The sequence below is a fragment of the Wyeomyia smithii genome, chromosome 2, assembly GCF_029784165.1.
Source record: "Wyeomyia smithii strain HCP4-BCI-WySm-NY-G18 chromosome 2, ASM2978416v1, whole genome shotgun sequence".
Lineage (NCBI taxonomy): Eukaryota > Metazoa > Arthropoda > Insecta > Diptera > Culicidae > Wyeomyia > Wyeomyia smithii.
In genome coordinates this window covers 169,786,097-169,858,185 of record NC_073695.1, presented here as the reverse complement: position 1 = coordinate 169,858,185, position 72,089 = coordinate 169,786,097, and the positions used below count along the sequence as shown (strand labels likewise).

At 40.4% G+C, this 72,089-nt stretch overlaps 2 protein-coding genes across 4 annotated transcripts; one reads left to right on the top strand and one right to left on the bottom strand.

The window, feature by feature from the left end:
* Positions 1-13,023: 13,023 nt before the first annotated feature.
* Positions 13,024-45,148, bottom strand: LOC129724749 (zinc finger and BTB domain-containing protein 49). Of its 3 annotated transcripts, XM_055679896.1 has the most exons (11): positions 45,045-45,148; positions 15,642-16,215; positions 15,366-15,587; positions 14,959-15,304; positions 14,562-14,903; positions 14,374-14,501; positions 14,234-14,323; positions 14,089-14,178; positions 13,890-14,030; positions 13,757-13,827; positions 13,024-13,667 (listed from the first exon to the last, which is right to left on the bottom strand). In XM_055679896.1, exons 2-10 carry the CDS (start codon positions 15,771-15,773, stop codon positions 13,762-13,764), a joined length of 1,557 nt encoding a protein of 518 aa, XP_055535871.1. In that variant the 5' UTR covers positions 15,774-16,215; positions 45,045-45,148; the 3' UTR covers positions 13,024-13,667; positions 13,757-13,761. The 3 variants fall into 3 exon arrangements, with proteins under 3 accessions (XP_055535871.1, XP_055535869.1, XP_055535870.1); XM_055679894.1 differs by lacking the exon at positions 13,024-13,667 and having other exon boundaries at positions 13,671-13,827; positions 45,045-45,093; XM_055679895.1 differs by lacking the exons at positions 13,024-13,667; positions 45,045-45,148 and having other exon boundaries at positions 13,671-13,827; positions 15,642-16,014; positions 16,095-16,215.
* A 4,129-nt stretch (positions 45,149-49,277) lies between these two features.
* Positions 49,278-50,535, top strand: LOC129725643 (uncharacterized). Its single transcript, XM_055681690.1, has 4 exons — positions 49,278-49,349; positions 49,452-49,782; positions 49,836-50,014; positions 50,149-50,535. The coding sequence occupies exons 2-4, from the start codon at positions 49,707-49,709 to the stop codon at positions 50,251-50,253; spliced, it is 360 nt and encodes a 119-aa protein (XP_055537665.1). The 5' UTR covers positions 49,278-49,349; positions 49,452-49,706; the 3' UTR covers positions 50,254-50,535.
* Positions 50,536-72,089: the final 21,554 nt, after the last annotated feature.

Below are 72,089 nucleotides of genomic sequence, written 5' to 3'. Positions count from 1 at the left end.
CCTTGAAGATGGCTGGAGGAGCATCCGATCCGCCATAGGTAGCACTGCTGTAGCGCTACTAGGTTCAAAGGCCTCGAATCATAGAAATGACTGGTTTGACGGCGAATGCAAACGGTTAGTCGAGGAGAAGAATGCAGCACGGGCGAGAATTCTGCAACACCGCACGAGAGCGAACGTGGAACGATACCGACAAGCACGGAACAGCCAAAACTCAGTCCTCCGAAGGAAGAAGCGCCAGCAAGAGGACCGAGATCGCGTAGCGATGGAAGAGCTGTACCAAGCTAACGACACTCGGAAGTTCTACGAGAAGCTGAACAGCTCCCGTAAAGGCTTCGTGCCGCAAGCCGATATGTGCAGGAGCTTGGACGGCAACCTCCTTACTGACGAGTGTGAGGTGATCGAAAGGTGGAGGCAGCACTTCGACGAGCATCTAAACGGCGATGCAGGAGAGCGCGAGGACGGTATGGCAACTGATCTTGGTGCACGAGCAGAAGACATCAGAATTCCAGCCCCCGATCTTCTGGAGGTGGAGGAGGAGATTGGTCGGCTGAAAAACAACAAAGCTGCTGGAGTGAATTCAGAATTCCAGCCCCCGATCTTCTGGATGTGGAGGAGGAGATTGGTCGACTGAAAAACAACAAAGCTGCTGGAGTGGACCAACTTCCCAGCGAGCTATTGAATACGGTGGAGAAACACTGGCTAGAGCCGTGCACTGGGTCATTGTCAAGGTTTGGGAGGAAGAACCAGTACCGGAGAAGTGGATGGAGGGTATTGTGTGTCCCATCTACAAAAAGGGCGACAAACTGGAGTGCTGCAATTATCGGGCAATCACTCTGTTGAACGCCGCCTACAAGGTACTCTCCCAAATACTTTGCCGTCGACTATCACCATTTGCGAAGCAGTTCGTGGGGCACTACCAGGCGGGATTTATGGGTGCCCGCGCCACCACGGATCAGATATTCGCGGTTCGGCAGGTTATGCAGAAATGCCGCTAATATAACGTGCCCACACATCATTTGTTCATCGATTTCAAATCGGCGTACGACACAATCGATCGAGACAAGCTATGGCAAATTATGCACGACTACGGTTTGCCGGACAAACTGACGCGGTTGGTCAAAGCGACGATGGATCGAGTGATGTGTGTAGTTCGTGTTTCGGGGGCACTCTTGAGCCAAAAAGGTTGGACTGGTCATCAATGCATCGAAGACGAAGTACATGAAAGGAAGGGGTTCACGTGAAGACAGTAACAGTATCAGTAACCTCCTACCTCGAGTTGAAATTGGTGGTGATGAAATCGAGGTGGTCGATGATTTCGTGTACCTGGGCTCACTGGTAACTGCCGACAACGATACCAGCAGAGAAATTCAACGGCGCATTATGGCAGGAAATCGTCCATACTTTGGTCTCCGGAGGACGCTTCGATCGAGTAGAATTCGCCGCCGCACCAAGTTAACCATGTACAAGACGCTGATCAGACCGGTAGTCCTCTACGGGCATGAGACATGGACTATGCTTGTGGAGGACCAACGCGCCCTTGCGGTGTTCGTGCGGAAGGTGCTGCGTACCATTTTCGGTGGACTGCAGATGGAAAACGGAGTGTGGAGAAGGCGAATGAACCACGAACTGCAGGAGCTGCTTGGGGAGCCATCTATCGTCCACACCGCTAAGATAGGCAGGCTGCGGTGGGCTGGGCATGTTGTAAGGATGTCAGACGACAGCCCGGTAAAGATGGTTCTTGAAACCAATCCGTCAGGGACGAGACGGAGAGGTGCACAGCGGGCAAGTTGGATCGATCAGGTGGAAGACGACCTTCGGACCCTACGCAGAATGCAGAGCTGGCGAACTGCAGCCATGGACCGAGTGAAATGGAGACGACTCTTACGTACAGCATAGGCTACACCACGGCTTGGGACTGTTTGGTAAGTAATGGTAAGACGTTTCGATTATACATATCATGATCAGAAAAAATTTTCGTGTCATATATTTGAAACATATTTATTTCATATTATTTGCATCAGTCATCCCAGTATTATGGGCCAATACACATTGTATTGGTTTCTAACGTATGTCAATAGCTTGTAATAGTCAAATTTAAGTTTGGTGAACGTTGTTCACGTTAACAAAAACCTATATTTGACTATTTAAAGTTATTGAAATATGTTAGAAACCAATACGAAGTGTAGACTGGCCCATAATACTGGTTTGCCCATAATACTGGGATGACTGTATGTTCGTGTTCAAATGTTATGTTTTAAATGTTCGGTATAGTTACACTGTCGGCTACCAAATATTTGTTATTTAGAGTGAAAAATAAATTCAGCAAATATTATCAAGGTGTATTTTTTTTTTTTTTTTTGAAAACTGAAGTGTTCGTGTACAGTGCCTCCACAATCATGGGCCAGCTACAATTATGGGTTACTTTTACGCAAATACGTCTATTCTCACGAAACTGAACAATTTTCATTGGCAGTGGTATTTTTTATAACTTAATTGTAACCCTATTCATACGATTGAAATGATTTAATGTTGAAAATGTTACTAAAAACAACAATTCTGCTCGGTGCAATAAGTGAAGTGACCCATAATTGTAGTAATGTCACGTTTTGCGGTGCACAATTGTGGGTCAGTCCATATTTTGGCAATTTTTATAACTTTTTTTTTATATCACGACCTAATTAAATAACTTATTATCAAGCTTTTACAACAATAAAATTACTTTTGTGATGGATTTTGATGGTTTTATAAACTAAATGATCTTGAAGGCCAAAAGTGACCCATAATTGTGTCTTTTGCTATGCAAGTACTATTTTTCTTCTTAACCGATTTACACACATCAGCTGCAGTGAAACTAACTGTCGATCGAAAGTATACATCAGAACCAGTGCTGATAAAAGTCATTTTCCCCAGCAAAATTCTTCGAAAATTACAGCCAATCATTTTTAATTTTCACTTCCAATGATCGCAGCACTCTTTCAGATACACTAGATTTTCGTCCTAGTAACATGCTGTTATACTCAGATGAAATAGATCGCGCGCATCGTTCACGGTTACGAAATAAAATTTGACGACAAATCCAACCAAATGATTTTCACTTCAAAGCGAAAAAGAAAAACAAACAGTCCACTCAACCAAAATGAACATCACCGAAACACTTCTTCACTGACACTGACCGATGCCTTGACAATCTTCGTTAACTGATAAACTGATTTTGTTGTCTTGCTTTCATCGCATGAAATATAATGAGGTGTTTTGACAGTTCACTTCCATGCAAAAAGCGGGAAGGGAGAACTCTGAAAGGATTGTAAAAAAATAACGTTTTTGGATGCTTTTTTTCACTTTCACTCAAGAGTGTCAACAAATATCAACCCTGATCAGAACACATGAATAGATAGTAAAACATACGTACTTGATAACTTTTCCGATTTTATATTCATTTTTCAACATTTAGGCAACACGTTGACTGACCCATAATTTTAGAGGGACTGTAAATCTATTTTAACAAACAATAAGTTCGAATGAGAAAGGCTGGGTCTGACCGCTAGGTGGGTTAATTTGGGTTTGGAGATTGGAAGCTTTTGGGCATGCTCAAATTGGTATAAAAATCGATCATAAGAAAAAAATCTCGGGTTTGGGTCGGATACGGATTTGAAAAATTATATACCAATCGTCTCAGATCGACGAATTGAATAATTTAACGTATGAGGAAGAAAATCCGAACAATCTTTCAATTCCAAATTAAAATTTTGCGCAACTTATTTTTCTATACCTGTTCGTTTATTCAAGTAATGTAACTCATTTACAAACCTCATAGGAAAAACTCAGCTCCACATCGCGCTGATTTCCTGATCCTCTGGGGTACTTGCTTTATAGCTTCCTGAATTCCGGATGTTTTAATTGTTTTGAGCTCCTTCTTGATTTTATTTTTTTCAAACAACCGACGTTTTTTGCTCTGTAACCTTTATGGTAGACCATTCGCTTCCAATTTGCTCAGAAAGTTTCAACAGACTGCAGCTGTGGCACATTTTGAGGATTGTTGCTCACCGTTTTTGAATCGATCGGATATTTATAGCCCAGCTCACGATATGATTACGCCTACCGACCAGGCGTTTCCGCCCTAATTTTCGCTAGAACTTTGCCCTCTTGCAAAGTGCATTTTCGTCCGAAACCAGATTTTCTTTTTAAGGCATTTCCATTCTCGAAGAGTTTGTCAATAATGTATATAAATGTTTATATTATATCCAAGTTCTTTAGAATAGTGGAACACTCCACTTTTAGATTTTTTTTCATTTCGCTCACAAAAATTGCAAATCAATTTGCGACGATCTTCTTCAGACCATGCCTTTTCCCCAACTAAGCGTCACCTGACAGAATTGACTAGTCATGTTACCAGTTATATAAAAGTGGATCTTCATTTTGTAGAGAAGGATTTATCGATTTGTGCAGCACTTCGAAATCGTAGACCAATTCAAAAGTTGTTCAGATTTTTTTCCTCACTCGTATCCCACTTCACGTTATCGCAGCAAGTTTTATAAAGTCCTTGTTTCGGATTTTACCTTACAGCCTAGGCCTTCGAAAAGATTAATGTTCTCAACTACACTCTGAAAAGCCAAAATCCTTGAATTTCGTAGAAAGCCTTCATTTTCAGATAATGCATTTGAAATAGCTTTCATCAAGGGAAAAACGGGACAAATGGGTTCAAAAATGGGACACATGGGAAGATTAATATTAAAAACAGTTCATTAAACAAAGCATACAAACAATTAATCATTGCTTTGTTAAACCTGCTTTATTCTGTACAATATTTATCATTTGATGAAATTTTACGTAGTGATTTTTGGCGATAATATCGAGAAATTTATGATTTTGCAGCCCACATACCGACTAAGAAGGTTAGTGGCGCGGTACTGTCTGGAAGGCATAAAATTTACTCAGTAATATTGGCAAATTTCTGGCAGCCTAGAAACTTATTTTCCAATTCAACAAATTCAATTGCAAAGTTTGATTTCGAAAGTTTTCAAAAGAATATTTAAAACACGATGGTGAAAAAAAACAGGACGAGTAAAAATGAGCAAAAAAATCACAGGAGGGTTGTGTGCAAAGCCACGACCGCAAGGTTGAAGTAGAATACTTTATTTAACCCCTAACCGTATTGCGGCTTGTAACATCAAGCGATTTCGTTTGCTCGCTGCTGCGTGTTGCATCATGTTGCAACTTAGCAGCTGGAAGACGACGAAATTTTGTTCATGCTGATTGATTGAATCGACTTCACATTAGCTCTGCATAGTCGAACTAACTGCTTTTGTGAGGGTGTTCTAATAGGGCAGTTTGTTATTAGAAATCGCTTATGCTGATCACAGCCTTTGCGCTGCCCTTACAGTGGGGGGTTACCTCAATAAAGTTAAAATTATACAACTGCAACAGAATTTGATTGCATCCCGCACAGAATGTCTGCTTGTGTTGATACCAGAAAATTATTAACCTTCAATTACTTGTTTATTTGTCTTCAAAAAGGCATTTTGCGGTTCAAAATCGGTTGCTGATCGCAGCCTTTGAGCTGCCTCAACAATGGGGGAATTAAGATACACGGACAACATGCACTGTGGAAGCTATTTCACATTCAGTGAATTAGACGGGCGCGACAGATTTAAATTGCTAGGATCCAACACAGAACGCTTGCTTGTGTTGTCAAAAATTCAATTCAATGCAATCTTCATGCTGCCCCAACACAGGGGGAATAATGGCAGTCTGGCGACACACGCTGAGAAAAACCGCGCTGCTCCTGAGACGTGGTGACCAACCACAGAGCTAGTGCTGCTGCTAAGGAAGGACGACTGCTGTTGTCGCTGTCTAGAACTATTATGAGCGGCTTCGGCTGAAACTGAGGCTCTTATATAGGCCAAATAGCATGTTTTCAATTGCAAGGTATATGATTCTGTCGACCGTGCTTGGGAAGCAATCATATAACTACCAATCAGAGTGCGAATTTATCGTTTTAACAAGGCTTGACTATTTTCAATAGTACAATAGTGTGAATAATAGAATAACAATTATCTTATTTTGGGATGAATCTTAGAAGATTTTCCAATCTATTGCTGCAAGAACGAAGAAAATCCATCGAATACTAACCGATTTATTAGCATTTGAAATTGGACATATTTTTCACTTTCTTCGGTTTTAGATTTTCATTTCACATCCCTATGTAGCCGAACTTCCTGAAAGAAGTATTCTACTTCAAAACGGCACTGTCCCGCTCAAAATGGTAAGTCTGGTCAGCCTAATCAGTAGTTACAGGGTGTTCAATGAGTTCGAATACACTTTGAAAGTGTGTTAAAAAATGAGAATACAAGACATTATTTCCTGAATCATTTTTTTAAAGCAGTGTTAATTGAGAACCTCCACGACATTCACGACAACATGTACGACATAAAAATCCATGGGATTAAGACCCGGGGAGCTGAAAGTCGACAAAGCCTTATCGAGAAAATCAACCAAGTTCTCCCGACACCACGCTTTGACGGTATTAGCCGTATGGGCCGGTACACTGGGACCACAACCTTCTCCAGAACATCGGCCTTACAGTACGCGGCGTTGATGTTCACTTTTTTTTGGAGCTTCCCATGCCCGGATATGGTCCAAAACCATCACCGACGCGGCGCTCTGGAACCGCGGGGTATTTATGTGGGACGGAGGAATGCTGGCCAATGTCGGCGCCCAGAGCCGACCATTTTGAACGTTGTGCGGCTGTTGCAAGACGAAGAGTTTCTCATTAGGAAACACGAACACCTGACCCGCGTGCCGCAAATAACTCTACTATGACGACACGGTAATTCTTCATCGTGCGCGGTAAACAAACAGCAAATGTCAGCAAGTCAACACCATGCGCGTCGATCTGAAACCAATACCAAAACAAAGAATGCACATGGTGCGCAGTTACACAACGATGAAAGGTTGTTTTCGAACCTATTGGATACCCTGTATATGAATTCTAATTAAATATGATGCCGCATGTTCGATTATTTCACAAATTTTCAAGTTGCTTCTTGGTTTGTGATTAAAAAAAAAACTCATATACCCCAATGATAACATTCACAATATTTTTGAAAACCACACCAAGGTTTGATTCAATCATCATATTTGGTTCTGCCTCTGGCAAACTATCGTTTTATTCAATTTCATTCATTATTAAAATCGGACTTCTTACATTGGTAAATGTTTTGTGGTATACTGACATAATAAGTATATAATAATAGTTTGTATAACAAAAGTTTCTGCACCGCCAGGTGGGTGAATTCTCGCTTTTGTTATAGACTGTTCCGAAAATTATAAATACATCTTCTTTCTTGAATAAAACAAAAAATACAGGATTTTTCGGGTCATTTTATTCTGAAATATAGATAATAAGTGTTTTCTTTCCAGTTTCAATTCAAGTTGGGATTATTCTTCGTAGGTTACGCGAGTTCTCTAACGTTTCTCTTAACACTACTTATAAGCTTTTGCACAGTGCGTTCTCCGACCATTTTTACCACTTTAAGCCAATCTTTTTTAAATTTTTCAACATTGGACAATGGTTGGCTGGTTTGACATATTTCCTCAGTTTTGCCTTGGTCAAAGCCCAAATAGTTTCAATAGGGCGAATTTCAGGGCAGTTTGGAGGATTCATCTCCTTTGGGACACATGTGACATTATTTGTTTCATACCACCCTAATGCATCCTTAGAGTAATGGCAGGAAGCAAGATCGGGCCAAAAGATTGGAGGATTGTTATGCTGCTTAACCATGGGTAACAACCTTTTCTGCAAACACTCTCTCACGTAAATTTTACCATTCATTGTGTCATTCGTAATGAATGGACGAGATATTTTCCCACATTTACAAATGGCCTGCCAAACCATTACCTTCTTGCCGAATTTTTCGGTGTAAATGGCTTTCACTGGTTCAGGGATATCCTTTCCTTTCGGTGATGTATAAAATTGCGGTCCTGGCAGAGTCTTATAGTCCAGTTTAATGTAGGTTTCGTCATCCATGATAACACACCGCTTTTTTTGGTTAGAAGTTTGTGATGAAGCTTCCGAGCTCTCGGTTTCACAGATTCAGCTTGTTTTGGATTTCGTTTTGGCTGCTTCTGCTTCCGACGGGTCTGCAGACCCATTCTTCACTTGGCACGCATAACGTTACTCGCCGAGGTTCCAAGCTTTCTCGCCACATCTCGTACTGATACTGAAAGATGCCGCTTGTAGTATTCCTCAACCTTGTTGTCCATTGTGGGATCAACAGGCCCGGGTTTTCTACCACGTCTTGGGGCATCAGTAAATGTGCACTCTTCACAATACTTCCGCAATGCGGTTTGAACTGCTCCGACACATATACCTTCTTCTCTGGCTAATTTTCTTATAGAAAGACCACTCACGGTGCCCCAGTTGTCCACAATTCGCTTTCTTTGATCGGGAGAAAGGCCACGCATTTTCAAAATTTCGCACTAAATGTTAGAAAAAATGACAGCATCTGTTTCTTTTGGATGTAAACAACAGGACGTAGCCAACGTTTGGTTGAATACTGCACGTTATTTGAAATGACGGTTGATCGTAAGTGTATTTATAATTATCGGAACGGTCTATACCTACTCATTAGAGATGGTTGGGTTTGACGTTTTTCAAACCCGAACCTGTCCCGAACCAAATTTTTTTTCGGTTGAAACCCGAACCCAACTCGAAATTTTTTGCTTTGCTTTTTTTTGGTTGAAACCCAAACCCGAACCCGAAAATTTACCATAACCAACCCCGCACCATTCCCATAAGATCCCTCATTACATTTTGTGTACTGGTGGAGCCGGCATTTTTGGTCACTTTCATCCATTCTTTCTTCAACTCCAACTCCTTCTTAAACACTTAAAAGATTTTTGAACTTTGGCCTTCTTTATTGTGCGGGATTTGTGTCCTACTGACACTAACAGTCTCTCCAGAGGCGAGAGTCGAACCTACGATGACTGGCTTGTTAGGCCAGCAGCCAGGATTCTTTCTTCAACTCCAACTCCTTCTTAAACACTTAAAAGATTTTTGAACTTTGGCCTTCTTTATTGTGCGGGATTTGTGTCCTACTGACACTAACAGTCTCTCCAGAGGCGAGAGTCGAACCTACGACGACTGGCTTGTTAGGCCAGCATCATACCTCGAGATCAGCTGGGGAGGCATGGGATGTAATATACATGGTTCAAAAACTCAGAGCTCCTTCAAATGAGACAACATTACATTTCGCTGCGTTCATTTTCATGCTGCAAAGCCAGACAGTCCAGGGGTGACTATACTACTCTGTAAAATCTGAGATCGTCGGTATACATTTGTTTCTGAGATTTCAATCAAGAGCATCTATATTTCGAGAATACTTGGCAGGGTTTGAATTGAGATTTGCTTCGTTAAGACGGAACAGGTGCACGGTGGTGATCGAGTGGTGCGGTTTTTATTCCAACTAGTCCATCCAAGCGGTAAAGTAGTAGCGTTACCGTTGTCGACAAAAGCGAAATAAGAAGTTGCCCTGGAGCTCAAACTGGAAAAGTGAAAAAGATTATAGATTTTTAACCATTCCTGTGGATTTTGGTGTCCCTAGTTAATGTAGAAGTGCGTCAAAAGGCTGCATGCCGGCATGCTTTTGTCATTGGGAATTTTCTGTCATACTAACAAGCTCTTAGTTCGATGACATAGTAAGCGCGAATAGCATCGCGAGGGATTCGCTTTACCGCTTTAGAATGCACATGGTGCGCAGTTACACAACGATGAAAGGTTGTTTTCGAACCTATTGGATACCCTGTATATGAATTCTAATTAAATATGATGCCGCATGTTCGATTATTTCACAAATTTTCAAGTTGCTTCTTGGTTTGTGATTAAAAAAAAAACTCATATACCCCAATGATAACATTCACAATATTTTTGAAAACCACACCAAGGTTTGATTCAATCATCATATTTGGTTCTGCCTCTGGCAAACTATCGTTTTATTCAATTTCATTCATTATTAAAATCGGACTTCTTACATTGGTAAATGTTTTGTGGTATACTGACATAATAAGTATATAATAATAGTTTGTATAACAAAAGTTTCTGCACCGCCAGGTGGGTGAATTCTCGCTTTTGTTATAGACTGTTCCGAAAATTATAAATACATCTTCTTTCTTGAATAAAACAAAAAATACAGGATTTTTCGGGTCATTTTATTCTGAAATATAGATAATAAGTGTTTTCTTTCCAGTTTCAATTCAAGTTGGGATTATTCTTCGTAGGTTACGCGAGTTCTCTAACGTTTCTCTTAACACTACTTATAAGCTTTTGCACAGTGCGTTCTCCGACCATTTTTACCACTTTAAGCCAATCTTTTTTAAATTTTTCAACATTGGACAATGGTTGGCTGGTTTGACATATTTCCTCAGTTTTGCCTTGGTCAAAGCCCAAATAGTTTCAATAGGGCGAATTTCAGGGCAGTTTGGAGGATTCATCTCCTTTGGGACACATGTGACATTATTTGTTTCATACCACCCTAATGCATCCTTAGAGTAATGGCAGGAAGCAAGATCGGGCCAAAAGATTGGAGGATTGTTATGCTGCTTAACCATGGGTAACAACCTTTTCTGCAAACACTCTCTCACGTAAATTTTACCATTCATTGTGTCATTCGTAATGAATGGACGAGATATTTTCCCACATTTACAAATGGCCTGCCAAACCATTACCTTCTTGCCGAATTTTTCGGTGTAAATGGCTTTCACTGGTTCAGGGATATCCTTTCCTTTCGGTGATGTATAAAATTGCGGTCCTGGCAGAGTCTTATAGTCCAGTTTAATGTAGGTTTCGTCATCCATGATAACACACCGCTTTTTTTGGTTAGAAGTTTGTGATGAAGCTTCCGAGCTCTCGGTTTCACAGATTCAGCTTGTTTTGGATTTCGTTTTGGCTGCTTCTGCTTCCGACGGGTCTGCAGACCCATTCTTCACTTGGCACGCATAACGTTACTCGCCGAGGTTCCAAGCTTTCTCGCCACATCTCGTACTGATACTGAAAGATGCCGCTTGTAGTATTCCTCAACCTTGTTGTCCATTGTGGGATCAACAGGCCCGGGTTTTCTACCACGTCTTGGGGCATCAGTAAATGTGCACTCTTCACAATACTTCCGCAATGCGGTTTGAACTGCTCCGACACATATACCTTCTTCTCTGGCTAATTTTCTTATAGAAAGACCACTCACGGTGCCCCAGTTGTCCACAATTCGCTTTCTTTGATCGGGAGAAAGGCCACGCATTTTCAAAATTTCGCACTAAATGTTAGAAAAAATGACAGCATCTGTTTCTTTTGGATGTAAACAACAGGACGTAGCCAACGTTTGGTTGAATACTGCACGTTATTTGAAATGACGGTTGATCGTAAGTGTATTTATAATTATCGGAACGGTCTATACCTACTCATTAGAGATGGTTGGGTTTGACGTTTTTCAAACCCGAACCTGTCCCGAACCAAATTTTTTTTCGGTTGAAACCCGAACCCAACTCGAAATTTTTTGCTTTGCTTTTTTTTGGTTGAAACCCAAACCCGAACCCGAAAATTTACCATAACCAACCCCGCACCATTCCCATAAGATCCCTCATTACATTTTGTGTACTGGTGGAGCCGGCATTTTTGGTCACTTTCATCCATTCTTTCTTCAACTCCAACTCCTTCTTAAACACTTAAAAGATTTTTGAACTTTGGCCTTCTTTATTGTGCGGGATTTGTGTCCTACTGACACTAACAGTCTCTCCAGAGGCGAGAGTCGAACCTACGATGACTGGCTTGTTAGGCCAGCAGCCAGGATTCTTTCTTCAACTCCAACTCCTTCTTAAACACTTAAAAGATTTTTGAACTTTGGCCTTCTTTATTGTGCGGGATTTGTGTCCTACTGACACTAACAGTCTCTCCAGAGGCGAGAGTCGAACCTACGACGACTGGCTTGTTAGGCCAGCATCATACCTCGAGATCAGCTGGGGAGGCATGGGATGTAATATACATGGTTCAAAAACTCAGAGCTCCTTCAAATGAGACAACATTACATTTCGCTGCGTTCATTTTCATGCTGCAAAGCCAGACAGTCCAGGGGTGACTATACTACTCTGTAAAATCTGAGATCGTCGGTATACATTTGTTTCTGAGATTTCAATCAAGAGCATCTATATTTCGAGAATACTTGGCAGGGTTTGAATTGAGATTTGCTTCGTTAAGACGGAACAGGTGCACGGTGGTGATCGAGTGGTGCGGTTTTTATTCCAACTAGTCCATCCAAGCGGTAAAGTAGTAGCGTTACCGTTGTCGACAAAAGCGAAATAAGAAGTTGCCCTGGAGCTCAAACTGGAAAAGTGAAAAAGATTATAGATTTTTAACCATTCCTGTGGATTTTGGTGTCCCTAGTTAATGTAGAAGTGCGTCAAAAGGCTGCATGCCGGCATGCTTTTGTCATTGGGAATTTTCTGTCATACTAACAAGCTCTTAGTTCGATGACATAGTAAGCGCGAATAGCATCGCGAGGGATTCGCTTTACCGTGATTAGCTGTACAAATCTACTCACTAATTTGCGATTCGTGTTGATCGAATGGAGCTTATCCCCTATTACTAATTCGATTTCAAATACTAAAACTCATGACATGATATCTATTAGAGATGGTCGGGTTTGATGTTTTTCAAACCCGAACCCGAATTTTTTTTTCGGTCGAAACCCGAACCCGAAACTTTTTTTTCGTTCAAACCCGAACCCGGCCCGAACCCGAAAATTTTATTTTTTTGAAACCCAAACCCGACCCGAGCCCGAGATTTCATAGATTTCATAGTCGGGTTTCGGGTTTTCATACCCAAACCCGACATTTTCAAACCCGAACCCGACCCGACCCCGAAAATATTTTTTTCACAAAACCCGAACCCGACCCGTACCCGACACTTCCAAAAATTTTCAAACCCGAACCCGTCTATAATATCTATATCGCTCTGATGAACAAACTCTTTTTCGTTTATATTATAATTTTATTCAAGCTCCTAAATAGAAAACAGGTTTATAAATTATAGAAAATAAATACTAGAAGTGCGAAACTTCTCTTACTCGTTCTTTTTACATATATTGCAAGGAAGAATAGTCTGGAATCTAAAATACATTGTACCGTTGAATCCAGCAAGGACTGAACTTTTAATCTAACTAAAGTATTGCACAAGCGATAATAGTAAGTAATCTTAAATTAAATCCGCTACTTTTAAGAAGCGTACATTAGATAAGTGTGTGCCACCAGAAAAACTTTATACAAACGGTTCCTGCTTTGCCCTGAGCGTAGATAGATTGTTGTTCGTCGCTGTATTATCCTTGTAGCCTTCTGAGTTGAAAAATCAATGTAATATCAAAAACATTCCAGCATCAAGACGACTTACAGCATTGTTTCTGTATGTCTTTTCCAGCAACGGTAGAAGTTGAATGTCAATGTGGAAGTTTAAAAATTTGCTAAAAATGTTGTCTGAGTGCGGCAACGCCAACGTTTGAATTGCATTCTGGTATTTCTTGATTTTTAAACCAAGATATGTACTAACATGCATCAGATCCACCTGCGCTCAGTAGAGAGCATTTTCGATCTTCGACAAATAGAATGTTTTTCATAATGCATAAGGCAAGCTGTTGTATAAGAGAGAAAAGGTGACACTTTTATTGTTATTCTAGTAAAAACTGCCGATTTTTTTAAGGTACAGAGTTAACGCACGCACAGTGATTAGCTAGTTGTCGAAACCTTTTTGATTTGGATTACTTTAATACCAAGATGTTGGTTGACGTGAACCTGAAACAACCATGGAAAAGGATAATCTATGGGTAACAATTATATACTGAAACAAAACACACCTTTAAATCGGAAGCGTTATAAAAAGATTTGTCGCAGTGTGGACATTTATGCGGTTTTTGTTTTTTATGTCGCTGCATGTGAATGTTCAACTGATAATTGGAACTGAATCGCTTATCACACATGGAGCACGCAAAATTTTTCTGAAAACAAAAAAATCAATCCTCGTAAACATTGAAAATACTGCACACGAATCTCTACCTCAAAATGCGTCTGCCTATGCCGATATAAAATTGATTTAGATTTGAATTCTCTTTGACAAATTGAGCACGTGGGCAGTTTATCGGCTTTCTAAAAACAGAAAACAACAAATTTAGATATGGAATACGGTTGATACTTTACTTACTTCATGCGTCTTCATATGCATTCGTAACATTCCTGGACCTCGAAAACTTTTATGACAAATTTCGCATTCAGGTTGTTTCTTGCAATTGGCCTAGAACAAAAACTGTTAAATAATAATCAATATTCAAATTTTAAACATACCTTTAACCAATTGGAATGGGAAGACATATGCGTTTGCAGACATTTTGGCTGGTTGAATTCTTTGCGACATAAGTTACACACATATCGTCCAGGGCTGGGACAAGAGGTCTGGTGGTTCATAAACTCAGCTGCAAGTTTGAAAATCAAAGAATTGATATCAGAAATTTCAGTGTATCAAGAAACATTACCTAACTGTTTTTCCTCATCATCTGTATCCCCATCAGTAACAAAAAACTCTTCTTCTCCCTCTGCTTCTATTTCTTCTTCCTCCTGCACGTCTTCTTCTATCATTTCGTCATTATCAATCTGACTATCCTCTTGCTCACCATATTCAGATTCCTGTCCATCTTTGATGTGGCATTCTTCAACATCGTCATCTAATTGTTCTTCTCCAAGTTGCTGATGCTGCATTTGTTGGTGTAGGTGCTGTTGTTGTTGAAAAGTGTGCTGGGCTAAATGATGATGTTGGATGGCTGTTGGTGGAGCTGCTACCATCATAGGGACGGATTGAATCGGATTCACAGAAATTACTGCAATAAACATGATTGGGATAAAACTTTAAAGAAAATGTTGATTTCAACCCACCGTTGCTATCATCGTAAAATTGCTGCTCTGCCATATCAGGTTGCACAATAATTTCACACCGATCGTCGGTCGTACGCTGGATTTGCAATAAAGGCGCCGGATGCGCAGCTCCATGAGTAATCATTTGAATGGTATTGTTCGGTCCTTGGATAAACTGTCCAATTTGTGCTGCATGATATTGCGGTGCTTGTATAATTTGTTGCCCTGCTGCAGTAGTTAATAAATGACCCGCATTTATTATTTGAGCTCCGGCATTCAGTAGCTGAGCATTCGTTAGTATCATCGTTGGAGCAGCAGCTTCAGCAATTGACGGAATATCCGTTCGCTGAATATGGATTTCCTGAATCTGTACAACAAACGAAGCAAAGTTATAGAGAAAAGCCCAAACATAAAATATAACAGGTTACAGGTTGGACTTGCGGCAACTTTTGTGTTGCAAGTTGAGGTCTAGAAACTTCAATGGGTAGTTCCTTCGGCATATGCTCTTCCACTACCACGGTTATTCCCTTTATGTATTGCCGCAGTGTACTATCCGATTTTTCCACACGCGTTTTGAACGCATGGCAACGACTGACTTGGTGAATACACTGGATACAAATTTTATCCGGCCAGCCGTCCATTTGTTCTATCTGTAGAGAAGCATAATAACAATACATGAAACAGGCTAAAAGATATGGTCGTACCTGTATTTTAGCTATCTCCATGAGCATTTCCGCGACCATTTCCCCAAACAAAGGACGCATCTCTTTCTTAACCGCTAGACAGATTCGACAAATTTTATCTAACTCAAGGTTTTTCATTATATTCAACTCCATTTTAAAAACCCAGTTTATTTGTTTGTACTACTTTTTAATAAATCGCTCAACAGTTCTGGCTAGAAATTTACTTTATATATACGTATATCGTATAACCAATAATTTGAAATAATAGAAACAAAGTAGTTCAGACAAGTTTTACGATTTTTAAATGTAAACAACTTTTATGCACAACAATCAACACAAATATGGCGTCTGGCGACAACCACAGCGGTGTTGTTAAGCTGTTGAAACGTTATATCTTGCGGTGATTTGAAAAAAAAAAACGCAGATGAAAATTATTCAGAAAATTTTCGAAATTTAGGTTTGCATCATGTTCACTTCATTGTCAGTTTTTTTTATAGATTTTTAAATAACTGCGAACATTTTCCGGAATATCATATATAAACATAATCACACAGTTTAGAAATGTACAATTCATTTTAACACTCATATTTGAGAACTTGTGTGAATTCGCCCAACAAGAAACGTACCCAACAAAATCGTGAAATATTTCATTTTGTTGGGTAGCTGGTTTTGTTGGTTTAAATCCGGATTCATATATGCTGCGTGATTTAACCCTCCGGAACTAAGCCAACATAAACGAAATATTTCAACAGAAGAGAGCATAGAATGCAGCGCTAATGGTGGGCAGCACTGAAACTAAAAATGTGAATTAAACCAACAAAATTGATAAGAGATAAAACTTTACAACTAATTAATAGGCAAGATAGAGCAATATAATGAATTGGAAATGTCACTAGAATCCTAGAAATGTTGCAAAATATTGAGTTGTTCGGCCCAATTGACATTCCTGGTCACCAGGGTAGATATGGGAAAATTCAAGATTTTTCGATTTTTCCCCATATAAGCCTCCCCCTTATCGCATATAGCAAAAGTCTGCCTACTGATAGGGAAATCTAATCGATTGGAGATGTTGACTAGGACCCTAGGCATATTGGAAAATATTGAGTTGCTCGGCCCAATTGGCATTCCTGGTCACCAGGGTAGATACGGGAAAATTCAAGTTTTTTCGATTTTTCCTCATATAAGCCTCCCCCTTATCGCATATAGCAAAAGTCTGCCTACTGGTAGGGAAATCTTATCGATTGGAGATGTTGACTAGGACCCTAGGCATATTGGAAAATATTGAGTTGTTCGGCCCAATTGACATTCCTGGTCACCAGGGTAGATATGGGAAAATTCAAGATTTTTCGATTTTTCCCCATATAAGCCTCCCCCTTATCGCATATAGCAAAAGTCTGCCTACTGATAGGGAAATCTAATCGATTGGAGATGTTGACTAGGACCCTAGGCATATTGGAAAATATTGAGTTGTTCGGCCCAATTGACATTCCTGGTCACCAGGGTAGATATGGGAAAATTCAAGATTTTTCGATTTTTCCCCATATAAGCCTCCTTATCGCATATGACAAAAGTCTGCCTACTGATAGGGAAATCTAATCGATTGGAGATGTTGACTAGGACCCTAGGCATGTTGGAAAATATTGAGTTGTTCGGCCCAATTGACATTCCTGGTCACCAGGGTAGATATGGGAAAATTCAAGATTTTTCGATTTTCCCCATATAAGCCTCCTTATCGCATATGACAAAAGTCTGCCTACTGATAGGGAAATCTTATCGATTGGAGATGTTGACTAGGACCCTAGGCATGTTGGAAAATATTGAGTTGTTCGGCCCAATTGACATTCCTGGTCACCAGGGTAGATATGGGAAAAATCAAGATTTTTCGATTTTTCCCCATATAAGCCTCCCCCTTATCGCATATAACAAAAGTCTGCCTACTGATAGGGAAATCTTATCGATTGGAGATGTTGACTAGGACCCTAGGCATGTTGGAAAATATTGAGTTGTTCGGCCCAATTGACATTTATGGTCATCAGGGTAGATATGGGAAAATTCAAGATTTTTCGATATTTCCCCATATAAGCCTCCTTATCGCATATAGCAAAAGTCTGCCTACTGATAGGGAAATATAATCGATTGGAGATGTTGACTAGGACCCTAGGCATGTTGGAAAATATTGAGTTGTTCGGCCCAATTGACATTCCTGGTCACCAGGGTAGATATGGGAAAATTCAAGATTTTTCGATTTTTCCCCATATAAGCCTCCTTATCGCATATGACAAAAGTCTGCCTACTGATAGGGAAATCTAATCGATTGGAGATGTTGACTAGGACCCTAGGCATGTTGGAAAATATTGAGTTGTTCGGCCCAATTGACATTCCTGGTCACCAGGGTAGATATGGGAAAATTCAAGATTTTTCGATTTTCCCCCATATAAGCCTCCTTATCGCATATAGCAAAAGTCTGCCTACTGATAGGGAAATCTTATCGATTGGAGATGTTGACTAGGACCCTAGGCATGTTGGAAAATATTGAGTTGTTCGGCCCAATTGACATTCCTGGTCACCAGGGTAGATATGGGAAAATTCAAGATTTTTCGATTTTTCCCCATATAAGCCTCCCCCTTATCGCATATGACAAAAGTCTGCCTACTGATAGGGAAATCTTATCGATTGGAGATGTTGACTAGGACCTTAGGCATGTTGGAAAATATTGAGTTGTTCGGCCCAATTGACATTCCTGGTCACCAGGGTAGATATAAGCCTCCTTATCGCATATGACAAAAGTCTGCCTACTGATAGGGAAATCTAATCGATTGGAGATGTTGACTAGGACCCTAGGCATGTTGGAAAATATTGAGTTGTTCGGCCCAATTGACATTCCTGGTCACCAGGGTAGATATGGGAAAATTCAAGATTTTTCGATTTTTCCCCATATAAGCCTCCTTATCGCATATGACAAAAGTCTGCCTACTGATAGGGAAATCTAATCGATTGGAGATGTTGACTAGGAACCTAGGCATGTTGGAAAATATTGAGTTGTTCGGCCCAATTGACATTCCTGGTCACCAGGGTAGATATGGGAAAATTCAAGATTTTTCGATCTTTCCCCATATAAGCCTCCTTATCGCATATGACAAAAGTCTGCCTACTGATAGAGAAATCTAATCGATTGGAGATGTTGACTAGGATTCTAGGCATATTGGAAAATATTGAGTTGTTCGGCCCAATTGACATTCCTGGTCACCAGGGTAGATATGGGAAAACTCAAGATTTTTCGATTTTTCCCCATATAAGCCTCCTTATCGCATATGACAAAAGTCTGCCTACTGATAGGGAAATCTTATCGATTGGAGATGTTGACTAGGATCCTAGGCATGTTGGAAAATATTGAGTTGTTCGGCCCAATTGACATTCCTGGTCACCAGGGTAGATATGGGAAAATTCAAGATTTTTCGATTTTTCCCCATATAAGCCTCCTTATCGCATATAGCAAAAGTCTGCCTACTGATAGGGAAATCTAATCGATTGGAGATGTTGACTAGGACCCTAGGCATGTTGGAAAATATTGAGTTGTTCGGCCCAATTGACATTCCTGGTCACCAGGGTAGATATGGGAAAATTCAAGATTTTTCGATTTTTCCCCATATAAGCCTCCCCCTTATCGCATATGACAAAAGTCTGCCTACTGATAGGGAAATCTTATCGATTGGAGATGTTGACTAGGACCTTAGGCATGTTGGAAAATATTGAGTTGTTCGGCCCAATTGACATTCCTGGTCACCAGGGTAGATATGGGAAAATTCAAGATTTTTCGATTTTTCCCCATATAAGCCTCCTTATCGCATATGACAAAAGTCTGCCTACTGATAGGGAAATCTAATCGATTGGAGATGTTGACTAGGACCCTAGGCATGTTGGAAAATATTGAGTTGTTCGGCCCAATTGACATTCCTGGTCACCAGGGTAGATATGGGAAAATTCAAGATTTTTCGATTTTTCCCCATATAAGCCTCCTTATCGCATATGACAAAAGTCTGCCTACTGATAGGGAAATCTAATCGATTGGAGATGTTGACTAGGAACCTAGGCATGTTGGAAAATATTGAGTTGTTCGGCCCAATTGACATTCCTGGTCACCAGGGTAGATATGGGAAAATTCAAGATTTTTCGATTTTTCCCCATATAAGCCTCCTTATCGCATATGACAAAAGTCTGCCTACTGATAGGAAAATCTAATCGATTGGAGATGTTGACTAGGATTCTAGGCATATTGGAAAATATTGAGTTGTTCGGCCCAATTGACATTCCTGGTCACCAGGGTAGATATGGGAAAACTCAAGATTTTTCGATTTTTCCCCATATAAGCCTCCTTATCGCATATGACAAAAGTCTGCCTACTGATAGGGAAATCTAATCGATTGGAGATGTTGACTAGGATCCTAGGCATGTTGGAAAATATTGAGTTGTTCGGCCCAATTGACATTCCTGGTCACCAGGGTAGATATGGGAAAATTCAAGATTTTTCGATTTTTCCCCATATAAGCCTCCTTATCGCATATAGCAAAAGTCTGCCTACTGATAGGGAAATCTAATCGATTGGAGATGTTGACTTGGACCCTAGGCATGTTGGAAAATATTGAGTTGTTCGGCCCAATTGACATTCGTGGTCACCAGGGTAGATATGGGAAAATTCAAGATTTTTCGATTTTTCCCCATATAAGCCTCCTTATCGCATATGACAAAAGTCTGCCTACTGATAGGGAAATATAATCGATTGGAGATGTTGACTAAGACCCTAGGCATGTTGGAAAATATTGAGTTGTTCGGCCTAATTGACATTCCTGGTCCCCAGGGTAGATATGGGAAAATTCAAGATTTTTCGATTTTTCCCCATATAAGCCTCCTTATCGCATATGACAAAAGTCTGCCTACTGATAGGGGAATCTAATCGATTGGAGATGTTGACTAGGACCCTATTCATGTTGGAAAATATTGAGTTGTTCGGCCCAATTGACATTCCTGGTCCCCAGGGTAGATATGGGAAAATTCAAGATTTTTCGATTTTTCCCCATATAAGCCTCCTTATCGCATATGACAAAAGTCTGCCTACTGATAGGGAAATCTAATCGATTGGAGATGTTGACTAGGATTCTAGGCATATTGGAAAATATTGAGTTGTTCGGCCCAATTGACATTCCTGGTCACCAGGGTAGATATGGGAAAATTCAAGATTTTTCGATTTTTCCCCATATAAGCCTCCCCCTTATCGCATATGACAAAAGTCTGCCTACTGATAGGGAAATCTTATCGATTGGAGATGTTGACTAGGACCTTAGGCATGTTGGAAAATATTGAGTTGTTCGGCCCAATTGACATTCCTGGTCACCAGGGTAGATATGGGAAAATTCAAGATTTTTCGATTTTTCCCCATATAAGCCTCCTTATCGCATATGACAAAAGTCTGCCTACTGATAGGGAAATCTAATCGATTGGAGATGTTGACTAGGACCCTAGGCATGTTGGAAAATATTGAGTTGTTCGGCCCAATTGACATTCCTGGTCACCAGGGTAGATATGGGAAAATTCAAGATTTTTCGATTTTTCCCCATATAAGCCTCCTTATCGCATATGACAAAAGTCTGCCTACTGATAGGGAAATCTAATCGATTGGAGATGTTGACTAGGAACCTAGGCATGTTGGAAAATATTGAGTTGTTCGGCCCAATTGACATTCCTGGTCACCAGGGTAGATATGGGAAAATTCAAGATTTTTCGATTTTTCCCCATATAAGCCTCCTTATCGCATATGACAAAAGTCTGCCTACTGATAGGAAAATCTAATCGATTGGAGATGTTGACTAGGATTCTAGGCATATTGGAAAATATTGAGTTGTTCGGCCCAATTGACATTCCTGGTCACCAGGGTAGATATGGGAAAACTCAAGATTTTTCGATTTTTCCCCATATAAGCCTCCTTATCGCATATGACAAAAGTCTGCCTACTGATAGGGAAATCTAATCGATTGGAGATGTTGACTAGGATCCTAGGCATGTTGGAAAATATTGAGTTGTTCGGCCCAATTGACATTCCTGGTCACCAGGGTAGATATGGGAAAATTCAAGATTTTTCGATTTTTCCCCATATAAGCCTCCTTATCGCATATAGCAAAAGTCTGCCTACTGATAGGGAAATCTAATCGATTGGAGATGTTGACTTGGACCCTAGGCATGTTGGAAAATATTGAGTTGTTCGGCCCAATTGACATTCGTGGTCACCAGGGTAGATATGGGAAAATTCAAGATTTTTCGATTTTTCCCCATATAAGCCTCCTTATCGCATATGACAAAAGTCTGCCTACTGATAGGGAAATATAATCGATTGGAGATGTTGACTAAGACCCTAGGCATGTTGGAAAATATTGAGTTGTTCGGCCTAATTGACATTCCTGGTCCCCAGGGTAGATATGGGAAAATTCAAGATTTTTCGATTTTTCCCCATATAAGCCTCCTTATCGCATATGACAAAAGTCTGCCTACTGATAGGGGAATCTAATCGATTGGAGATGTTGACTAGGACCCTATTCATGTTGGAAAATATTGAGTTGTTCGGCCCAATTGACATTCCTGGTCCCCAGGGTAGATATGGGAAAATTCAAGATTTTTCGATTTTTCCCCATATAAGCCTCCTTATCGCATATGACAAAAGTCTGCCTACTGATAGGGAAATCTAATCGATTGGAGATGTTGACTAGGATTCTAGGCATATTGGAAAATATTGAGTTGTTCGGCCCAATTGACATTCCTGGTCACCAGGGTAGATATGGGAAAATTCAAGATTTTTCGATTTTTCCCCATATAAGCCTCCTTATAGCATATAGCAAAAGTCTGCCTACTGATAGACACAATTTTCCATTAGGCCGGCCGTTCTTGGGAAATTCGATTTTTTCAATAATTTGCCTTGTATTCTTGTTGTGTAGGTCACTTAATCGACTACTACTCCACTATAAGAAAATTCCCAAAAATGATATTTTCAGGAATGGTGACCCACTAGTAGACCAACATTCGCTCATACTCACAATTTACCGCTAGGCCGGCCGTTGTGAGAAAATGCGAGATTTTTTGTGTTTTCGTGATACGAAAGTAAAATTTAAGTTTTTAGTACCGTCTGCCAGGGTGAGATTGTGCCAAAAAAGGATATGTTTTTGTTCCTTAGCTTGTAATGCACACATTTAGGCAATGAGTTTGATCTAAATCACGCCAGTGCACACTTGAATGTTTAGGTAACGACTGCTGCAAATATGGTTAAGTTACAATAAACTATAATTTTGCTAAAATTAAATGAACTTTGGCCTAATCTCACCCCTTCTATGGGGTGAGATTGTGCCAAAAACAAAAAGTTTAATTTAATACCTGTTAAATAAACAGTAGCGCATCTACGAATAATCCACATGAATAATATGATAAAACAGTGAGTATAGGGACGACCATAAACAACGTGGACTATTAAGGGGCTGTAGGGGGTTGACCAGAAACTACGTTTCATATGAATTATAAAAAAAATGTATGACTGGATCAAATCGATACCCGAAGTTACCAGTTATGAGAACGTGGCGTATTTTTATAAAAATTCAAACAACAAAACCGTTCTCCAAAATTTAAGCTCTGCATTTTTGCGGTAAGGTCTCCTAAATCCATACGCGATTAAACATTTATTTTAGCATGCAAACATTTTGAGAAAAACGAGTTCAAATTCACCAAAGTACGTATTTTCATGGAAACCTGATTTTCTCAGTCTCTCACGGTAGGTTTCAACTCAGCTCCTCAATTTCAAAGCTCTATATTTCTAGAGTAACGTCTTCTGAATCCAAAGATGGTTAAAGATTTATTTAGCATGCACAGATTTGGAGAAAATCAAGTTTTCAAGAGAACTCATACTTCAGTGAATTCAAACTCGTTTTTCTCTAAATCTGTGCATACTAGAATAAATTTTCACCATCTTTGAATTCAGAAGACGTTACTCTAGAAACTTAGAGCTTGAAAATCGAAGGGCTAAGTTGAAACCCAATGTGAGAGACTGAGAAAATCAGGTTTCCATGAAAAAACGTACTTTAGAGCAGCAACTATTCCTCTTGAATAAAATTCCAAGTTTTTCCAAATCGGCCGTTCCTGGCCACCTGGGCAATATCACAATAGATCTAAGCTCTGGTCGCAGTACTGAGTCCACACAGAAAAAAAAATGAAAGATATTCATCAATGTTGAAGAGAATATTTTTTCTTCTAAAATAGAGTGCTGCAAATAAATAATCAAAATACAGACCCCGTTCGATTTTGCCAAACAAGACATGGCAGAATTTTCCTGTTGCCAAGATAGAACCATGCCAAAAATGAACGATTCTCTTTTCATGACTTTTTTTCATAAATATTTCCACCAATAAAATAGTTTTAGTTCCAAGTCGTTTGAGGTGTCGCTTGATGAATTGAAGCTGACGACTTAGATACTTGATATTACTACCCGAGTAATTAGAGGCTTAGTACTGCTTAGATCATGATCATTATATTACCGGCATATGTTCCGGTCATATTCCAGGAACCGTTTTACCGATTCCGGTCATCCGCTTCGGCAACATAAAGAACCAAAATACCCTTCTTTGGAACTAAGATAACTAGGAAATGTGATTAGACATAATCGCTCGTTTTTGGCACATGTGTGCCAAAATCGAACCGTGCTAAAAGTAAAACGAGCTCAAATCAAACAGAGCCTCAAAGGGAAATATAAAACTATTGTAGTTCTACGTCAACTATGCGGTCGTATGTTGGATACCACCCTCCTACTATTTTATTTATTCTTCTATTCTGATGTGAATTTTTTCTAATTTTGGTGGCCGATCCACGCGATAGAGGTGGACGTGGCACAGTGTTCAGAAAGGGCTGAAATCAGGGCCAAATTAATAACTCCTGGGGGTTGCTTCCGAGATGAACGATACCTTCTCGAGTGTTGATCCTGAAACTATTGGGTAATTCAAAATTTCGCGCTGTCGCTAATTGCTAAAGGAAGCAAAAAAGAAGGATAATGTCTAAAGATAGTTTGTAGAGAATACTATTTTGAGAAACTCAACACGATATTGCTGTTTTTTACTTGCTTTCTTGCATTAGAGAATGAAGAATAAAGAGCTGTACATTATATTAATCGTATGAAATTGTGTGCATTCGCGTTGATGAATCTGTGTGCAATATAATACCGAACTTGATGTTGAACTCCATACCTATTTATGTCTTTTATAGCTTTTGAATAATTACTCTGCTCCCAGGCAGAGTTTTTGATAAATATGTTATATGTTCAAGGATCGTTATGGCACAAGTTCAAAAATATAAAGCCAATCATGATTACTTTGGCGTTTCGAGGATAAATTGGGAATTTTATGTTGTAAATAGTGTTGAAGCACTTTTGTCTAATATTTGGGCTTTGGATTCATGAATGTTGCCAAGTTTTTGAATTTCATAGGAATATTCTCCCGCGTCAACGAAGACAAGGCCAGTGTATATCGTCGTAATACTGGAGACGGCTATCGTGGTATAAAAAGATAATGATTGTGAATGTAGATGATATACTTCCGGATACACTAGGCAATTCAAATATTATTTCGATTCGTTTCGTTATATATAGGCTTCCCTTCAAAATATATAGAAAATTTTGTATTGAATAAAGTAATTTGTTCATTACACCGATGATACAGATAAGAGTGTAAACAAACGTGTAAAAATGAAAATGTGTAAAAATATCTAACTGTTACAGTAGTCTGTTACTCATGGCAGCTGTTTAACGCGTGGACAAAAACGGTGAAAAAAACCACTTCGTTCAAAAAATCTTTGTTGAAAATTAAAAAAAAATACCTCACTGTATTTCTTGTTACGAACCATGCACACGTGTGCCTGGCACCAACAGCATCTTCTGTTGTTGGTTTGGTAGAATCTAATACACTTCTGATAATTACTAGACAACACTAGTCCCAACAACAGATTTAGTATTTGTCGGTTTAATACGGTCGAAAAAATAAACAAAAATCAAATATGATATCACGCATTCCTCCCAAGTAAACACCACAAATTTGTGAGTGGTACGAACGACCTTTCGGTTGTACGTCGGTGTAAATCAGAACCACATCTTGTAGCATAACATTCAGCAGAACACTGAAATAAACCACTAACTGGAAGTGACCCAAACAGCATTTGTACGCTGGTTGGAATCGGTTCAAAATCGGGATGTTGAGCAGTTTTGTGCTCTAGTGAAGTAAACCACACACGCACGTGGTCTGTAGCCGTAGCATTTATTAGTAACATCGAAATCAACATAACTGCTGGCGCCAAGATGTAGGCTAGCTATTTCGGTACACTTGTCGCAATCCCATCGCATAATTTCTCTCTAAGTGTCAGCCGCTCACAATCCCGTTCAGACTCACTTAGCGCGATAGTCTCTAGAGAAACCTCGAAGAAAGGTTGGAAAGGGACAGATAGAGCCAATTTGAGATTCCAAAATGAAACAGCCAAAAGAATCGTAGATTTCCGAAGTAACCCGAAGAAGTTGGCGGGACATTACGTATTTCCTGTAAGTCGTACGGAATCACCTTCCCTTATCTGAGGACTTACATTGCTCGTTCATTTCGTCCTAGCCCGCCAAGCATTTCGAAAGTGTCGCGCGTGTGTCTGTTGTCCGCGTTTTTTCTTTGAGTTTCTACTAGTAAGTCATATAATGTGAACGTAGTAGAGTTGTATTAAATTTCTTTATTTTAAATTAGATTCCGAAGTGTCGATAAAGTGTGCAATAGTTTCGCTAAAATACAAAACGTGTGCAAGAAAGTTCAGAATAGGTAAATCTGCACGACGAACGAGAGGAAAGGGACAGCGAAAGGCGCACCGCGCACTGGTTTTTTTCCATTGGACGAAATTCCCGACAGCGCTACATCGTCGCAAGACACGCGGTATTCCGAAAACCCGCATCATCTTGTGACATCCTGTAGACCGGAGCCCTCCGGTGAGCTAGTGTCCGTTTCAGGTCGAGATATCTCCCTGTAAGCGGCACTAAGGAAGCGAGTTTATCCCCGCCGCAGTTCATCCCCCATCGGCGTTTGCCGACCGATCGCACGCCCGTTGCCACATGTGATCGTCATCACCAGCAGCCAGCCGTAGCCAGCAAAGCAACTCACATCATCATCAGCAGCCAGCCGTAGAAGTATCCAGCGAAGCAACCAATAGCAGCAACAACAGCGACCGTCGCAGCAGTCTCGGTGAGTCGTATCGTTCTTTCTATCAAAGAGGCCTCCTTAAAGGACGCCCTGTAGATGCTGTAACAATTTTCCCGACTTAAGTCGGCCGTGACCGGCATGATAACGCCGTGTCCTGAATTATAGGGTGAGCATAATTTAGCGTGCACGCAAATATGACAGAACCACTTTTATGAACGCCACCTTACCAGATTAGACACCCGGGTGCAAGCATTTGCTTAAGCCGGTGACGTCACTGCAGATTCATTATAAAGCAGCTGATTGAAATTAAAGCACACGGGTCCACGAGCACAGTAGGGAGAAAAAGCACACGAACAATAGAAGATAGGCCTAGAGTTAAGTACATATAGAGCAAAATCATTTCAAATCGCCTGAAATACGCGAAAATTTAATCGACCATTTTTGATTTGAATGAAACTTTGCACACGTATTTGGCTTAGCAAACAGAGCATTTTTCACAGGGGGAGAGATTTTTTACACCCATGAGTTACATTCTAAAAGGGCGTATGCCTTTTGGCATAGGTTTTATTCGAAGCATTGTAGCCCAGAAACCGTTGGTTGTATAGAAAAACTGTCTGAGAATGAGTTGTAGGGAATTGAAAATGCACCATAAAAAAATATACACTGTACAAAAAAAATTTTTTTGACCAAAAAATATTAAAAATAAACATTAAATTTCAATTTAAAAAAAAAAGAGTTGAATTTTTCTTTTATTTTTTTTTTAAAGAAACTTGACGTTAAAAGCAACTTTTAAAAAAAAGTCCAGGATGAAGAAATGAAAAATAATTTTTTTATGGTAGATTAATTTTTTTATGAAAATTCTAATTTAAACATTTTTCAAAATATTTGTATTCTGATGATTTATTTTATGGTGATTTTTTATGGTGCATTTTCAATTCCCTACAACTCATTCTCAGACAGTTTTTCTATACGACCAACGGTTTATGGGCTATAATGCTTCGAATAAAACCTATGCCAAAAGGCATACGCCCTTTTAGAATGTAACTCATGGGTGTAAAAAATCGCTCCATCTGTGGAAAATGCTCAGTTTGCTAAGCCAAATACGTGTGCAAAGTTTCATTCAAATCAAAAATGGTCGATATTCGACCATCGGTGATTTGGCGCGATCTTGCTCTATACCAATACAACACACATGAAAGCATGCTAGTAATATAAAATACAAACCTGTCCTTTGTTGTCTCCAATAATCGGTTTGATTAGTTAAACAAATGATGTAATGTGTTTACTGGAAGGATTTAGTACGTTCTAATATGTTCACGTCATTCGTATTCGTGTAGTTCGGTTCGTTGTGTCTTCCGCGTGGCGGAATTTGAATGCCGAGCAAAGCTCATTGTTCGAGATGTTTGCGCCGTCTAGCGGCAAATAGCGACTTTGCCTGTGATGATATCATCAAGGTATGGGTGATTCCTTACCGCAAGCTTTCTATGCGTTTACGTAGGTGTTGAAAATTTCAGCCGGCTGATAGAAGGGTTTTCTACCCGCTTTTGGAGCCTTAAATTTATTAGCCTATCTGGTCCGATCCTGATTCCTTCTTTTTATGGCAACTTTGACTGACCCGTAGGGGAGTCTTACCGGGCAAACATAGCGTGGCGTGCAGTCTCCTAACGGAGTGGCGCTTAAGCTGCACGCTGATTAGGGATCGACCAGGGCCGGCTACAGGTCCCTACAGCATTACTAATGTCTGCTAGTTTAAACCGCTATCAAATATAAATAAACCAAATTTGCATTTCTAATCAGCCGACCGAACGGAGAATAAACCGGTAATATTTCAAAAGCGACGAGTGAATGTATGATCGCATCACTTATCAAGGTGAATCCTGATCCAACTTACCCTTCCCAACTAACAACACCTCCTTCCCGTGACCTTTGTGGAGATGCAGAGATAAACACGGTCTCCAAATAGCAAGGGTCACACTTACATCCCTATCCTCTTCCTACCTGATTGCAAGGACGTGGCCGGCGTTGTTATTGATCCTTTAAAGTATTGAGTCACTAAAACTTGTACAATGAGAATGGTCGGTGACTCCCAGCCCCATTCAGTTGATTCACTGTGCAATTTTACTGATTCGGATCGATCACGGAGTGCAACCATTGATATGTGCAGTCAGTCAAGCTAAGCTAAGCTTTTCGATGTTAGGTTGTGACCGAACTGAAGCTACATTGGAAGGTAAGCCTCCTTGAGCGCATTTTGCCGACCCTGAAAAAAAGAGTGACGCCGGGCAATCAAAAAGTAACAGGAAAAGGGAACAAAATGGTGGGTGGTGAAAGGAGGGAAATCAAGAGTTGAAAAACCGCCAAACGATCAGAAGTACCGCAGCGTTCGTGTAAGAAGCAAGTGAGTAGAGATTCAGAAAAAAATATAAAAAAGCTAAGTGAGTACCTAATATCAGCCAAAGAAAGAGTGCATTCAGGTAAAGAATACCACCCCACTTTAGCTATGACGTGCTAATAGTTTATGTCCGAGTAGGACCTTTTTTTCTGTTTCTTCACCAAAACGAATATTTTATTCGTTCGTCGTTCGCTCACTTCACACGAGTCGGCCTAGGTGGTGAAATCCGCCTACGTCTAACCGTAAAGGAGTTCCGGGCAGCGACGAGCCCGCGGAATCCTCGGACAACTGGCCCTGATAGTAAAGGAGGACCCTTCTCGGTGGCGCCAATACGGTCTCGTCCGTGGCCCATCGATTGAGTCAAAGGAGGAAGACGCTGAAGAACCTGCTTCCCCGCCAAACCACGCATCCGCCATTGCGATTTTGGTCATCATACTAGAGCAGCGTAAAACAGCAACGAGTTTTCCCCCTCCCCCGCAACCAGCAACGCAGCATCGCAGCAACAGCAACGCAGCCCAGTAGAATCAGAACCCTTCGAAGTAGCCGGTACGTACCGTGAGAAGAAGAGTGATCCGCTAGCGCCACCCCCCCCCCCCCCCCCAAACACACACGCACCCCCTTAGATACGTAATCAAACAAAGTAAAGATTGAATGAACAGTTTTTCCATTTAAGGTCAAAAGAAACCTCCTAGGAATCCAATAGTTTTTTGCACAACTTTTCGCGCGTAGTCCCTCCGATTACCCCGCAGCAAGCCGACCCGGTGATCCAAGATTCACGGTCTCTTGCTCGGTGAGCTTTCTCGGGAGCACTATCTGCCCAAATAGTCATAGTGATATCGACAAAAGAGAAAGTTATTACAAATATGTTCCCGAATATCTGTCAGAATCATGAGATCCATGAATGAGAGCATTTCCAGTTTCCATGCCTCGAAACCTGAACCTACCAAAATTATGTTATTCTTGTCTCATTACATAATAATTGACGTTAAGCATCTAAATACCAACATATTAAAAGCAACGATACTTCGAAATAAATATTTTGACGATGATGTCCCTATTTCGATAATATAAACCATTTCAAATGATTTCGTACCGTCCTTCCTTTTCGACAAAGCTCTCGCAATGATGCCGAAGTGGCGGGGTTCTAGCTTATCCAGCAGAATCCAAATCGTCGTACTTATTTCGTCGGCTAGGTCATTGCCGGTTTTTCCGGTTCGTATTCAATTCATGATTGATGTATGTAGTATATTGATTTTCACATGCTCCTTTACTAGGACTTCGTTGCCTAGTCAACCGACGGAGTCGCAGTTTCGGGTGTATTTTCCCTGGTGACCACGAATGTCAATTTCAGTAGGCAGACTTTTGCTATATGCGATAAGGAGGCTTATATGGGGAAAATCGAAAAATCTTGAATTTTCCCATATCTACCCTGGTGACCACGAATGTCAATTGGGGCGAACAACTCAATATTTTCCAATATGCCTAGGGTCCTAGTCAACATCTCCAATCGATTAGATTTCCCTATCAGTAGGCAGACTTTTGCTATATGCGATAAGGGGGAGGCTTATATGGGGAAAAATCGAAAAATCTTGAATTTTCCCATATCTACCCTGGTGACCACGAATGTCAATTGGGCCGAACAACTCAATATTTTCCAACATGCCTAGGGTCCTAGTCAACATCTCCAATCGATTAGATTTCCCTATCAGTAGGCAGACTTTTGCTATATGCGATAAGGGGGAGGCTTATATGGGGAAAAATCGAAAAATCTTGAATTTTCCCATATCTACCCTGGTGACCACGAATGTCAATTGGGCCGAACAACTCAATATTTCCCAATATGCCTAGGGTCCTAGTCAACATCTCCAATCGATTAGATTTCTCTATCAGTAGGCAGACTTCTGCTATATGCGATAAGGAGGCTTATATGGGGAAAAATCGAAAAATCTTGAATTTTCCCATATCTACCCTAGTGACCACGAATGTCAATTTGGCCGAACAACTCAATATTTTCCAACATGCCTAGGGTCCTAGTCAACATCTCCAATCGATTAGATTTCCCTATCAGTAGGCAGACTTTTGCTATATGCGATAAGGGGGAGGCTTATATGGGGAAAAATCGAAAAATCTTGAATTTTCCCATATCTACCCTGGTGACCAGGAATGTCAATTGGGCCGAACAACTCAATATTTTCCAATATGCCTAGGGTCCTAGTCAACATCTCCAATCGATTAGATTTCTCTATCAGTAGGCAGACTTTTGCTATATGCGATAAGGAGGCTTATATGGGAAAAAATCGAAAAATCTTGAATTTTCCCATATCTACCCTAGTGACCAGGAATGTCAATTGGGCCGAACAACTCAATATTTTCCAATATGCCTAGGGTCCTAGTCAACATCTCCAATCGATTAGATTTCTCTATCAGTAGGCAGACTTTTGTTATATGCGATAAGGAGGCTTATATGGGAAAAAATCGAAAAATCTTGAATTTTCCCATATCTACCCTAGTGACCACGAATGTCAATTGGGCCAAACAACTCAATATTTTCCAACATGGCTAGGATCCTAGTCAACATCTCCAATCGATTAGATTTTCCTATCAGTAGGCAGACTTTTGCCATATGCGATAAGGGGGAGGCTTATATGGAGAAAAATCGAAAAATCTTGAATTTTCCCATATCTACCCTGGTGACCACGAATGTCAATTGGGCCGAACAACTCAATATTTTCCAATATGCCTTGGGTCCTAGTCAACATCTCCAATCGATTAGATTTCCCTATCAGTAGGCAGACTTTTGCTATATGCGATAAGGAGGCTTATATGGGGAAAATCGAAAAATCTTGAATTTTCCCATATCTACCCTGGTGACCACGAATGTCAATTGGGCCGAACAACTCAATATTTTCCAATATGCCTAGGGTCCTAGTCAACATCTCCAATCGATTAGATTTCTCTATCAGTAGGCAGACTTTTGCTATATGCGATAAGGAGGCTTATATGGGGAAAAATCGAAAAATCTTGAATTTTCCCATATCTACCCTGGTGACCAGGAATGTCAATTGGGCCGAGCAACTCAATATTTTCCAATATGCCTAGGGTCCTAGTCAACATCTCCAATCGATTAGATTTCTCTATCAGTAGGCAGACTTTTGCTATATGCGATAAGGGGGAGGCTTATATGGGGAAAAATCGAAAAATCTTGAATTTTCCCATATCTACCCTGGTGACCAGGAATGTCAATTGGGCCGAACAACTCAATATTTTCCAATATGCCTAGGGTCCTAGTCAACATCTCCAATCGATTAGATTTCCCTATCAGTAGGCAGACTTTTGCTATATGCGATAAGGAGGCTTATATGGGAAAAATCGAAAAATCTTGAATTTTCCCATATCTACCCTGGTGACCACGAATGTCAATTGGGCCGAACAACTCAATATTTTCCAATATGCCTAGGGTCCAAGTCAACATCTCCAATCGATTAGATTTCTCTATCAGTAGGCAGACTTTTGCTATATGCGATAGGGAGGCTTATATGGGGAAAATCGAAAAATCTTGAATTTTCCCATATCTACCCTAGTGACCAGGAATGCCAATTGGGCCAAACAACTCAATATTTTCCAACATGCCTAGGATCCTAGTCAACATCTCCAATCGATTAGATTTTCCTATCAGTAGGCAGACTTTTGCCATATGCGATAAGGGGGAGGCTTATATGGAGAAAAATCGAAAAATCTTGAATTTTCCCATATCTACCCTGGTGACCACGAATGTCAATTGGGCCGAACAACTCAATATTTTCCAATATGCCTAGGGTCCTAGTCAACATCTCCAATCGATTAGATTTCTCTATCAGTAGGCAGACTTTTGCTATATGCGATAAGGGGGAGGCTTATATGGGGAAAAATCGAAAAATCTTGAATTTTCCCATATCTACCCTGGTGACCAGGAATGTCAATTGGGCCGAACAACTCAATATTTTCCAATATGCCCAGGGTCCTAGTCAACATCTCCAATCGATTAGATTTCCCTATCAGTAGGCAGACTTTTGCTATATGCGATAAGGAGGCTTATATGGGGAAAATCGAAAAATCTTGAATTTTCCCATATCTACCCTGGTGACCACGAATGTCAATTGGGCCGAACAACTCAATATTTTCCAATATGCCTAGGGTCCTAGTCAACATCTCCAATCGATTAGATTTCTCTATCAGTAGGCAGACTTTTGCTATATGCGATAAGGAGGCTTATATGGGGAAAAATCGAAAAATCTTGAATTTTCCCATATCTACCCTAGTGACCACGAATGTCAATTGGGCCGAACAACTCAATATTTTCCAATATGCCTAGGGTCCTAGTCAACATCTCCAATCGATTAGATTTCTCTATCAGTAGGCAGACTTTTGCTATATGCGATAAGGAGGCTTATATGGGGAAAATCGAAAAATCTTGAATTTTCCCATATCTACCCTGGTGACCAGGAATGCCAGTTGGGCCGAACAAGTCAATATTTTTCAATATGCCTAGGGTCCTAGTCAACATCTCCAATCGATTAGATTTCCCTATCAGTAGGCAGACTTTTGCTATATGCGATAAGGGGGAGGCTTATATGGGGAAAAATCGAAAAATCTTGAATTTTCCCATATCTACCCTGGTGACCAGGAATGCTAATTGGGCCAAACAACTCAATATTTCCCAATATGCCTAGGGTCCTATTCAACATCTCCAATCGATTAGATTTCTCTATCAGTAGGCAGACTTTTGCTATATGCGATAAGGAGGCTTATATGGGGAAAATCGAAAAATCTTGAATTTTCCCATATCTACCCTGTAACCACGAATGTCAATTGGGCCGAACAACTCAATATTTTCCAATATGCCTAGGGTCCTTGTCAACATCTCCAATCGATTAGATTCCCCTATCAGTAGGCAGACTTTTGCTATATGCGATAAGGAGGCTTATATGGGGAAAATCGAAAAATCTTGAATTTTCCCATATCTACCCTGGTGACCAGGAATGCCAGTTGGGCCGAACAAGTCAATATTTTTCAATATGCCTAGGGTCCTAGTCAACATCTCCAATCGATTAGATTTCCCTATCAGTAGGCAGACTTTTGCTATATGCGATAAGGGGGAGGCTTATATGGGGAAAAATCGAAAAATCTTGAATTTTCCCATATCTACCCTGGTGACCAGGAGTGCTAATTGGGCCAAACAACTCAATATTTCCCAATATGCCTAGGGTCCTAGTCAACATCTCCAATCGATTAGATTTCTCTATCAGTAGGCAGACTTTTGCTATATGCGATAAGGAGGCTTATATGGGGAAAATCGAAAAATCTTGAATTTTCCCATATCTACCCTGGTGACCACGAATGTCAATTGGGCCGAACAACTCAATATTTTCCAATATGCCTAGGGTCCTAGTCAACATCTCCAATCGATTAGATTTCTCTATCAGTAGGCAGACTTTTGCTATATGCGATAAGGAGGCTTTTATGGGGAAAAATCGAAAAATCTTGAATTTTCCCATATCTACCCTAGTGACCACGAATGTCAATTGGGCCGAACAACTCAATATTTTCCAATATGCCTAGGGTCCTTGTCAACATCTCCAATCGATTAGTTTTCTCTATCAGTAGGCAGACTTTTGCTATATGCGATAAGGAGGCTTATATGGGGAAAAATCGAAAAATCTTGAATTTTCCCATATCTACCCTGGTGACCACGAATGTCAATTGGGCCGAACAACTCAATATTTTTCAATATGCCTAGAGTCCTAGTCAACATCTCCAATCGATTAGATTTCTCTATCAGTAGGCAGACTTTTGCTATATGCGATAAGGAGGCTTATATGGGGAAAAATCGAAAAATCTTGAATTTTCCCATATCTACCCTAGTGACCACGAATGTCAATTGGGCCGAACAACTCAATATTTTCCAATATGCCTAGGGTCCTAGTCAACATCTCCAATCGATTAGATTTCTCTATCAGTAGGCAGACTTTTGCTATATGCGATAAGGAGGCTTATATGGGGAAAATCGAAAAATCTTGAATTTTCCCATATCTACCCTGGTGACCAGGAATGCCAGTTGGGCCGAACAAGTCAATATTTTTCAATATGCCTAGGGTCCTAGTCAACATCTCCAATCGATTAGATTTCCCTATCAGTAGGCAGACTTTTGCTATATGCGATAAGGAGGCTTATATGGGGAAAATCGAAAAATCTTGAATTTTCCCATATCTACCCTGGTGACCAGGAATGCCAGTTGGGCCGAACAAGTCAATATTTTTCAATATGCCTAGGGTCCTAGTCAACATCTCCAATCGATTAGATTTCCCTATCAGTAGGCAGACTTTTGCTATATGCGATAAGGGGGAGGCTTATATGGGGAAAAATCGAAAAATCTTGAATTTTCCCATATCTACCCTGGTGACCAGGAGTGCTAATTGGGCCAAACAACTCAATATTTCCCAATATGCCTAGGGTCCTAGTCAACATCTCCAATCGATTAGATTTCTCTATCAGTAGGCAGACTTTTGCTATATGCGATAAGGAGGCTTATATGGGGAAAAATCGAAAAATCTTGAATTTTCCCATATCTACCCTAGTGACCACGAATGTCAATTGGGCCGAACAACTCAATATTTTCCAATATGCCTAGGGTCCTTGTCAACATCTCCAATCGATTAGTTTTCTCTATCAGTAGGCAGACTTTTGCTATATGCGATAAGGAGGCTTATATGGGGAAAAATCGAAAAATCTTGAATTTTCCCATATCTACCCTGGTGACCACGAATGTCAATTGGGCCGAACAACTCAATATTTTTCAATATGCCTAGAGTCCTAGTCAACATCTCCAATCGATTAGATTTCTCTATCAGTAGGCAGACTTTTGCTATATGCGATAAGGAGGCTTATATGGGGAAAAATCGAAAAATCTTGAATTTTCCCATATCTACCCTAGTGACCACGAATGTCAATTGGGCCGAACAACTCAATATTTTCCAATATGCCTAGGGTCCTTGTCAACATCTCCAATTGATTAGATTTCTCTATCAGTAGGCAGACTTTTGCTATATGCGATAAGGAGGCTTATATGGGGAAAAATCGAAAAATCTTGAATTTTCCCATATCTACCCTGGTGACCAGGAATGCCAGTTGGGCCGAACAACTCAATATTTTCCAACATGAATAGGGTCCTAGTCAACATCTCCAATCGATTAGATTCCCCTATCAGTAGGCAGACTTTTGCAATATGCGATAAGGGGGAGGCTTATATGGGGAAAAATCGAAAAATCTTGAATTTTCCCATATCTACCCTGGTGACCAGGAATGCTAATTGGGCCAAACAACTCAATATTTCCCAATATGCCTAGGGTCCTAGTCAACATCTCCAATCGATTAGATTTCTCTATCAGTAGGCAGACTTTTGCTATATGCGATAAGGAGGCTTATATGGGGAAAATCGAAAAATCTTGAATTTTCCCATATCTACCCTGGTGACCACGAATGTCAATTGGGCCGAACAACTCAATATTTTCCAATATGCCTAGGGTCCTTGTCAACATCTCCAATCGATTAGATTTCTCTATCAGTAGGCAGACTTTTGCTATATGCGATAAGGAGGCTTATATGGGGAAAAATCGAAAAATCTTGAATTTTCCCATATCTACCCTGGTGACCAGGAATGCCAGTTGGGCCGAACAAGTCAATATTTTTCAATATGCCTAGGGTCCTAGTCAACATCTCCAATCGATTAGATTTCCCTATCAGTAGGCAGACTTTTGCTATATGCGATAAGGGGGAGGCTTATATGGGGAAAAATCGAAAAATCTTGAATTTTCCCATATCTACCCTGGTGACCACGAATGTCAATTGGGCCGAACAACTCAATATTTTCCAATATGCCTAGGGTCCTAGTCAACATCTCCAATCGATTAGATTTCTCTATCAGTAGACAGACTTTTGCTATATGCGATAAGGAGGCTTATATGGGAAAAAATCGAAAAATCTTGAATTTTCCCATATCTACCCTAGTGATCACGAATGTCGATTGGGCCGAACAACTCAATATTTTCCAACATGCCTAGGATCCTAGTCAACATCTCCAATCGATAAGATTTCCCTATCAGTAGGCAGACTTTTGCTATATGCGATAAGAGGGAGGCTTTTATGGGGAAAAATCGAATAATCTTGAATTTTCCCATATCTACCCTGGTGACCAGGAATGCTAATTGGGCCGAACAACTCAATATTTTCCAATATGCCTAGGGTCCTAGTCAACATCTCCAATCGATTAGATTTCTCTATCAGTAGGCAGACTTTTGCTATATGCGATAAAGAGGCTTATATGGGGAAAAATCGAAAAATCTTGAATTTTCCCATATCTACCCTAGTGACCACGAATGTCAATTGGGCCGAACAACTCAATGTTTTCCAACATACCTAGGACCCTATCCGAAATCTCCAATCGATTAGATTTCCCTATCAGTAGGCAGACTTTTGCTATATGCGATAAGGGGGAGGCTTACACAGGGAAAAATCGAAAAATCTTGAATTTTCCCATATCTACCCTGGTGACCAGGAATGCTAATTGGGACAAACAACTCAATATTTCCCAATATGCCTAGGGTCCTAGTCAACATCTCCAATCGATTAGATTTCTCTATCAGTAGGCAGACTTTTGCTATATGCGATAAGGGGGAGGCTTATATGGGGAAAAATCGAAAAATCTTGAATTTTCCCATATCTACCCTAGTAACCACGAATGTCAATTGGGCCGAACAACTCAATATTTTCCAACATGCCTAGGGTCCTAGTCAACATCTCCAATCGATTAGATTTCCCTATCAGTAGGCAGACTTTTGCTATATGCGATAAGGGGGAGGCTTATATGGGGAAAAATCGAAAAATCTTGAATTTTCCCATATCTACCCTGGTGACCAGGAATGTCAATTGGGCCGAACAACTCAATATTTTCCAATATGCCTAGGGTCCTAGTCAACATCTCCGATCGATTAGATTTCTCTATCAGTATGCAGACTTTTGCTATATGCGATAAGGGGGAGGCTTATATGGGGAAAAATCGAAAAATCTTGAATTTTCCCATATCTACCCTGGTGACCAGGAATGTCAATTGGGCCGAACAACTCAATATTTTCCAATATGCCTAGGGTCCTAGTCAACACCTCCAATCGATTAGATTTCTCTATCAGTAGGCAGACTTTTGCTATATGCGATAAGGGGGAGGCTTATATGGGGAAAAATCGAAAAATCTTGAATTTTCTTATATCTACCCTGGTGACCAGGAATGTCAATTAGGCCGAACAACTTAATATTTTCCAATATGCCTAGGGTCCTCGTCAACATCTCCAATCAATTAGATTTCTCTATCAGTAGGCAGACTTTTGCTATATGCGATAAGGGGGAGGCTTATATGGGGAAAAATCGAAAAATCTTGAATTTTCCCATATCTACCCTAGTGACCACGAATGTCAATTGGGCCGAACAACTCAATATTTTCCAACATGCCTAGGGTCCTAGTCAACATCTCCAATCGATTAGATTTCCCTATCAGTAGGCAGACTTTTGCTATATGCGATAAGGGGGAGGCTTATATGGGGAAAAATCGAAAAATCTTGAATTTTCCCATATCTACCCTGGTGACCAGGAATGTCGATTGGGCCGAACAACTCAATATTTTCCAATATGCCTAGGGTCCCAGTCAACATCTCCAATCGATTAGATTTCTCTATCAGTAGGCAGACTTTTGCTATATGCGATAAGGAGGCTTATATGGGGAAAAATCGAAAAATCTTGAATTTTCCCATATCTACCCTAGTGACCACGAATGTCAATTGGGCCGAACAACTCAATATTTTCCAACATGCCTAGGGTCCTAGTCAACATCTCCAATCGATTAGATTTCCCTATCAGTAGGCAGACTTTTGCTATATGCGATAAGGGGGAGGCTTATATGGGGAAAAATCGAAAAATCTTGAATTTTCCCATATCTACCCTGGTGACCAGGAATGTCAATTGGGCCGAACAACTCAATATTTTCCAATATGCCTAGGGTCCTAGTCAACATCTCCAATCGATTAGATTTCCCTATCAGTAGGCAGACTTTTGCTATATGCGATAAGGAGGCTTATATGGGAAAAAATCGAAAAATCTTGAATTTTCCCATATCTACCCTAGTGACCACGAATGTCAATTGGGCCGAACAACTCAATATTTTCCAACATGCCTAGGATCCTAGTCAACATCTCCAATCGATTAGATTTTCCTATCAGTAGGCAGACTTTTGCCATATGCGATAAGGGGGAGGCTTATATGGAGAAAAATCGAAAAATCTTGAATTTTCCCATATCTACCCTGGTGACCACGAATGTCAATTGGGCCGAACAACTCAATATTTTCCAATATGCCTAGGGTCCTAGTCAACATCTCCAATCGATAAGATTTCCCTATCAGTAGGCAGACTTTTGCTATATGCGATAAGAGGGATGCTTTTATGGGGAAAAATCGAAAAATCTTGAATTTTCCCATATCTACCCTGGTGACCAGGAATGCTAATTGGGCCGAACAACTCAATATTTTCCAATATGCCTAGGGTCCTAGTCAACATCTCCAATCGATTAGATTTCCCTATCAGTAGGCAGACTTTTGCTATATGCGATAAGAGGGAGGCTTATATGAGGAAAAATCGAAAAATCTTGAATTTTCCCATATCTACCCTAGTGACCACGAATGTCAATTGGGCCGAACAACTCAATGTTTTCCAACATGCCTAGGATCCTATTCAAAATCTCCAATCGATTAGATTTCCCTATCAGTAGGCAGACTTTTGCTATATGCGATAAGGGGGAGGCTTACATGGGGAAAAATCGAAAAATCTTGAATTTTCCCATATCTACCCTGGTGACCAGGAATGCTAATTGGGCCAAACAACTCAATATGCCTCAATATAACTCAATATTTTCCAATATGCCTAGGGTCCTAGTCAACATCTCCAATCGATTAGATTTCTCTATCAGTAGGCAGACTTTTGCTATATGCGATAAGGAGGCTTATATGGGGAAAAATCGAAAAATCTTGAATTTTCCCATATCTACCCTGGTGACCAGGAATGCCAGTTGGGCCGAACAAGTCAATATTTTTCAATATGCCTAGGGTCCAAGTCAACATCTCCAATCGATTAGATTTCTCTATCAGTAGACAGACTTTTGCTATATGCGATAAGGAGGCTTATATGGGGAAAAATCGAAAAATTTTGAATTTTCCCATATCTACCCTGGTGACCACGAATGTCAATTGGGCCGAACAACTCAATATTTTCCAACATGCCTAGGGTCCTAGTCAACATCTCCAATCGATTAGTTTTCTCTATCAGTAGGCAGACTTTTGCAATATGCGATAAGGGGGAGGCTTATATGGGGAAAAATCGAAAAATCTTGAATTTTCCCATATCTACCCTGGTGACCAGGAATGCTAATTGGGCCAAACAACTCAATATTTCCCAATATGCCTAGGGTCCTAGTCAACATCTCCAATCGATTAGATTTCCCTATCAGTTGGCAGACTTTTGCTATATGCGATAAGGAGGCTTATAAGGGGAAAATCGAAAAATCTTGAATTTTCCCATATCTACCCTGGTGACCACGAATGTCAATTGGGCCGAACAACTCAATATTTTCCAATATGCCTAGGGTCCTAGTCAACATCTCCAATCGATTAGATTCCCCTATCAGTAGGCAGACTTTTGCAATATGCGATAAGGGGGAGGCTTATATGGGGAAAAATCGAAAAATCTTGAATTTTCCCATATCTACCCTGGTGACCACGAATGTCAATTGGGCCGAACAACTCAATATTTTCCAATATGCCTAGGGTCCTAGTCAACATCTCCAATCGATTAGATTTCTCTATCAGTATACAGACTTTTGCTATATGCGATAAGGAGGCTTATATGGGGAAAAATCGAAAAATCTTGAATTTTCCCATATCTACCCTAGTGACCACGAATGTCAATTGGGCCGAACAACTCAATATTTTCCAACATGCCTAGGGTCCTAGTCAACATCTCCAATCGATTAGATTCCCCTATCAGTAGGCAGACTTTTGCAATATGCGATAAGGGGGAGGCTTATATGGGGAAAAATCGAAAAATCTTGAATTTTCCCATATCTACCCTGGTGACCAGGAATGCTAATTGGGCCAAACAACTCAATATTTCCCAATATGCCTAGGGTCCTAGTCAACATCTCCAATCGATTAGATTTCCCTATCAGTTGGCAGACTTTTGCTATATGCGATAAGGAGGCTTATATGGGGAAAATCGAAAAATCTTGAATTTTCCCATATCTACCCTGGTGACCACGAATGTCAATTGGGCCGAACAACTCAATATTTTCCAATATGCCTAGGGTCCTCGTCAACATCTCCAATCGATTAGATTTCTCTATCAGTAGGCAGACTTTTGCTATATGCGATAAGGAGGCTTATATGGGGAAAAATCGAAAAATCTTGAATTTTCCCATATCTACCCTAGTGACCACGAATGTCAATTGGGCCGAACAACTCAATATTTTCCAACATGAATAGGGTCCAAGTCAACATCTCCAATCGATTAGATTCCCCTATCAGTAGGCAGACTTTTGCAATATGCGATAAGGGGGAGGCTTATATGGGGAAAAATCGAAAAATCTTGAATTTTCCCATATCTACCCTGGTGACCACGAATGTCAATTGGGCCGAACAACTCAATATTTTCCATATGCCTAGGGTCCTAGTCAACATCTCCAATCGATTAGATTTCTCTATCAGTATACAGACTTTTGCTATATGCGATAAGGAGGCTTATATGGGGAAAAATCGAAAAATCTTGAATTTTCCCATATCTACCCTAGTGACCACGAATGTCAATTGGGCCGAACAACTCAATATTTTCCAATATGCCTAGGGTCCTTGTCAACATCTCCAATCGATTAGTTTTCTCTATCAGTAGGCAGACTTTTGCCATATGCGATAAGGAGGCTTATATGGGGAAAAATCGAAAAATCTTGAATTTTCCCATATCTACCCTGGTGACCAGGAATGCCAGTTGGGCCGAACAAGTCAATATTTTACAATATGCCTAGGGTCCTAGTCAACATCTCTAATCGATAAGATTTCCCTATCAGTAGGCAGACTTTTGCTATATGCGATAAGGGGGAGGCTTATATGGGGAAAAATCGAAAAATCTTGAATTTTCCCATATCTACCCTGGTGACCACGAATGTCAATTGGGCCGAACAACTCAATATTTTCCAATATGCCTAGGGTCCTAGTCAACATCTCCAATCGATTAAATTTCTCTATCAGTATACAGACTTTTGCTATATGCGATAAGGAGGCTTATATGGGGAAAAATCGAAAAATCTTGAATTTTCCCATATCTACCCTAGTGACCACGAATGTCAATTGGGCCGAACAACTCAATATTTTCCAACATGACTAGGGTCCTAGTCAACATCTCCAATCGATTAGATTCCTCTATCAGTAGGCAGACTTTTGCAACATGCGATAAGGGGGAGGCTTATATGGGGAAAAATCGAAAAATCTTGAATTTTCCCATATCTACCCTGGTGACCAGGAATGCCAATTGGGCCAAACAACTCAATATTTTCCAATATGCCTAGGGTCCTAGTCAACATCTCCAATCGATTAGATTTCCCTATCAGTAGGCAGACTTTTGCTATATGCGATAAGGAGGCTTATATGGGAAAAATCGAAAAATCTTGAATTTTCCCATATCTACCCTGGTGACCACGAATGTCAATTGGGCCGAACAACTCAATATTTTCCAATATGCCTAGGGTCCTAGTCAACATCTCCAATCGATTAGATTTCTCTATCAGTAGGCAGACTTTTGCTATATGCGATAAGGAGGCTTATATGGGGAAAAATCGAAAAATCTTGAATTTTCCCATATCTACCCTGGTGACCAGGAATGCCAGTTGGGCCGAACAACTCAATATTTTCCAATATGCCTAGGGTCCTAGTCAACATCTCCAAGCGATTAGATTTCTCTATCAATAGACAGACTTTTGCTATATGCGATAAGGAGGCTTATATGGGGAAAAATCGAAAAATCTTGAATTTTCCCATATCTACCCTAGTGACCACGAATGTCAATTGGGCCGAACAACTCAATATTTTCCAACATGCCTAGGGTCCTAGTCAACATCTCCAATCGATTAGTTTCCCCTATCAGTAGGCAGACTTTTGCTATATGCGATAAGGGGGAGGCTTATATGGGGAAAAATCGAAAAATCTTGAATTTTCCCATATCTACCCTGGTGACCAGGAATGCTAATTGGGCCAAACAACTCAATATTTCCCAATATGCCTAGGGTCCTAGTCAACATCTCCAATCGATTAGATTTCCCTATCAGTAGGCAGACTTTTGCTATATGCGATAAGGAGGCTTATATGGGGAAAATCGAAAAATCTTGAATTTTCCCATATCTACCCTGGTGACCACGAATGTCAATTGGGCCGAACAACTCAATATTTTCCAATATGCCTAGGGTCCTAGTCAACATCTCCAATCGATTAGATTTCTCTATCAGTAGGCAGACTTCTGCTATATGCGATAAGGAGACTTATATGGGGAAAAATCGAAAAATCTTGAATTTTCCCATATCTACCCTGGTTACCAGGAATGCCAGTTGGGCCGAACAAGTCAATATTTTTCAATATGCCTAGGGTCCTAGTCAACATCTCCAATCGATTAGATTTCTCTATCAGTAGACAGACTTTTGCTATATGCGATAAGGAGGCTTATATGGGGAAAAATCGAAAAATCTTGAATTTTCCCATATCTACTCTGGTGACCAGGAATGCTAATAGGGCCGAGCAACTCAATATTTTCCAATATGCCTAGGGTCCTAGTCAACATCTCCAATCGATTAGATTTCTCTATCAGTAGGCAGACTTTTGCTATATGCGCTAAGGAGGAGGCTTATATGGGGAAAAATCGAAAAATCTCGAATTTTTCCATATCTACCCTGGTGACCAGGAATGTCAATTGGGCCGAACAACTCAATATTTTCCAATATGCCTAGGGTCCTAGTCAACATCTCCAATCGATTAGATTTCTCTATCAGTAGGCAGACTTTTGCTATATGCGATAAGGGGGAGGCTTATATGGAGAAAAATCGAAAAATCTTGAATTTTCCCATATCTACCCTGGTGACCACGAATGTCAATTGGGCCGAACAACTCAATATTTTCCAATATGCCTAGGGTCCTAGTCAACATCTCCAATCGATTAGATTTCTCTATCAGTAGGCAGACTTTTGCTATATGCGATAAGGAGGCTTATATGGGGAAAAATCGAAAAATCTTGAATTTTCCCATATCTACCCTAGTGACCAGGAATGTCAATTGGGCCGAACAACTCAATATTTTGCAACATTTCTAGGATTCTAGTGACATTTCCAATTCATCATATTGCTCTATCTTGCCTATTAATTAGTTGTAAAGTTTTATCTCTTATCAATTTAGTTGGTTTAATTCACATTTTTAGTTTCAGTGCTGCCCACCATTAGCGCTGCATTCTATGCTTTCTTCTGTTGAAATATTTCGTGTTTGTTGGTTTAGTTTCGGAGGGTAAAATCACGCAGCATATATAAATCCGGATTTAAACCAACAAAACCAGCTACCCAACAAAATGAAATATTTCACGATTTTGTTGGGTACGTTTCTTGTTGGGCGAATTCACACAAGTATATTTGAGACAATAGGAAAATCTGCGCAATATACAGTTTGACGTTCGTTTGTCGACTTATCGGGTCGGTTGGTCGTCTACACGCCACGTTCAATATTTTACAGGTTTGGCAGATGTTTACTATATAACCTTAGAAGAATAGACAAAACGTTTTAGAACTCACTCAATTCATGAATGACATTTTGAGCACGGAACCGCTGATGTAACGCACACGCTCACTCTGGGCTACTCAGCGGCTGAGTTGAATTTTAATCATTTTTTTCAGTAGTTCGAAGACGTCAAAAAATGAGTAGAATTAAAGTGATCATGGCGGCAAATTTACTCAAAATTGGGTAACTGGTGCTTGCGTGTTGTTTTTGTTATTTTTTTTTCACAATTAAAAGCAAACAGCAAACCAAGCAAACCATCTGAAAAAGGGAGGAAATTGAAATGTTTGAAATTAGTTGTTATCGGTAGGTAATTCAAAATTTGAAATATTTGACTGCAACTAATGCCAATTTATCTTTTTCACCAGGACTCGTTTGTTGGATATACGGCGAATAAATTCAAAGATCTCCCGTGTCCCGGCGAACAAAGGTAAATTTCTTGAAATAAGCCTTTTTTAAAATAAAATTCAATAAAAAGGCAAAATATAATAATATCGAGTCAATAATGATAATTTTTCCGAAATTCCCTCATTGAAGCTTAAAGTACTCATTACTGAGTCGATAATGAAACTTTACGCATCGTGCATCAGCTATAATATGGGTAATATTTACTCAATTTTTATAACATTCGGTGGTACTCAAAAATGAGTAAAACAACTTCGACTCAATTTTGAGTACATCTGAAACAAGTCGACATATATTCTCTATTAAATTTGTCCAATGAATTTACCGTACCAGAAGATCTCTTAATTTTATATGATTCCATTAGAAATCCATTTGTAAACTAAATGTGATACAATAATTTTAACGAAACGCACAATGAAATACTAATTGTCGGATTTTCACATCCATTTTATTTGAAATTCATTTACGTTTAACATGTGTGGTAAAAATTTAAATTTACAGGCAATATTGCGGAATACATTTCATAAAATAAATATATAAAACGGTCATGTAACGAAACCAACATATAAATCTTATTGATAAATCCAATAAAAAACACACGTCGCCGTGACTTTGGACTTTTTGTCAGTTTAACTTGTGGAGTTTTGTTTTGACTTTTGAATTTGGCATCGAATAGTCCAGATTGTTATACAAAATGGCTACATCACGAAAAGACGGCGTTTTATTGAGCGATTGGATAGTTATTTCCTTATCTCCAATGGTAAGTTATTTTTCTATACTTCATTAGAGTTTAAACTTACATAGGTTTTCACAACTATAGATCACACCGAAGAAACTGGCATTATCAAATCGTATCATCGGGCAAACAACAATAGACCATTGGAACTCGGATCAAGTGGCCAACGTAGAACCGGTAATTTCTTTTTTATTAATCATTTGTCAGGAAGTTGGTAGTGAAATTTCTCGAAAAACCTGCATTATTCCGATTAGAGATATACATACGGGCAACAAATTTGTTAAAATAAATATTATTTTTCTAATAAATTCTTGTATCATTCATAAACAAACATTTCGATTTGTTTTCATGAACATATCATATGAAAGAAACAGTCCCTTTAGTGAAGTTATTTCTATTGGATAATAACAAGGAATGCATGAGATTTTTTCATAAAATTGTTATTGTATGTCAAGATATAAATTATGGCATTTCCAATGAGTTTAATCGGTTACATGTTTTTTAGTTTTTAAATGATTTGCCTATCTATTTAAAAGCTTGGTAGTAATGTAAGTCTATCAGACGATCCTATGAAGAATGCATGACACATTTTCGATCACATCGTTTTGATTGGAAGTTCTAATAGTGCAAATTTATAACACTCCCATATAATCTGAATATGTGAGATTATTTCAGTATACGGTTTTAGCAAAACTGATTAGGTTTTGACTCAGTTTTGGGTTATCCAGAGTGAGCGTGCACGTAAAATCTAATCAACATCAGCAAATATTGAGAGATTTGTCCAAACGCGGTCTATCCTAGAGACTGTGTTATAAAGAGATACGCAAAGAGAAATGGAGTAAATATGGCAACTCTTAGCTGATATTCTATTTCAAACAATTCTCGCAACCACATTTAGTTTCGCATGACTCTTCCTACGTTCTAGAAAGTGTAATTAAATTTCGAAACTTTGTAAGGATATATTACTGAGTTTCAAAGCTCGTTCATACATATTTTTTAAATTTTTTATGCATCACTGGAAATACGAGCATAACGAACACATTTTCCGTTGAAACCATAATTGCACATGATTCACGAAATTTATACTGATTGCAACAAGCATTCTGTACGAAAAGTAACACGCACGAGTTTGTTTACTTTGCACACTTGTTACCTCGATTTGACGGCAACTGGCGTAACGAACATCTATTTCTGTACCATTCATCAGAAAACCACTTTATCTGCCATCAAAATTTAGTTCATTTTATTTTGGAACAAATTGAGTATACTGAATATCACGAAAAATATCGAACTATATGCATAACATTGCGGAAATTGCTTAAAATAATCAGAAATGCGAAAAATAATTACAGACAACATTTGATTGTTTCGACCGACTCAACAAAAAAAAAAGGGTAAACTGTTTATTTTTCGGGTGCCAGTGCCAGTAATGTTGGTAACGCGTCAAATGTATGGTATACCACTATAGTTGACAGCGATACCATTCCCGTGGCGAAAATATACCCTCCGTATTAAACCCCTCGTCATGCTGAATGGTGAAGTGTGATGTCGCTACGTCGCCGTGGAGCGAACGGCATAGCAAATATACTTCAACATACAACAAATATTTGACCTTTTGACTAGGGGATAGACACCTTTATTTCCATGAAAAATATTTCGCTAATATTACACGATATTGGTTGATATATTTTGATATTTATCGTTTATCTGTCAATTGACATCCTTCAACGATAATGTAACGCTTGAGTTAGCGGCAATGGGCTATGATATAGATAGAGGGGTGCCCGAAAATGGAACGGTAAACACTTTTTAATATTGAATATTGGGAATATTTCGCAATATATCAATAGTGTCTTACCCCTAGCCTTTTGCCATAATGGTCAAATTTATTTGACATCATGATTGTTATTTGCCCGTATTTGCCACATTTAAAAATTGGAGAGTGACAAATAATTATTTTTGACCAAATTTTTATCTGTCAAAAAGTGACAAATACTTGACGCTTGGTCAAAGAGTGTAAAGGCCCAAGCACAATGGACGTTGACGTTAATTTGACAGAAAATGTATGGGCTGACTGTCAAATTGTCGCAAACGCAGTCGCAAAGTATCAATTGTGTTTAGGTCTTAATACAGCCTTTAGCATGACGAGGGGTTTAGTTTTACACACATTTTTTTCAAACTGTTCGTCTCTTGTTAGTCTATTCTATGCGGTTAAAGTATCGAGAAAAACCTTGAAGAAATCACGGTTGGCGACGGCGGATTGTGAGCATTATGTCATTCATCTATCCAGCTTTCCACGAGCGGTAATTGCGGATGGATTTGACATTTGATGTAGGTTGTCAAACTACTAGTTCATTGATTATTTCCATTGAGCTAAAACTAGTTAGATGGATTTGACATATAATGGAGGTTCCCAACAAACAATTATTAGCTAAATAAGCTTTTTAACAACGTTAATTGTTCAGCTTTGGCTGAATATCTGTCGATATAAACTCTTCCAAGCAGATATTCAACCTTTAACCAGTCGGATTTGGAGAACTAATACAGCTTGTTTGCGTAAATGGCTTTATTTTTGAAGAACTTTTTCGTCAGTATATTATTTTTCGTGCTATATTCTATATTAGGAGGAATATTTCTTGGTATGTCGTGTTATTTATTTAGTAGCGCATTTTTCAAATACAATTTTTGATTTATCACCTGGTGTCATTTACCTCTCTAAGTCTCGAACTCATAGTCTCCAGATTGTTAGCCGATCGTTTTTCCATTTGTACCATACTGCTATTTAACTCGGAGGCGACAAATACTTGTACACTACCTTCCAGTTTGTCTGTAACCAAAGTATCTATTGAGGCTGTGTAATCACTGAATTACGAATGACCAAGCGCTTACATATTTGAGCGCCCCTCGCCGCAAACGTCAGAGAAAAGGAAACAAAAATTATTGCTTTGTATTCCATCCACACAGTCGCGTTGTCGCGAGTTCAGTTTGATTTTATTATAAAATGGGAGAAAAACGTGATAAAACTTCTGGTGAGTGATTATTGTTTGCTATATAGTGTCAATATATTGCCGTGGTTGCTGTAAATGTAATCTACTTCATGCTCAATCGTAATATTTTCGGTTATTTTTCAGACGATTATTTCTCAATAGTCCAAACTCTCGAAGCTGGAAAACCGGTTCTTTCAATAGTTCCCCAAAGATGGGTACAAGGCAAATATTTGTACTGGCCGGATCGAAAAGCGGGACAGCTACTAAAGGATTCTTCAAGTTGCCCGGCAGCGGGATGGAGCAAATTATTGAGTACTGTAAAACAACAACGAATCGACAGTTTAACTGAAGCGCAGGAGGAAGCAGCCAATTTGTCCGGTGTCACGACGGATATTTCAGATGTTTCGTTTTAAACGTAAACAAGTCGAACAGATTGCGGATCTGAATTTTAATAATTTTATAACAGCTAGTCATGGTAAGTTACGGAAAAATAAAAATTGATCATAGTGCAAATAACAATTTTTGTAGATGGTTCAGAAAATCTAAATGTGCTACCACTTCCACTAACTGTCGTACTGGAAACTGCTGAGCTAGAGAGGCCGCTTTTGGAATCCGAGAAAGTCGTAGAAGAATCAGAAACCCATCCGTATACACCCACCGTCAGTTTGCAAGAAATTGAAACGCTACCGTCATTTCATGTGGCCCAGGTATGATCGAATTTATACTTGTATGTTCCTTGAAGTCACAAAATGCACATTAATCGGACAGAGAACATTTCCAATTGAGTTCTGTTAGTTTTTCGCAAAAAATAAATACTTTGTCTTTTCAATCGTTACTGCAGATGCATAATGATTTTTTTCAGCCATCTGTTGAGCTAACCGAGTCTGCAAAATGCGAAATTTTCGATAAATTGGACAACATCAAAAAGAAATACAAAGTTCTGTGATGGGAGCCATTGAAAACATGATTGTTAGGACAGTAGCAACAATAAAAAGCGATTTGGACGCGAAATTAGCTTTTATGCAAAAACTGTCAACACCTGATAAGGCAAACATCGACCTGTTTAATTTTGCTCCTGTCTCGTCCGAGAGTGAACTCAAGGAATTAGATAGTAAACTGGAAGATGCAGAATATGCGAAAAAGTTTGTAAGTATGAACTTTCTGAGTATACATTTATTTTTGAAAATTTCCGCACATATGAGGGATAGTGGGGCGCAATGATTTTGTACGTGATATCATTAATTGGTGAAACCCTGGAAGAAAAAGCAATTCGCTGTTAAACTAATTAATGTAAATTGGTAAAGCAGTGGAAGGGACTTCAACGACGAATTACTACCTGTGCAACAAATTGCTAACGGATGATTCTGCATGCAAATTTACACTTTATGTTTTTCAGTTTACTTTCATGAAGACTTTTGTTGGTAGCCAAGGAGATCCTTGTAACGGAATGAACATTTGCTATGACCTGATCGATCGCTTTTTCGAACGTAAATTCATGGTATCATGTTCATGGACCGGCTGCAGCCGCGGCGAGAAAAGAAAGTGCGCTTTAAAGCAATTACAAAATGTTCTCAATGCATTTTTCACAATCGTGCGAAATGTTAATGAAAATTTTTCTATCAAAATGTTAGAAAGCTTTTTCAAGCCAATTGCTAAAAATGCAAAAAAGCGAAGCGAAGCTAGAGGGCTGCGCATTTCCAGTGTCCATCGAAGACCGAGGAAACAAAAGAGTAATGTTTGAAATTTGGACCGAATCTTCTTACGTCGGCAACTATGTGCTCCAAATTGTGGATGTTACTTGTAACATACTCTTCGCCATAAATGTTTTTGAATTCTTCGATGTACTTCTCAAACATTAACTGTGCAATCGTAAGATACTTGAAGTATAGTTTACAGGAGCATATAGTGACGGCCACAAAAAGAAGCAAGAAATGATTATACACTCTTTCATCTAGTAAATCTTTGAGAACTACAATTCCCACATAGTTTAGAAATGCTCTGAACTCGAGCCCTTTCCAAAAACCAACACAATCGATACCCCGCATTCGACGGTGTATCTCCGATGGTAATTCTATGGCTATTAGTGCATCAGTAAGTTTATCTATGTCTCGACTACATAGTTTACCAGCAAATCCGAGACTGGCATCCCGCCAACCGATTAGACATCGTTTCATGACTCCAAGCTCCAATAAATGTAGAGGATCCGCAACTATGAAATCTTGGACCATATCGACACCTGATAACTTCAGAATTGGAGAATCTTTCCCTCTGTGGTGTTTACCATACTCTTTTTTTCGAAACCCATCATCTGTCCTTAACGGGCAACGAATACAACAGTTCGTGTTACATACGAATATTCGCCTTCCGTTGTGCATTTTAAACAGCCATCGGTGCCATTGAAGTTGGCAACACCTGGTCAAAATTGAATTAAAAGAAATAAAATGTTGGATCGGATTTTTTCAAAAATGTTTGTGATTTTTAAGAAAATCATACCTTTAGCAAACGCACGTGCTGGAGAATCGCAAATAAAGCATCGTATACGCACACTGATGGTGTACTCATTAATTTTTATACCACTTTCCAAAAGTGGAATCATTTCATTCACAAAAGGTGTTAGATATTCTTGAACATCTGTTGGCTTGCTTTTACCGTAGTATATACCTATTATCATTAGTGAGATGTGCTCCATGTTGGAATGTAAACTACTCGGTTTTAATTCCAGGTTAAAAGGTAATCTTTATTCGAAATCATCTCATCAGGTCATTACAAGCGACCGTGTTGGTCTAGCGATTGTTACAGTTATTTTGTGTTTCTCTTTCTTAGACTTGTCTACCTACTATTGCTTGTAGCACACACACCTAAGCTGCCGCGCATGTGTTGAACAGCTTTAAGCTTCCCACCTAAAGCTTTACATGTAATGTTGCATACATGCTGGCTATCAAGATACATTCTCAATCTACATACTAAACTGATAGAAGTAAAGCGCCTGATGAATGGCAAATTGCTATTATTTACATTTCATAGTGACTGCAGTGAAATGTTATTCTCAACACTTCCCCACAATTTGCACATTCAGCAGATTAAATAATCTCCGATGCGTGTTCTTAGGGAACCCCTAGGTGAACTCGTCTGGCTGGTTGATCTACACTCGGGATGAATTGCAGCTTGACTCGTCCTTGCTTGATGAGATCCCGTATGAAGAGATATTTGAAGTCCAGATGTTTAATCCTCTGGTGCGATCTCGGCTCCTCTGCTATGCTAATGCACGGAATGCTATCCTCCATTATAATGAATGGTGTTATAACCACATCCAATTCATTAAGAAGTTTTGTTATCCACATCCCTTCTTTTGCAGCAGCACACAGTGTAATTAATTCTGCTTCGCTTGTTGATAGGCTGAATGTTGGCTGTCGTTTCGTTGACCACGGAACCAGATTTCCATAAAGTTGATATGCATATCCTGATACCGACTTCCTGTCGTCAGGATTATTTGCAAGATCCGCATCTCCAAATCCAACTAATGCTGGTCCATCATTGTGTTTTGCATACACAATCTTCGTGTTACTTGATCCCCTCAAGTATCTCAGGATTCGTTTTAATTCTGACCAATGCCAATGGTGCGCAGTTTGTTTACTTGCTTAGGGCGTTTACTGCAGCACAGATATCTGGTCTTGATGTTAATGAGAGATATTGAAGACATCCGATCAATTCTCTATATGGTTGATCAGTAACCATTTAGTGCTACTATCCAGAGGTGTCCCCACTGGTTTACACTCAGCCATTCCATATCATTCTAGAAGTCTCTCAACATATTTCTTCTGAGAAATCTCGATTATTTGATTTTCAAAATCACGATTGATTTCCATTCCCAGAAAATGCTTCACTTCAGAAAGATCTTTCATTTGGAATAACCTTCCAAGTCTTTTCTTAATCCATGATATCTCATCTATGTTCTTGGCAATTAGCAGAATGTCATCTACATAGAGTATTAGGATTATCCCCTTGGATTTCGATTTATAAATGCAGCAATCGTTCTTAAGTGGAACAAATCCAAGTTCTGCCATAGCATCATTGAAACGTTTGTTCCAGGATCTTCTTGCTTGCTTTAGTCCATACAAGCTTTTATTCAGGCGAACAATCTGATTTTGTCCATTTTCATTGAGTGCAATTTCATGAAGATTTCCTCTTCTAATTGTCCATTCAAAAATACTGTTTTGGCATCCATTTGATGTACAAGTAATTTGTTTTCGTTTGCAAGTGCAAGTGCTAACCGAACACTTTCTAGCTTTGCAACAGGTGCGAATGTTTCACTATAGTCGAATCCTGGTCGCTGTGAACATCCTTTGGCTACTAACCGTGCCTTGTGCCTTACATCTTCTTTCAACGAGAAGATCCATTTTGAGTACATTGGTTTTACTTCTTTTGGTATACAGTTAACCACTGTCCAAGTATTGTTGCTATTCAATGCAACTACAGTAAACCACTGTCCAAGTATTGTTGCTATTCAATGCAATTACAGTTACCCACTGTCCAAGTATTGTTGCAATTCAATGCAACTACTTGCTTCCATTCCTCCCAGTCCACTAGTACCTTCAAGTCCTGAATGTTTGTCCCGGAAGTTCACCACTTTGGATTGTAGCCATTCTCGCTGAGTAGTCCGAGAACCTATGAGGTGGTCTTCTATCCCTCTGGCTTTATCTCAATTCTTGTTGGTATTCATCTTCCTCTCCATCGGCTTGACTATCATTTGAATTCCCTAATCAGTTTCGCCAACTGATTCCTCCGATGCATCCTGATTCTCACCTAGATCTGGATTTTGTTCAACTATGGTAGCATTTTCTATTTGATCTTCATCGGATGGTGATCCATGACTATCATTCTCCTGATCTTCCACAGAAGTTGATTCCCGACCATCACTCTCATGATCCTGATCTTCACCGAGATCTTCATAGTTATCTCTGAATTGGAATTGTGTATGAAGTGTCAAATCCTGTTCTCCAGGTTTGAATTCATTCATTCCATTTCCCCGATAAACTATGACCGATTCGTCGAATACGTTTCTTATAATTTCAATAGAACGTGTTTCGACATTCCACAATCTAAAACCATTGTTTTCGTATCCCACAAAAATCAATGATTTACTCTAGGGATCCAATTTTTGACGTTTCTCCTTTGGGCTTTGTTTGAATGCTCTGCATCCAAAGATTCTCAACTGTTTCAAATCGGGTCGTCTTTTGAACCACATTTCGTATGGAGTTTTATCTGACGCTAACCCTTTTGTTGGAGATCGTTTCAATAGATATGTTGCAGCATTCAATGCTTCACCCCACATATCTTTAGGTAACCCGCTTTAACAAAGCATTGCTCTTACCTTTTCCATTCATGATCTATTCATCCGTTCACTGACTCTGTTTTACTGAGGAGTGGAACAGTATAAATCATTTCAATTCCGTTTTCTTTATAGTATCTTTGGAATTCGTTGCTCGAGTATCCTCCGCCATTATCGCATCTCAGCATTGAAATACGGGTTTCAAAATATGCTGACGCCATGGCTTCATACTCTTTGAATCTGTCAAAGACTTCAGACTTATGCTTCATTAGGTAAACTACGACAAAATGCGTATAGTCATCGACAGCGATAACCGTCGTACGTTTGCTGCTCCATGTTGCCACAGACATCCGAATGTACTAATTCTAATGGTCGTTTTGATCTTGGCAATTTCATACCCTGAATTAGAAAGCAGCTTGCTTCCCTGCCAAACAACCATCGCATACATCAGCCTGATTTTTCTTTCCAGAAGATATGTTGATTCCCTCAACCATACCTCATTAAAAGAGCATCTCCAAACTAGTAGTACCTAGATGCCCCAGTCTTTTATGCCATGTCTCGAGACTCATTTGTTTTCCAGAATATGCCGATCCGTTTGCATATTCTTCGGATTGTCCATCCCAAATGCAATCAAGGTAGAATACACCATATGTGAAAATACCGATTGCTTCATTAAGATATTCAAAGATATCCTCTTTTTCAGAAAAAGTGACCCTTTTCCCATGAAAATTTGCCTTTCTAACCGAAAGTACATTTTATTCAAGGTTAGGAATTAATAGAACATTGTACAATTCCAATTCCTTTATTAGGTTCTTCCCGACCATTGTCTTAAGCCGCAACTTTCCCATCTTCGTGGTCCGAAGATTCTCGCCGCTTTTGGCTGTGGAAATCATAAATGGTCCCGGAAGTTCCTCAATGTCATCCAGCAGCGCTGGTCGTTGACCATGTGGTCGTTCGTTCCAGAGTCGACCACGAAACAAATCCGTTTGTTCCGCTTCATCGTCTTCAGTTTCATCATCATAGCGTGGGATTATCCCTCTTCTGTTCCTTCCCGTACGTTTCCTTCTCCTGTGCCTTCAACTTCTTCATGACAAAGCACATGTTGTAAAAATCTTCGATACGAGGGCGACGTTCGACGGAGTCTTCTCCTGCGCCTTGTCTTCCCCAGCTCCTGCACCCGCTTTATTCCGGTGGTATTTTTACTTTCGTGCAGGTTCTAATCCGTCAGTACAAATAAAATAACGCTCTCTTGACACAATAGTAGCCACCGTTCATACGTCAAGCTGTCGTTTTGTCCTGGTTAAGCGTCAGACGATGTCCTCGCTGACTATCAGTATACCACTGATCACGACTCTAGCAAGACTTGCTACTACCAGTTAACTACTGGTCTAAGGCGTCCGGTCAAATATCTGCTGCTACAACTACTGCTATTGCTATTACTACTAGATGACCATTGGTTTTCCAAGTTCAATCCGAGGTCTCCTGCTTTTACCAGTTTACTACTGGTTTTTCAAGTCCAATCCAAGAACAGCTGCAGCTACCAGTTAACCACTGATTTACATCTACCAGTTTACCACTGGTGATACTGTTGCTTTTCCAACCGGTTATGGACGCGCCACTACCATGGACCAAAGTTCACTTCTGTACTGTCGTAGACGTTGGCCCGCTCTGCTTGCACAACGGTAGCGGTATAGGGTAAGGCGCGCTCGAAAGTTCCCCTTTCGTAGCGGCTGTCACTATGTCCAGCCATTGTTTAGGGTTCCTGGTTTGTAGTCCTGTCCTGGTTCAGTCAAGCGGTGTCCTCTTGCTGACTATAACCTATAACCGGTTAGCCACTGGTTTGTCGAGTCCTATCCCAAGTCTGCTGTTCCTACCAGTTGACCACTGGTTTACCGAATCCGGTCCGAATCCGATCCTCAGTCCACTGTTCCTACCAGTTGACCACTGGTTTGTCGAGTCCAATCCTAGGACTGCTATTCCTACTCGTTAACCACTGGTTTTCCAAGTCCAATCCGAGGACTGTTGCAGCTATCAGTTAACCACTGATTTGCACCTACCAGTTCACCACTGGGGATGCGTCTGCTACCAGTTAACTACTGGGCCCATAACCATTTGTTGGAATGTAAAGCCAAATCAAACTACTCGGTTTGAATTCCAGGTTAAAAGGTAATCTTTATTCGAAATCATCTCATCAGGTCATTACAAGCGACCGTGTTGGTCTAGCGATTGTTACAGTTATTTTGTGTTTCTCTTTCTTAGACTTGTTACCTACTATTGCTTGTAGCACACACACCTAAGCTGCCGCGCATGTATTGTACGGCTTTAAGCTTCCCACCTAAAGCTTTACATGTAATGTTGCATACATGCTGGCTATCAAGATACATTCTCAATCTACATACTAAACTGATATAAGTAAAGCGCCTGATGAATGGCAAATTGCTATTATTTACATTTCATAGTGACTGCAGTGAAATGTTATTCTCAACACTCCATTTCGTAAATATTTCCAAATATTGGCCAAAACTGGAACCTCGAGCTTTTGTAGATTGGTAGGCCGTCCATATTAATGTTGAGTTGAACTGATATGTTTTCTGAGAGATCCCAGAAATATGTTCGTAGACACGTCTCAAGTCCTTGGTGCCAATATTTCCCACCGGCTAAATTCGAAACAAACACGCTTGCGTTTCTAGGCGTTTCGAGTAAAGTTCTAGGATCGTTTGGCAGAGTTAAATCACCGTACTGATTTCGTAACAAACCAAGAAGCTCCCTGAGGGCTTGATGTCTTATATTGTACTTCAGAGCCCATTCTCGTAAACCGATTGTCGGGTTGTAAGGTTGGTTAACGGGTTGTGTTAGCACATGATCTACATCCGTTTCGTCAACAGAACTACCTTCGGATAGACTATCAACAGAAGATGCGTCATTTTCTGATACCATAGACTGCCTATCAGGCTGCTCATCATTCAGATCTGCCGTAGATATAGGTGTTTGAGACAAGGAATCGTTTTGCCGACTCACCTCCTCATTTGTCTGGTAGAATATATAACAGTTCAGTTGCGTTTAGTTTTATTTCTCATAAAAAACTTACTTTTCCACAATCAGATATATGACATCCAACAAACACATCATCTGCGAAAGATTGTTTAAGCTTAGCCTCCCATTTCTCACGATTTTGTTTTACTCTTCTGTGGAACGTTCCACTTTTCTTACAATTTTTGAAATTTTGTTTATTGAACATTTTGGTTCAAATTTATAGTGTAGTAATAAATTTGATTACAACACAGAAACAAACTAGCTAAAGCAACAACGATTGTTCAGTTACTTTGTAAAAGTTTTCAACATACTTCATCAGGCAGTGGTTAATATATGGGCCTTATCTAATGCATGTTCCTCTTCAGGTTAAATTGTGGCTTGTTCAGCATTTGAAAACGCTCATTCATGTGAGCCAAACAAGAAGGCTTGAATTTGCAATTTAAATGTTTTTTCAATAATAAATCAGCTCGAACATTTTTCAGTTGCTTCTCCTTACAACCAGTAACTAGTCCGTCGCAGAGTTTGGTGAAACAGTTGCTCAATTGCTGAGAAAAATTCTTCGAAATACTTCCTCAGCCACTAAATATGTCTATCGAAAAAAGCTGTGCTATGGTTCCATTATAAGTTTAATTATTACTTGTACAGCATACAATAATGCCAATGCATGTAAGCTGGACAAAAGTGCATTATTACGCAACTTAAATGTTTATTCTTTATATAATTCAGCTCGGAAATTTTCCAGTTTCTTCCGCTTGCAACCTGCAACTAATCAGCTAGTGTGTTCGTTGTTACGGTTGTTTATTTGCTGCGTAAAAGTTTGAAAAACACACTCTCAGGCACTATGATGAAAAGCTGCGCTATGGGTTCATCGAAAGTTGGATTATTACTTTCACAGCATATATTGATGCCAATGCTTGAAGGCTGAATAAAAGGGTATCATTTAGCAACTTTATTGTTTCTTCTGTATATAAATCAGCTCAAAAATTGTTCAGCTGCTTCTGCTTTCAACCGGCAATAAATCAGCTTTGGATAAAGCATTCGGTCTTATTATCCAGCCACTGTGTTTGTTGGGTTGTCATACTACTAGTTCAATGGATTTTTCCATTGAACTGGTATTGTTATATGTCGAATCCATCCAACTAGTGCTAGTTCAATGGAAATATTCAATGAACTATAGTTTGACAACCTACATCAAACGTCAAATCCATCCGCCATTACCGCTCGTGGAAAGCTGGATATTAGAGTAATCTAGAAACCTGACACCCCTGACGTCGCCTTCAGTGTGCTGCCAGAATCATAGAGCTTACTACGCCAGATCTCACCAATACAGGCTTGGTCGTGTATCCTTATAAAATCGATTTGTTTTCAACCAAAAAATCAGCCGATATTCAATTTCGAAAATTATTTTATTCATGAATCCTAGTTCATTAGTGTTACCTGTTTTAACAAACTTTGTTTTGGTGGAAAAACAGATTAAATAAAACTAAAAATCGGCTAACAACTTGAATAAAAGTTCAGGGGAGTAGGAAATGTATTGTTACCACCAGCGTGTTGATTATTTGCAACCAGAAATAAAACTTGTATTAGTGAAATCGACTACTAATACTAGCACAGATAGGAAGGTCAACTGAGTTCTCCAAGCGAAAACTGAAATTTGTGGGAGTGTGAATCAAACTCGGTAGTTTTTTATTCTCTCTTCTAGATGACAAGTCTCACAGGTGACAAAAAATTCCTACAGCTAACAAAGAAAAATCGAATACATCGCACTTATACAAACGCGCCTGGAGAACTCTATAGAGCTTTCTGACAGCTCAGTCACGCACACTAAACTCGGATTGTTTGCCTCATAAATGACTCATGCCTCATAAATGACTCTTGCTTAACTCTACCGGGGTTAAGCAAATCGAAAAATACAGTCTTTTTTGATTTACTTTGTACTGGAAATCAAATATTCATTTTGTAAGATACTATCCGTAAACAAATGACACAATCCGCGCAGGGATAAATTAAGTTTCAAGTCAGTGGAAGAAAATGAAAATTTCGCAATCAATGCAGGCAATTTGACAGCACATTGTTGGCCTCATTTTCAATCCGACTACACGGTGTAAAGTGCACCAATTCATGCACGATTGGAGAGGTCTATAGTGTGTTTTAATTCTGGAAGGGTTGCCAAAACAGGTAGATTTAATTTAAGCTGTTGCTTACAGTGTCCCGAAGAAAATAAAATCGATTCGGCAACCAAGAAGGGCATTTGGTTTTAGAGTTGCGGTTCACAGCGCGGCGAAAAAGTTTCAGTGAAACTCACAATATGATTCGAAATCCGTAACTATCTGCACAAATAAATTATAACTCGTGAAAACATGTGAATTATTTTAGGTGCAGGATTAAGTTCACGCTTCAAGATCTTCATGATTCTGAGAGCCCCTTGATAAGCATAGTTTTCGGCGAGCCATTAAGCCGTATGAATAAAAATAAGTATTTGCTCAGCTTACTTCTACCACAGATAACAGACATCCAAGCTAATTTTGCTTCATGTGTAAAAAGACGCAACGGTTTTTTAGCATGTCGCAATACGCAGTATGGTGGCGCTAAGAACACTTAATGGTCAATGATACGATAAAATCGATAGTTTTCCAGCTCTTATCGATATTATTGGCATAAGAAGCGTTGCCGTTTTTTAATGTAGAAATTTTGAGCAGCCGTAATTTGTACATAATCGACAATTTTATTCAATCCCAGTTTATATTTGCGACAAATTTGTTTGTTTTAGTGTTAATATGAAAAAAAACACACAAACCTCACAAAAACAATATTAAATATCGTTGCAAAAACAGCGACTCTACTATTTGTGAGAATTTTCATGCGTCTGGCAGCTTTGAATATAATCCAGCGCTGCCATCACTAAAGTGGTTAAAGTCGCAAGTTGCAGAAAGATGTCGTTAGCATTCCAAACGAGTAAGAATTTGAAATCTTACACACGATTTGTGAAGTTTTTTGTTCTAGCTTGGATATCTGTTATCTGTGCTTCTACTCAGCTCGATTTGTGAGAAAGTAAAGTCTCAGAGCATTTACTCAAATTCGTATGAATAAGAGTTTACTTTACTCAGTGCGAACTGGAGTAAGTTCGAATTCGAACATAGATTTTGCTCCGTCAATGTTGATGTTTGTATTGTTGCTATTCCCGTTTTTTGACATACGATCGGCAATCATCATACCATCCGAGCCGGATCGCACCGTGGGAAGTGAATCTTTTCGGGTAATAAACCCAGTAATTTAAAAAAAATGAACATTCCTGTTATTGATATGTTCACAGAAGAGGAATACCTTGAATCATCAGGTAATTTTTCTTTTGTATATGAATCAGTTATCAGCAGCCAAGCACTATAACATATTGTTGGAATTCCACAGATTATTCTATATGTTATTTGCAGTGACAAACTGCTTAGTTATTGCGGAGTTTTTGAATGTATTGTTTATTGTTATAATATTTTGGATCTATTCGTTTCGATTTCTTTTCAAGGCTCTGACGAAAGTGACATTAGACAACACCAGCCCTCCGCTAAAAGGGCTAAACATTCGGAAAAGGTGGTTGAACATGATACTACATTTATTAACGTGCTTGAAGAGTTTCCAGTTATTTTAGAAAAATCACAAATTCCTCCCAATGAGCAATTTTGTTGAATAACGGCTTGTTAAGCTATAGTCCAGCCGAAATCCACTGGATAATAGCTTAGTAAGCTGTAAATCAACAAAATTGTCTGCTGGGCTATGATAAAGGCTGAAAAGTCCGCCGCCATCAAAAAATTTGCAAACAAACTTCTTATTGAATATGGTATTGATTATACGGAAAAGCATATTACAAAAAAAAATACACAATTTGTAGAACCGCGTCAAGTCTAAAACAGATATGAAGCAGACAGGAAATCGACAAATAATACTCAGTAAAACAGAAAAAAATTCTATGAAATGATGGGTGGGAGAGAAAATCCATCAATTACGGAAAGAACGTGTTGGTTATTAAAAGGTTACGAGTTATAAATAATAAAAATATTTTATAATCTTTCTAGTTGGTATTTCTGTTGGCGAGCCAGAACTATCTGTCGCTGAATTATATTCACATTTTTTTTTGTATGCCTGAAGGGCATTGGGTAGAAAGCGCCACTGCGACAGGAATGTTTGTCTTTTGTGGCTGGTCCCGATTACTTTACACAGATTACAAGATGCTCGAACTCATTGATGGAGTTGAGCTAGTTGGTTGTAAGCCTGTGCCCCAATCCGGAACTACATGGTTGATGAAACCTGTGACCGTTTTGGGATTGGTGCTCCATACCTGGTATGGAGTTGAGAGGTAACTTCCAAAAAAGTTAAACCTCGATGAAGCAAGAGCCCCGCAAAAGCAAAGCAAATGCGCTGAGCTCTCAGGTTCAGCGTTGCAAAAGCGACAATAGTCGGTTAGGACTTTGCCGATTTTCTTTAAATGATAAAGAGCAGGACAGTGTCCAGTGAGAAGTCCCGTGATGATGCGTAGTTCACTACGAGTTAAACTAAGTAGCCGTTTGGTAACCGTAGGGTTAGGGTAGATAAACTGTTTAGCTTGCCTGCAACCCTGCGCATGTTGCCATTGAGATGCTATCTTTAGCTTTTCCCATGTACTTAGTTCGCCTTTAATGGCGGATGTGGAAGTACCCAAAAACGGTTCCGGTCCAATGAATTGCTGAGCAGATCCTTGTCTTGCGAGGTTGTCGGCATGTTCATTTCCCTCGATTCCGCAGTGACCGGGTATCCAAAGTAGCATAACTTTGTTGAGGCGGAAGAGTTCCCTGAGTGTTGCGATGCACTCCCAGACTAGTCTGGAGACACATGTAGCAGACTTTAATGCCTTTAGTGCCGCCTGACTGTCCGAAAAGATTTCGATTTTCGCATGTCTATATTTGCGATGTAGACATGTTATAGCAAAGATATATATTGCGTATAGCTCCGCCTGAAAGACGGTTGGCCACTTACCCATTGAGATAGTGGCCTTTATACCTGGTCCGTAGATCCCTGAACCAGTCTGGGGTCCGATTTTTGAGCCATCCGTGTAGAAGCGGATTGTGCCCGATGGAAGACTCGGCCCTCCATTGTTCCACATGGAGCGATCTGTGTCGATCACTATATATGGAACGTCCATGTTTGGCTTCGCTTCCATCCAGTCCGAGACTGTTGTTACTAAAGGTGTCAGCTTAAACTCCTTTAGGATGCTTAGGTGACCCGTTAGGTCACCTTCGAGCATCGTTGTATTTCTTTGCAGCCTTTGTGCGCCAAGCTCTGCTTCCTTCTTCACATGGAGATGTAGAGGAAGTAAGCAAAGCAAGGCCTCCAAGGCTGCTGTCGGTGTTGTGCGCAGGGCACTGGTAACTGAGAGACAGGCCAATCGTTGGACTTTGGTAAGTTTCGCCTGAGCTGTCTTTTCATTTACTTTAGGCCACCATGCGAGGGCTGCGTAGGTTATACGTGGCCGAGCAATGGTGATGTAAGACCAGAGCGCTAATTGTGGTTTTAGCCCCCAGGTCTTGCCAAACAGTGTACTGCAAGCCCAGATAGCTGAAGTTGCCTTCTTGATAGCGTAGTCTAGGTGAGCAGTCCAGTTCAGCTTCTTATCCAGAATGATTCCAAGATATTTGGTCTCATTGCTGAAACATAGTCTTACCCCATTCAGTAGCGGAGGAATGATTGTGTGCATTCTTCGCTTGGTAAATGGTATAATGACCGTTTTAGCGGGGTTAATGTTCAGCCCTTCTTCTGAGCACCACTGAGAGGTGGTGTTAAGTGCCGTTTGCATACGACTAGATAGAGTTGCATCACATTTTCCCCGAACAATAAGGACTATATCATCAGCATATCCAATGACTTCGAAGCCCAGCTGTGATAGCTTGGTTAGGAGAACGTCTACCACCAGTGACCATAGCAGTGGAGAGAGAACTCCTCCTTGAGGACACCCTTTCACTGCCCCTACTGTGACAGACGTATCCCCCCATGCAGCTGTGATCTTCCTGCTCGAAAGCATTGCTTGGATCCAGTTTATTGTAGTATCATCGACTCTTTTATTTTGTAGAGCCGTGTAAATTGATGCAAAGGACGTGTTATCGATAGCTCCCTCAATATCAAGAAAAGCGCAGACCGCTGTCTCTTTATATTTTAAGGACTTCTCGATCTTCGTCACTAGGCAATGCAAAGCGGTTTCAGTAGATTTACCCTGTTGATAAGCATATTGATGCTTGTGTAAGGGTAACTCCTTCAGAAACTCACTGCGGATGTAGTTGTCCGTAATTTTCTCCATCAACTTGAGAAGAGTTGACGTCAGACTTATTGATCTGAAAGCTTTGGGCAATGTTTTGTCTTTTTTGCCCGGCTTTGGTATAAACACCACCTTAACGTTCCGCCAGTTGACCGGGATATGTCCCATAGTAAAGCTGGCTCGAAAGAGGCTGATGAGTTCGGACATAACGACTCCGTCCGATTTTTGTAGAAAGATTGGTAGAATGCCATCCGGTCCTGGTGACTTCATAGGCTCAAAAGAGCTTAGTGCCCAGTTGATAGAAGTCTCCGTGAAAATTCTACGAGCGAGCGCTGCGGAGTCACGTGACGTTATGCGTCTGGATTCGAGGCTCTGTAACTCTTCGACGTTCAAACCGGAGATTGCTGTCGATCCAGGAAAGTGAATGTTCATAAGAACATCCAGCGTTTCCTTGGTGGTGACAGTCAGACTACCATCTTCCTTTTTCAACTGCCCAAGACCATTCGTGTGATCTTTGGACATCGCTTTTTGCAGTCGCGTTGCCTCAGGAAGAGTCTGAATGTCTTCACAGAATCGAATTCTAGACCTCCTTTTGGCTTTGCGTAGCTCAGCGTTGTATTTTGTAAGGGATGCTCTATAGGCTTCCCAGTTGGACGTGATTTTAGCCCTGTTGAACAAGCGTCTAGCTTCCCGACGAAGGTTGCTGAGAGTTTCATTCCACCAGGGCACTTCACGGCAGACTGTTCGATTTGTTAACGGACAGTTTGACATGAAAGCTTCCGTGATCCTGTGCTGTAGGTCACTTGCTGCGATGTCCAGTTCACCTGGAGTTCGAATATTTTGGTGGCAGGATGTTCTCGAATTGACCAAATGTTCCTTAAAAGAGTTCCAGTTGGTTTTCTTAGGATTCCTGAAATGTTCTCTTCTCAGAGGAGTAGCCTCGACGTCAAATCTGATGTGTCTATGGTCTGATAAACTGGGTTCATCAGAGACATGCCAGTTCTTGACTTTCTCCGTTATCGAGGCGCTACATAGAGTGAGATCTAGGACCTCTTGTCTAATAGCATTACTGAAAGTTGGCTCGTTTCCCACATTGCATACATTAACATTGTTAGAAGTAAGGTATTCAAGTAGGTACTCTGGTACTGTTGACATCCGAGCTGCCCCAGACTGTGTGATGCGCGTTGGCATCGCAGCCGACGATGAGTGGCTTGTTGATGCTTCGGCAGTATCGCACAAGTGCTGCGACTTCGGATGGCGGTATATCGTCCTCGTCCCCCGGGAAGTAAGCGGAGGCAACAACCACTTCTTGAGTGCCGTTGGTTGTCGGGACTTCCACCGCAATGGCAACCAAATCCCGTTGGATGAACTCTGTAATGGGAACAAATTTAATGTTTCTGTTCAGCAGAATTGCAGTCCTGGGATTTGACTGTTGATTACAATAGACCAACTTACTGTTTGTGTTGGCTAAGCCAAGGATCCTGGTGTCGTGGACCCATGGTTCCTGGATCAGCGCCACAGATAGCTGATCCTTGGTGAACCTCCGGCAAAGAACACCAGAGGCGCCCTTTGCGTGATGGAGGTTCACCTGAACGCAGCGTATGCTGCTCATTTTGTTGGCAGCGCGTCCTTCGTCGGATCTGGTTGAGATCCGATTGGCGGACAGTTGCCATCAGCGGTGACGCTGAGATGGGTAGTCTGCATACCCTCAGCAACAGGCTCCCGTTGCAGCAGACAGTAGGCGACAGAAGTGCTACTCTCACGTTTAGGCGGCGGAATTTGGCCCTGAGGGTCGCGACTATTCAGATGCTCACGCTTACTCCTCTTTCGATTTTTCGGCGGAACCTTCTTCGCTATCGCGGAAGTGCGTCGAGCAGGTGGTAGCGGTACACTCCCTGAGGGAGTCTCCGAACGTACCGTTCCTGCCTTCGCACCAGAACCTTTCGCGCCTGTGTTTGAGGACTTTCTGCCAACCTGCCGCATGCGTGCTTTGCCGTACTTGTAGTTCAGCAGGAAGCTCTGTGCCGCTATGAGGTTAGCAGACTGTTGGTCCAGCTCCACCATCAATTCGACAGTCTTTCCAGCAACGTTGCGATGACATACTCGCCATGCACGTGTGAAGAAACCGTCGTTCTGATTTTGGAGAAGACGGAGAATTTTCTCATTTGTGGTGTCCAAACTGTCCTGGAAGTACCCTACAAATTTTAGGGCCTTCGGCAGGTCCTTCGTGCGAAAGACACTAAGGTGTGCTCCCTCCCACGGTATGAGAGAAGACGCCGTGGTCTCCAGCCATCTAACTGTGTCGTTGTCGGCACAGTCAAGTTGTAGGGTACCGTTTTTTAGGCGGCAGCTCCTAAACTTGGGCCTGATGGCCGGTGACTCCTGGTCCGCAATGCAGTCCAGAATGGCATCTCGAACAGTTTTTAACTGTTCAGGGGTAAGTAGGGAGGCTGGATAGTCTATCGTTGTGATAGTCAGGCTCGTGGCCTCCAGCATCTCCCTATATGTTACCCCTGACGTTTGTCGCGGTGCAGGGGGCTCCGCGCAAGCCAAGTCCCGGGGCTTTTTGCTGCTCGGGCCCTTAGCGCTTGTGTTTGGCGACGCTGTCTCAGTCGACCGCTGTCGCTTGGTTGCGACCTGACCTGAGCGGTCAGCTTGGTCGACTGGTTGACGAACTATGCCTATGGCCTCCTCGCGTGAGTGACCCAGGCTTAGCAGTCTTTTAAGACGCCGCCGTTGCGATTGGGAGAGCCGTTTGACATCAGCACGAGGTGACTTAGGTTTCCCCTTGTCAATCGGCTGTGTCTCCGGATCGGGAAGACTGTCCGTCGGGCTCTCTTCTATCCCGCTGGGCGAACCGAGAATTAGTGATGAAACTGAAGGTCCTCCGTCCAGCGATTCGCTGTCGAGGTTGAAATCCATCTCCAGTTCCATCTCCTCGGTTCTGCCTGTAGCGTGCAGCCTTGTGGGGCTGCACGCCATGGAGTGTGTTGGCTCCATTTGTTCCGACAGGTTGAGGTTGCCGGGGCCCTTTTTTGAAAATTTGTTAAACTCCAGTTTTTAGTCCCACGAGTTTGCCACGAAAGAAGGGGTCATCTGCGTATCACGATAGCCTAACGCAGAAGGCTAGGTTACTGTGGAAGGGCGCCAGGTATTTCACAGGCTCCGTTAGCGGCTGGGAATTTATTAAACCCCCCCCACCATTCATCTCTCGGCACGGGTCGCGTCACACCTTAGCTTAGGGGTTTAACCATTATTTTACGTAACAGCCATGGTTAAGAGCTGTTACAACCATCCTCCTTTCCAGGGGCTTTGGACCCTCTGCGCCAGTTCTCAATAATTTAAGTCTATTCGTACAGGCTACACATGGGCGCAACTGAGGAAAATTTCTAGGGGGGGCTAGTCACTTAAAAAAGAGAAAAAAGAGTTTGAATATACTTATTTAATAACGCTTAAAATAGTCTCGTAAAAGCAGAAAAAAATCACTTCGGGTTAGAATCTCCGAAGATGTACTGAATATCTTGAACACATCGTCAACGCCAAGCTCTTTCAGCAACAATGATTCGATATTGAGGAGAGCTAGATTTGGTAAACGGCTGGGCAGTGCTTTTTAACAGTTCACCCGTACTAGTTAGAAGAAAATAGACCCCAGTGTGGTTCAAGGCATATTGCCCTATTCCTACCTCCACGTGGTACCAACTGGGATACGAGCAACCAAGGAAAAACCGGTAAACCGGTGGGGTAGTTGTTCTCCTAGAGAGCAGCTTGTCTGCGCGTCTACCTCACAGGCTAGGGGCGGCTCAAACAGCGACTGATCCGGACCGGATGGTTGAACTATGAAATGCGGTGTCTCGCCAGCTACACCAATGGCGGCAGCTCCGTCGCGAGACTAGGTATCGCAGCCCTAGTGAGGCAGCATACTAAAATAAACATACTACGGAGAATCAAGAATTCAAAACGAACCGGAACAATCGGCAATGACCCAGCCGACGAAATAAGGACGACGATTAGAAGCTCAGTACATGTAACAGTAGATCGCTTAACGACCCGGATGTCGACCGAATTCTGCTGGATCAGCTAGAACCGCGCCACTTCGACATCGTCGCGCTCCAGGAGCTTTGCCTGAAAGGAGAGAAGGTACGGTGGATTTGACGCCGCAAGGCATAGTACCACCAAAGCGGCAGGCAACCAGCGACAGGTTGTGTTTGTTGAGAACTAAGAGCCGGTTCCACAACTACACTATTCCCGATGTCCACTGCCCTCACGAAGGAAGACCTGATGCAGGGAAAGAAGCGTTCTACGCACAGCTGGAGAAACTCTACGATAGCTGCTCGCGTAGAGATATCAAGATCGTCGTTGGGGACATGAACGGAAGGATAGCCTTATATATGCCGGTTATCGGAACGCACAGCCAAAGTCACTTCTTTCCTCGACCAACGTACAGCAAAACAAATTGACCACGTTCTCAACGACGGCCCGTTCTTCTCAGACATTACAAACGTACGCACCAATCACGGTGATGATCGGACATGACCACTTCGATACAAAAAACTACAAAACCCTGATAACCGGTAGTCCTCTATGGAAGTCCTTTTGATATTTTCGAACAGAAGGTGCCTATCGGCGAACAGAAGGTGACTATCTACGGAGGAGCACAAGCGGACGACGGATAATGGCTACAGCGCATGAACCATGAGTTACAATCGCTGCTTGGAGAGAACCCCATTGCACACCTGGCGAAAGACAATAGGTTGCGGTGGGCCGGTCACATCTTAAGAATGCCGGACGACAACCATGTGAAATCACTTCTTTTCAGCAACCCTACCGGCACAAGAAATTAAGGGGCGCAGCGTGCATGATGGCTCGACCAGATCGAAAAAGACTTGCGAGTGATGAGACGTCTGGGGAACTGGTGAAACACAGCCCAAAACCGAGTAAACTGGCGACTTCTTGATACAGCACGAGTTACTACAGCTCTCGTCTGACTGGTAAAGTGAGTAAGAGAGCAAGGGTTGAGAATCGATCCTGGGTGCAGAACTAGTTCTTAGCCAATGAATGACGACATCTCAATTTGTGTTGATTTTGATGCTCTGATAAGTAGTATGGAATGTATATATATTGAATACAATCATTCTCTGGGAAATTCTAGGGGGGGCTAAACACGTTCTAGGGGGGGCTTCAGCCCCCCCGTAGTTGCGCCCATGAGGCTACACTAAACTAAAGAGAACCGTCACAGGCGGAGTTATTATATTCACATGAAACCATGGAAGATTGCATTGCTGGTCCGAGTCATACACGCTCTCATACTAATACTACACGCGTCATACCTCTCTAGAGTCCAAATAGAAACCCCCACGCATTCCAACGTTCCCTCCCCCTTTCTTGAAGAGTTGATCATTCTTATAACGCCCAACTGTAAAATAGTATAATTTCAGTTTAATTTGCAGAATAAAACCAACGAATTGGAAGAGCTGCAAAGAACGGTTCTTCAAGAGCAACTGAATCTCATTCACGCACAGGACCAACTATTAAAGCAACAGCAAGAGCTAAGCATTGAGCAGCAAAATGAAAAGCACACGGAAGAAATAAAGTTAATGAAATTGAAACAAGAGATTTCAATGTTAAAGTTAAAAATTCTTAAAAAAGATAACGACTAGGATGTAATGTAATGATTTTTTATATTAAACGATAATATTTTCATGAGCAAATTAACAAACAAAAAAGTGACACGGACAAAAAAGCGTATTGTTCAAACTGAACGAATTATCCGAATTTTTAAAATTGCACCCACTCGTTTATAAATGAAGCAATTGCATCTCGTCGACGTTTTCCAAGATGAAGCTTCGTGCTGGCGGCATCAGTAGCTTCTGGAACGGAAACAAAATCGAAAAGCTCATTGGATATCTCATTAATATCGAAATCATCATCGTTTAGAAATTTTGCTACGTTATGCAATGTGAAACACGCTATGATTAACGTTGGGACTCTCTCTGTCGCAATCCGAACCTTCGATTGAAGTATTGGAAACCTTTGTTTGACCTAACCAAAGACCCGTTTAATTATGACCCATTCTTTCGTATGCAGGATGTTAAAAGACTTTTGTATTGTCGTTCCCGGTTGTCTATAAGGAACCATTAACCATGGCGTCAATGGATATGTCTCGTCTCCCAAAAGTGTTCCGCTAATACTTTATGTATTGGAGAATTCCGCCATATTCTCGCATCGTGTACAGATCCTACCCATCGACAATCCATACTTGTGAAAACCTCTAATGCATTGCAGCAAAGATAACTAGAACAAGATACCTAACTTCCATATTTTTCATACATTTTGAATACGACCGATTTCCGACGGTTAGTGCTGCCATCTGGTGACTTAAATTCTCATAAAATTGTCACTATGTGCAAAATCAATTTTTCGTGCATAGTCCGTCATTGATCGTTGAGCTGATCAAGATTGTATATGAAAAAGGTGTAGCAGTTTGGTCAGCTCGACGCTTAAGATAACATGCAGATTAATGATATTGTCATTTTTTGCACTTAATGCTATTTATTGCCATATTTTTTGCACTTCAAAGTACAAAAGAAAAGTGTGAAGACTGTCAGAGTGGGGGTTTATATTGAGGGGTTATATTTATTTTCAGGTCCCATTCTACCAAAACTTAAAGTTTGATATGTTACGAGCCAGGTTTCAAAACCATAGTTCATTGCACACGAAAAATAACCTCACTTTTCTGACAATTCCCACGGGTTTGTTTACAATGCGTTCCATTCACTTTTAATGCGATAGGAGTGAAAATGAATGATACGAATACGAAAAAGATGGGAAAACTCTCCGCCTATGCGAATTCGTTACTGTGATCTTTTGGTTTATTCTTGGAAACGCAATTTTTAACAAGACAGTATTTTTATTCGAGCCGACAATTTTACTATGTAAACAAACCCGCGACAACTGACAAATCCCTTTCTTCTTCTTGTTTTGTGAAGTCATCGTGCAATGATCTATTGTGCATAAGGTCAGGTTCACCGGGGCCAATGGAATATAAAAAGGTACGGAGATGGTTTGAGTTTCGGGTTTAGAGGGCCTTTCTCCTAGAAAGGAATGGCAATCACTGAAAAAAACCAAAGGTATAAAAGTGATCCAAAGGGTCGAATCTCGTATATCAATCGACTTAGTTCGACGAGCTGAGCATTTTCTGTATGTGTGTGTATGTGTGTGTATGTGTGTATGTGTGTATGTATGTAACGGTCTCCCAATCTCACTCGATTTTCTCAGAGATGGCTGGACCGATTTTCATGAAACTAATTGCAAATGAAAGGTCTAGTTGCCCCATAAGACCCTATTGAATTTTATTGTAATCGGATTTTTAGTTTCGAGGTTATGTATCAAAATGTGAAAATCACAAAACTTCATTATCTCAGTAACTACAAAACCGATTTGAATAAAATTGGTATCAAAAGAACGGGCTTGTTTTTTGAACTATTTGTGAAATAATTTTATAATGATTGGATATGTAGTTCAAAAGTTATGCAAAGAAACGTGTTTCAAACACTATTTAAACTCACTCACTTTTCTCTGAGATGGCTGAACCGATTTTCACAAAATTAGTATCATATGGAAGGTCTTGTTGCCCCATAAGACCCTATTGAATTTTATTTGTTATTGGATTAACTTTGTCCGTTATGTATAATAATGTAAAATCAGGCTATGACAAGAAACATGTTTCTAAGACTGTTTGAACTCACCCACTTTTCTCAGAGATGGATGGACCGATTATCACAAAATAAGTTGCAATAGGAAGGTCTAGTTGCCTGATAAGATCCTATTAAATTTTATTATAATCGGACTGTAACTTTGTCTGTTATGTATCAAAATGTAAAATTAATGAAACTCCTTTATCTCAGAAACTACGCAACCAATTTGAACAAAATCGGTACCAAATGAACGGGCTGTCTTTAAAACCCCTAAATAACGAATTTTATGATGATTGAACATGTAGTTCGAGGGATATGAAAAGAAACGTGTTCAAAAAACTTTTTCAAATTCACTCGTTGACAAAATCGAAAAAAATGCTGCTCTTAGGCTCATAATAGTTGCCCTAGAGAGAAAAAAATTCACAGGAAAAGCTATAATTTTTCATTTT

Coding starts and splice junctions, on each gene's coding strand:
- LOC129725643 (XM_055681690.1), top strand. CDS start 49,707: ATGTTTCGTTTTAAACGTAAACAAGTCGAACAGATTGCGGATCTGAAT. Junction 49,783..49,835: donor TTTTATAACAGCTAGTCATG/GTAAGTTACGGA, acceptor CAATTTTTGTAG/ATGGTTCAGAAAATCTAAAT. Junction 50,015..50,148: donor CGTCATTTCATGTGGCCCAG/GTATGATCGAAT, acceptor TCGTTACTGCAG/ATGCATAATGATTTTTTTCA.
- LOC129724749 (XM_055679896.1), bottom strand. CDS start 15,773: ATGGAGTTGAATATAATGAAAAACCTTGAGTTAGATAAAATTTGTCGA. Junction 14,502..14,561: donor TGATGAGGAAAAACAGTTAG/GTAATGTTTCTT, acceptor TCAAACTTGCAG/CTGAGTTTATGAACCACCAG. Junction 13,828..13,889: donor ATAACGCTTCCGATTTAAAG/GTGTGTTTTGTT, acceptor TGGTTGTTTCAG/GTTCACGTCAACCAACATCT.